We start from the raw sequence: 72,089 nt of genomic DNA on the forward strand, positions 1-72,089 counted from the left end.
CTTGGGCTGGGGTGATTGTCAGACTCCTTTAAGTTGGGTGTTAAATGGGAAAGAAATGTTTATTGTTCCCTCTGGATGACTAGCATCTTTCTTGATGTTATGTTTCTTCCTTTTTTAATCTGTAAGCTGCCCACAGTAGTTCTGAAGTCAGGCAGCCCTAGAACTGTGTTTTATAAATAAAGAATACAATGTATTTTCTACGTTATTTTCATTAATATATGCATTTCTGTATAAAGTTTTCCCCTTAATCTAAAAATATACAATTGTTGGTGAATTTGCATTACAAAATTTGAGCAATTGAGAATTTCAAATAATATTCGTTTCATTTTGTGAATTGGTTCAAAAATGTGAAACTAGGTGTTTCTTCAAGTATTTTTTTAAAAATCCAGTGCAAGCAAACTATCAATAAAGTTGATTGGAGTTGTACCTACATTATTTATTTATAGCCTGCTTTAACCAGATGCTTGCATCAGAATCATACCAATATTTATTTATGCACTGAGATATTTTTCATAACGTAAAGGCAAGACACGAAACACAACATAAAATGGTGAGCAGGGTGGTTGCGTGAATGTGATTAAACCTAGCAATTCTACTGTTATGAGTATCACTCTGTCACTACACGGTGATAGCTGTATGCATCAGAATTCAGCTAGAACCATTTTATGTTCATTAAACATGTTTAAAATTCCTCCCCCTACTTTTACGTATCACTTAGGCCTGGATAGGTGAGAGGCTTTCTCCAAAAGAAGGCAAGACAAAGCAAGTCAAGAACATTACAGCAGCCCCCAACTGGTACCGAGTTGAAGAGAACTGTTAAAATAAGGAGTTGGCCAATTCTACATCCCATTGCATGTCAAATACCAAGGAAGGGATGGATATGCCTGCAAGATCCCAGCTACCCACCGAAAAAGCGAAAACGCGAAGCAGCGTCCTCGGACCCTCCTTCCGCCCAGTTTGTGCAGAAGGAACGACTTCACTAGCCCAAAACCCAGTGACGTCACTCCACCGCTGGCCACTCAGTAGTGGCGCGTCCCGGGCCGTCCGCCCGCCGCCTCCGCAACCCCCGGAAAACGCTGCTCGCCCACCGGGCAGCGGGGGCAGCCCCTTGACCGCTGCCATCTGAGCCGACCTGCCTCCAAGAGGGGCCGGAATCTCTTTTTGCTTCCTCTCGGTTCTTTCAGCATCTTTCCTCGGCGCTGCTCTTGCTGACAAGGCGAGAAGAGCCAACCGCCTTCGCAAGCCTGCCGCCGCCGCCGCCGCGTCTCCCATTCCCTTTTCTGGTCAGGCTGGCGTCGAGACCGACCAGTTTCCCCGTCAGGGGGCGACGCAGCCACTAGAGAACGAGGGGAAGAGAGGAGGAGGAGGAGGAGGAGGAGGAGGAAGAGGCACCGAAGGCGGGCGCTCCTGGGTGACAAGCGGTCACAGGTGCTGCGGCCGCCTCTGAATCACAGGAGAGGCGCCTCCGCGCCCCAACCAGCTGCCGCCGCCGCCGTCGTCTCTGCCTCCCTCCGGGTGGCGGCTGCTGCCGCTGCTGCCGCCGCCGCCGCCGCCGCCTCAGCCGACAAGCCCTCGGAGGCGGCGCGTGCAGAAGTGTGGCGCGAGCCCAGCAGCTGCGCGCGCGCTCGAGAGAAAGAGATCAAGGGAGAGCGAGCGAGCGAGCGAGCGAAAGCCTTGCGCCGCGGCGGAGCCTGTAAGTTGCTCGGTACTCTCGCCGCTGCTGGAACTGCTGCTTTTGCTGGACCAGCAGCGGCTTCGCTGCAACTGGCTCTTTGCAAGGCGCGGCTGTCCCTTTGGATGTATTTTTTTTTCCGCCGCTTTTGCTGTTGCCGCACGGCTGTCGCTCAACCGGCAGAGAGAGGACGGGTGGGGGCTCCGCGACTCGCGCGCCCACCGCAAACGGGTTCAAGCCATGGCAAGACACTGAATGACTGGCTGGGAGGGACGAGGACCGGACGGGCTCTCTCTCCCGCCCCTCACCCCCATCCGGCCTGGTAGGATATGATTTTGACAACACGCATTTCTTGGCGCGTGCTATCGAGCGGGGAGCCGCCCAGTGCTGCAGGATGGTGGTTGCTTTGTGTGCGGTATCAGTGGGTCCCGGCGTTGGGGATAACGGGAGGATTCGGCAGGTGGGGTGAGGAGCCGAGCTGGTCATTGGCTGAGGAGACACTCGAGCAAGGGGGAAAGCTGGCTGTGGAAAGAGAGTGGCTGTAGCAGAATAAGCACGAATTCTGTACAGACAGCTATGGACATATGTATCGCCAGAATGTGCTTCCTCACCCGCGTCCTTTAGCTGCACTGGGCTTCGTCTGGAGGGCACGTGGCTGGGGATGGCTAGCCTACACAATCCGTTCACAGTCTGACACTGTGTGTTTGTGTGTATATGGGCTTGGTTTCCAAAACCACACTTCCCTCCCTTTTGTAGAGCTAATGTGCAGTTTTCACATCCAGTTTTATAATGAATTGTGACAGCTGATGCTATCCAGAAAAAAGCAAAATCAGTGGCTAACTAGGAGGTAAGGAGCTGGAGGTAATGTGCATTGTACACTCTACCTCATTTGCAAATTCCAAGAACTTAGGAGTTTAATTTGAAAGAGAGAGACTCGTTAAAATCTTTTAGGGTGGCTTTCAGTTGGGAAAGGATGCATTGCATTAAGCCATAACATGATGAGTTTCATTTTTGCCCACCATGATGCATGAACTCAACAATAATGTTGGACAACGTATTTATGTTTAGAATTCTATGTGAAGCAGGTCATAATAAATAGTTCGACAAATCATGGTTGGAAAAAGAAACGTAGCGTAGTAATATATCTGTAAATTAGTTACCAGCCACTAGTGTGCTATGCCATGAAGTGCTACAGACCAGCATTTATACTTTACAGAGAAACATGCTTACTATGGATGACAGGTCCGCTACAGCATACCATGACTTCTTTTCTATATAAAACAAAGAACTAATATGACAGAATAATATAATAAAGTTTACTAGGAACGTCAGTGAACATCTCCATCCCCCATTTTGGATATTTTAATCATCTTGAAATGGACAAAGCGGTTGATGTCCTTTGAAAGATATCAGGCATGAGGTCACTGCAGTTTCTTAGAATATATACAACATACTTTTCCTTAGGTTTGTTCCACTGTCATAGCATATCTGCTGAACTGATGCGGAATTCTTATTATTTAACAATTTGAAGAGGGAAATTTAGCTTTGTTTCCTGACCTCACTTGCCAGCTAGATATTCCTTGCAAATATAAATTACAATTCTTTCCTTCAAAAATCTTTTATTGCATTTTTAAAAATCCACACTGTACTTTTTGAAAGAGTGTTCTTTTTGCCCTCTTTCTTTTTTTAACTCTGGATTTCTGGATGGACAAGTTTAAAAATAAATGTCTCCTCAAACACTGGATTATTGTATAGTCAAGCAGCTGTGACCTTAACTGCCTCAAAGGAAAGGACAGAGAGCATGGAAAACTGAGAGTGAGCACATGGTCCAAATCTTGTAAGATAAAACTTAGAGCTCATAAACTTAGAGAGATACCATATTTATTCAGCTAAAGGAGCTGCCATATATTTTTCCAACCCTGCTGTGAAGGTGGATATTAATTTGAAAGGAAGTTTGAAATGAAAAGGGGTGTTGCCTTAGCTCAGCTCTGCTCACTGCCCTTTTAACGGGCTTCCTAGTTGATGTATTTCTTCCCTGTTTGTACTTTCAGCTGTTACTTATGGGCATTTTCAAATGTGAAGCTCAAATTTGTTTGTCCTAAAATATCAGTGTAAAACCTGCATGAGCTAAAATGAAGGCTTTATTTATCTTTTGCACTCTATCCTGCATTCACAACATTTGCAAGTAGAAACAAATGGTCAAGAGGGACTTGTGAAACAGAAGTGTCTTTTTGGATCACATCAGAGGCCCAACATTCTGTCTTCAACTTTAGTCAGCCAGAAACTCCCTGGAAGCTCTGGAATAGATAGCTATTCTGCTTCAAGACACAGAGGTTCCACTTAGTGATCCTGCATTACAGTATAGCTGTTAAGAAGTCTATCCTCCAAGGTATTTGTGCTGCTTCCAGAAGACATCTGATTTCAAACTTTGGCAAGTTCCTGAGAAAGATAATCCCACAGGTGAGACTTGAGCATTAAAGATGCTTCAATCTGACCCCTGTAGGCCCAGTTTGGTAAATAAAGGATGCATTCGAACCCCATAATTGGACTGGTATAAGAATGAAGATGGTCTTACAGCAGGTGCGGAAACGTGGAGGTAGCTTGGGCAGTAATGAAGGAAACCTGGATTTCTAATTCAGCAATACTTAGGAGGCCACAGGTTTTTTATCTCTGTTCTATAGGAATGCTGGGCCCTGAACATTCAGGGTACGGACTTGTGGCCCTCCAGACAGAGGCACTCACAGAATCCAATGGTTTCATCAAAATGACCAAACTAGTGTTGCACCTCAAGTTCTACCCCTTATGAACATTAGTGATGATGTATATACAAAAGAGGCTGAGCTTGTGTCACAATGTTGCAATGTTCATTTCATCATTTGCCTTCCAATGGATACCCTAGACTAGCAGTTCTCAAACATTTTGGTCTCAGAACCCACTTACATTCTTAAAAATGATTGAGCTTTGGTTTATGTGGGTTATATTTGTCAATATGGACTGCATTAGAATTTAAAACTAAGAAATGTTAAAATATTTATTTGATTTTGTGGACTCCCCGAAAGCATCTCGGGGACTCCTGGGGGTCTCCAGATGACACTTTGAGAACTTCTGCTCTAGACCTTAGTTGAAGCTGTAGGGAACTGGAATTCAGCAATCTCTGAGAATTACAGGATCTCCATTCCCAAGTTATTGAATCCCATACATTAATTGAGTAGGAACATATAGTACTTCATTTTGTCTATTTTCTTTTGTGTCATCTGAAAAATAATGATGAGTGTTCTTAAAACTAATTGTGATTTTCTTGCAACCAGGTTTAGCCCTATCTTCTTTCCAAGTTTGTAGCTGCTTTAAGATGCAGTATTTTACTGTGTTAATTATAGATGGGATGCAGCAATTAAATTGTCAGAGTGTCATCTTGTCAGAGTGTGGGTTAATTTTATTCAACTGCCTGTGGCAATTTCCCTACATTCACTCTCTGTTGAAAATTTAGTAGCTAGGCTTGCATTTATAGAGAGATGGCAAACACATTGATACAAATGGCTCTGAATTGGAGGCTGTCAATTAAAACAGAGGGTAGGAACAATAATACATCTGGTAGATGGATGGTTCTGGGCTTTTAAAGGAATATGTCAATTCAATTGTGTATGCAGTTCAAGACTTGATCCTTTAATAGTTATATCTACTCTTCCATAATTCATCATTGTACATGAGAAAGGGAAAATCAGATTTTAATATGATGTTCAATGGAAAGAATGAGAAGTTCCAATAACTTTTGGAAAAATAGTTGATGGTTGTTGAGTACAGGATTTCATTGCTCATAGTGATTTAAAATGATTGGAATTATTCATCTTCACTGACTTTTAGTCATTTAAAATCTTTTTATATGCTGAGCTTAAGTACGTTTGCCTAGTGTGAAGTTGTCAACCCTTCACAAGATATTGTGCCACAGTTCTGAATACAAGAAGTTTGGAGGAAATCAGTAGATTAATGCATTATTCAGTTAAGCCATAATATTCAAAAGGAGAGGAGTGGCAGCTGTGAAGATAGGAGAGCATTATAAATGATTCATGGTAGTTTTCCTCAGCTGTGCCCTCTGGATAGGTTGAGACCAATACCTCCAAAAATCCCCAACTAGCATGGCGGTGGCTGTAATTCTGAAAATGTTAGTCCTCATGCATGTAGGTTGAAGAATGCTATTCTATGATCATGTACTCCGTGAACCCTAGCAGAGAACATATTTGTAGAGCACATGATTTTTATTCCAGGATTTGCTATTATCAGCTTTATTAAGGAATGATAACTTTGATAAGCAAAGTTTATTATTTTTTGTCTGAATCAGGAAATAGTTCACTGAAATAAGGCAAGCTGTATATGGGCAATCACAAAGTGCCGGGGGCATCCCTGGGAGGGCAGGGGATGGGGTCAAAGTCTGCAAGATGGCATATGCAGCATTGCAATCCAAGCCCTGCCCCTTTTGCAGGTGACATTGATCCATGTAGACAAGTGTTCTGGCTTGGACTGACACTGCATCTACCTCCCTCTTGCAGATTTTGACAACCCCCCACAGATACCACTATGAACTAAACATTGGCTTTACTCATGCTGAATCCTAACTAGCCCAGTTACCTTTTACCCAAATATGTTGAATGAACCTACTCTGTGTAGTTAATTTATGGCTTACATAGTACAAATCTAGAAAATTGGATTCACTGAGTAAACCATGGTTTGGTTAATTATGGGTAAATATGTTTAATGAACTCAGTTTATATCTCACTCTGTTATGCCGTACTGCCTTGAAATCCTACCAGAAATAATAAGAGTGGCCTAAGAAAAGGGATTGAGGGCTGTCTGGGGACCTTGTTTCTTGAGCAGTGAGTGGTCCTAACTTTCACATCACTCTTCCATGCTATTTGATTCAGTTTCAACCCTAGCAAAAGGTTTCTTGTCAAACTCAGTTGAATTCACAGTGGAGCTCAGTTCACGCTGAGCAGAAGATGACGTTCATTCTAGCACCATCAGAATGGAAGAAAAGAAGCCCTTTTTCTAAGTCTAATGGGTCTTTTTACCAGATCCAATGTGCTGCTATGTTCTACTGAAGTCCAACTGGATTGAGGCAATGTGTACATTTCATAAATAAATAAATGCTGTAAAAGCTTTAGTATGCACACTAGTGACAGCACTAGAAAAGTATGTCAAAAATCTGAAATAAATTTATTAGCTTTGAAAAAAAATGAAAATATTTTTCCTACCTTCTTTGAGTTGCTTATTTGATGGTAGAAGACAATAATTCCTTCCATAATTCTTCAACATTTTTCATATAACAATGGGAGATGAAAGAGTAAAGCAGTTTATAATTATTTTCAAGTTTGGGAAGTACTCAAATACAGCAGTGATGAAAGCATGATAATTAAAATGAACCTAAACACATTAACTTGAGAGTTCTAGCCTTGTTTATTAAAATCAACAAATTTTAAAATGTGTATGTTTAGGGAGGCAACCTTATTTTTTCTTGTTCCAAGTGTGCCTACTTTCCTTTTGTTTTTTTAACCCTTTTTGATTTAAATTAGGAGTATTGCCTCCTGAAATTAAGATTTCTCAGTTAGGTCTGATAAAGCTATATCTGACTTTTCACTTGTTGTGTTCATAAAACACAGTAGCCTATCATATTTTAGCTAGCATGTTGTGAGAACCCAATCCCTGTGGTTAGTTTATGGTTTAATATGTGATGTAAATCCAGAAAACTGAGTTCAATAACCATGGTTGAGTTAATTCTGTAATCATGTTATTGGGAGAAGGCTGGGAAATATTCTTCTTCCTCTCTTTAACTGTGACAATACATGGAACAATTCCTTCATCCTTTCTGGAATCACAGCTAAGGGGAACATGAATAATGCCCATATTAACCATGATTAAAGTGAATCAAGTTACCTCTTTACAAACCTTTCTTAATTGCTATCTTTGGACTTTCAGAGCCTAGAAAAAGGGAACTTGTTTCAAGGAAGGTGTCAAAGAATTCCCAGAATCGCAGACCTGGATATCTTTTAAGCATGGTAAACCAATCAATAAAGACATACAATGTAACAGTGTAATCTCAGTAAGCGATGGATATGAAAACAGTATGATAAGTTTTCCTTTGATAGTTTTTAATAAACTATTTGGTATGGGAATAATTTTCTGCAATTCCTCTCATGTCTAATATGGAACAAGTAAATCCTATTGATCTCAGAGCACTTGTATTTTAGATTTTGGCACTAGTTTCTATTTTGTGTGTGTGTGTGTCTTCAAGTCAGTGTTGACTCTTGGTAACTGCCTGGATGAGTCCCTGCAGTTTTCTTGGCAAGGTTTTCAGAAATGGTTTGCCATTGCCTGCTTCCTAGGGGGGAGAAAGTGTGATTGGCCCCAAGTCACCCAGCTGGTTTCATGCCTACTCATCGTCTCATTTCTAGCCTTGTGCCTTAACTATTACATCAAACTGGCTCTCTAGTTTCTATTATGCTGTGATCACAATCATATTTATAAAATGTGAACCTCTTTAATTATAGTAGAAATTCTATATTGCCCTGCTTAAATTTGCGGGTATCATGATATTTAGGAAATGGCTGTTTTAACATTCATTAGCATTTAAGAGTTAGTAAAACTGAACTGCAGGGTAATATGATATAAATGACCAAGCTGTTCTTTGCTAAGAAAACTTACTTCAGGATATTCTAACTGTTCCTGCAAGAGAAGACTGAGAGATATTAGTTAAAAGACAAAATATCAAAAGGTATGGCAGTGTTGTGTTGCCAAGAAAGGGTCTCTCTTGGGAGCACAGATTTACATCCATGCCAAACATAATTTCATATATTATTCCCTATAATTAGAGAGGTAATAGCAGTTATAAGCTCTTAATCTCAGTGTGTGAAATTGTTACCATACTCTTGTCCAAAGTGGAATCTAATTACCTTTTTCTCATTCCACGCCATGAATTTAATATACTCTGAAAACTTCAGACCAAAAGTTTAAGGTTCTCTTTAAAAGGCTTCTAAGGACTCTTAAATAATTTCTGTACGAAGGTTTTCTTGAAAGAACAGAGGGGCTATATGTGATCTATTTTGGAGAGGACCACTCAAGTCTGTTGCTATATTCCTCTGTGAGCCACTCTAGTGTGAACTGCAAGCCCCTGATGTTGACCAATGGAGTGGCCAGAGGGAGGCTGCTTAGCTCCAGCAAGAATGGTTGGGGGACAACAAAGGAAACTTATTACTATCACCATTGTCAGCTGAGTGGCAAGAAGAGCAGTGCTAGAAGCAGGGATGAGAGACTGCTAGACTGCTCTTTGGACTGTGGTGGGCTAGCCCAGATAAAATTGGTGAAATGGATTGTGGCAGAGTTGGTGCACTGAGAATTATACACACTGAAGGAACTGGTTGACCATGGACAACTGAGCAGGGAAGAACTGGGAGTCATCATCAAAGACTTGGTGAATAAATTCCATGCACAAGCTGGATCAGAAGTTACAGGATAACTGACCAGGAAAAACAAGCAGACCAGACAAGGTTAGACTGAAGAAATGGGGAGCTGCTAAAATGTGCTTTCTGGGTGAGACCTAAAAAATGCTGATGGGAGCGCTCTGTCCTCTCCCTCTGGGGTAAGAGAATGGTGGTGGGGATGTGGATGGGAGACTTTGGTCGGTGATGGTTCTGTGTGGCTTGAAAGACCCTGGGAGGTCGATTTGTGGAGAATAGTAGGGTAGGAAGGATACTGAGAGTAGTATAGCATATTGTTTAGGGTGTTAGTGTTAGCAGTGTTAGCTGAGCAAATGGATTGGTGGCGTGTACCAGACTAGTCTGCAGAAGTGTCCAGCTGGGAAATTCTGGGAGTTGAAGTCAACACATGTTAAAGTTGCTGAGATTAAGAAACACTATTCTGGAAGATGCTATATATCATTAGTAGGGATCCTGCTTAACTCATTACTTGTTTCTTTTACTGCATTGTGGACTTTTCAGGCCAACCAGTGCCACTTTGTTGTTAGCAGTGTTAGCTGAGCAAATGGATTGGTGGCGTGTACCAGACTAGTCTGCAGAAGTGTCCAGCTGGGAAATTCTGGGAGTTGAAGTCAACACATGTTAAAGTTGCTGAGATTAAGAAACACTATTCTGGAAGATGCTATATATCATTAGTAGGGATCCTGCTTAACTCATTACTTGTTTCTTTTACTGCATTGTGGACTTTTCAGGCCAACCAGTGCCACTTTGTTGATTGTACCATCATTTGTGTGCTAATTTAAGTCAGGAAGAGCACTGGAAGAGGCATTGTAAGTTGCTACTCTGCAGTTATGAGATTCTGTTCCCATAATGATCTGTCAAATTTCAGGTGAAATCATGGGAAGAATGGCTATTGGGAGGCAACTAAAAAAGGAAGAAGTAAATTGTTTCCCAACCCCTTTCTTGCTACAGAGCTATGTTTAATTCTAAAGAGAAAACTAGGTGGGATCTTTATCATGTCATCTATGATGAAAACCCCATTTCTTAATTATAACATATGTGCAGAATCTGGTTTTGTGATACAGGAAAGCATTTGGTACATGCCCATCATGCACTCCATATGTACCTCAGATATTGCTTGTCCACTATTAAAAACATATTTCTACATTGAGCCCTACAGCCCTATTTCTGCATATAGAAAACACTTCAGCTATGGCACAATATGCCCCCCCCCTCCCCCCGCTGGTAGGCATGGAAGAATGCACTTCAGTTTAGTGAGTTATGCTGCCTGAATTTCAGAACCAAACCAGCACTGACTTTCTGACTTTGGAACAGAACTTGACATGCATCTGATATACATATCCAGACACATCTGGATATGCAGCTCTTAAAAGGAATTCTTAGATGCCGTTCTCCATTACTGATTCATAGCAAAATTGGCATTTTACATGCATTTTGTAAACTATACTAAATTCTGCAGAAGAGGCAAATTGTCTCTCTGCATGCACATTTCACATTTTGTTTGTATGGAGTAATTATATCTCATCTAGGACAGAGTTAATTTAGACTAAAATTGTTTTAAACTCTTACCACAGTTAGTAGTTAATTATCATTTTGCATTTGATATAAACCCCCTAGCTTTGCTATTAAATCAAACTAAGTTCAATAGATAATATGGTTTAACTTTGATTCCTAACTCCCTTTAATTCAATTTATTATCTGGGTGAACAACTTAGAGGTGGGGTATTGTAGAAGGCAGAGACATATACTATTATTTTGTCTACAGTTTTCAGGATATACATTCCATACACTCTGTGAACTATCTGTTTTTACTTAGAGATACCCAGGAACTAGGTAATAGGATGACTATACGGCTTCCTGCCAGTACTAGTAATGGTAAATTAAATTCCCAGTAGGAAACAGTTTTTGCTATCAATTTACTGTTCATAAATTCAGATTATCATACTAATAGGAAGTTTTCCTTTGGGAAACAGTGTAGGCCTTTGATAAGAATATTCTTCCTTCCAATGAACTTTTATTTAATTCTGTTGTTAATTTTTTTAGTTAGTAATTATAAGATTCTCACCATTATTTCAGACATCTTATTCTTCAACTCTGCTCCAGCTAAATGTGTTGGTACTATAAGTCTCCGAAGTGCCAAGCACTGACCATGTTGGCCAGGAATTCTGAGGGTTGCAGTTCCAACACATATGTAGTGTGCAAAAGCTGCCTTCCATACGCAGGGCTGGTCATGCATAAGACAATCATAGCTTCCTCCTCATGGACACTGTGTGTGCATTCATGTTTTCTGTTAATATGGCTTTCAGAGGGCTCAATAGTATTTGAAGAAGCTACAGTTACTGGGTGCATAGCATTAGTCTCTGGTTCATGGGCTTCCATGGAAGCTAGAGTGTGCTGTGGCTGTTGGCCCATTGGTAGTTGGACTTTCCATAGGTAGTTGTGGCTTACACTTCTGCAAAGATACTAATGAATACATGGAGCTCCAGAGATACATGGATGTATATATGTTCATGAATACATAGATGAATACACAGATTCTCCAACTATTAAAAACTTAAATGTTGGAAAACATTCTTTGGGTACAATAGTTTAGATACTGAGAAAGCATTTGTATAACAATTAAAAATTACTAATATTTCTGGGTTGCTCTGTCATACAGTAACATAAACATGCTAACGTGTGGGGCGTTTTAAACACAGGTGATTAATAAAGTATTAGGAAAATGTTTTCTGATTTTAAATAGTAGAAAGCAAAGTCATCTTTCTTTATTGACTACTGTATAGCACTGGAGTATCTTGTTTTGTCTTTAGAGTATTCCTCTAATTGCAGAAGTTAATAATGTTTATGTTGACATTGCAGTATGTTGCTGGAATACACGTTGGGTAATCAAATGAAAAATAATATGCTGCAGTGTCAAATATAATATCTAATAGTGACAGATAATTTTCTGTACCATGCAAACTGGAAGTACTTCTGCCTCTTTGAATAATTCTTCTGAATAATTCTTCTGGATGCTTTGAATTATTCTTCTGAATAATTCTTCTGAATGCTTTGAATAATTCTTTGAATACTTCTGCCTCTTTGAGTTGAATAATTCACTGAATTAAATAATTTTATTTCAACCTGTTTTAGGATACGAAATACAATTCAGAGAATAGTTAGGCCATTATTCTATTTAGGACTATAGAAAATGTTATAATAAGGCAGAGATGGGATCTGTTAAAACAAATAGCCTATTTCTGTGCAAAGGCATCTGGAAGGCAGAACTTTCCCCAGAAACTGAAATATAGAATGGACGCTTGTTTATACGGCAAATATTTATATTGCCATACTACCAATGTGTCATACAACACGCAGAAGGGCCGCCTGTTCTTTCATAAACATGCCCAAACACCAAGGTCATTTTCTAAGTCTTTTCTCCAGTGATTCTTCTTTCTAGATTATTGTACATGCTGTTAATAAAAAAACTAGTTCTTGAATTGTAGTGCTTTGTCTGAGGAATGGTGTTCATAGAAAGATTTGCCTGATGCCAAATGAGCAAATGAACTCTTCAAATAAATGGTTAAATAGTTTGTAAATGAGGCAAAGTTTTATTTTTGTAATGTTATTTGCCAAAGTTGAACTAAACTGATAGGCAAATCTTAACCCCAGCTAACCTGAACATAGCTACAATAGAACAGGTAAATGAGCACAAATATATCTTATTAAACTTTTGCTTATTTTATTAAACTCATATCCTACCTTTCTACTTCATGATGCCTAAGGCAAGTAAATCCTAAGTTGTTATGAAATCCAACACATGAATAATGTTCTTGCAGTGCTCTGTGGTTTAATTCTCGGTGCCCTAGAAGAAGAAATTCTTGATGGGTAGTTTGGTAGTTTGTCAGTTTATTGTGCCTCAAAATCTAATTTGTAGGATGGTATCTGATGAAATTAATGAGTCTTAAATACTTGAAAAATGTAAATATGTTTTTTTGAGCTAAATATATGGGAAAGGCCGCATTAAGATAAATAACAGATCCACAGAGGTCACTGGAAGAGATTTAATTTCAACTCACTTAACCTCAGCTAATTTAAAATGCATTAAAAATGTTTAAATCATATGCTTCCATTCAGCCTGTTTCAGTGCGTTGTCAACAAAACAAGCACACAAAAACAAAACAAAACAAAAAAAGATGGGAGGAACTTTTTCTTAGTTTACTATGGTAAATTGACTCAGTTAAATAGCATAAATCTAGTCCTGAGACATTGGCTATGGGAATTACATGCCAAAGTAATTTGGTGCCTCATCAGTTGACAGTGTCTGTGCCTGAAAATATTCAGTGTTTTTTGCCTCCTTGTTTATTTTGGCTTGAAACTAAAGGAAAGTCTTTTTGCATTTGGGAATCTACCAAAATTAGCTAGTTATATCTAACTGCCTGATGTGATATATACAAGATCAAATATGTACTTAATTGGAATACCATATTGCTGGTCTGAAAAACAAGTATTGTCAGTATTAGAGATCAAATATTACTCTGTTTGCACTGAATATAAAAAATGGAGTGATTTATTAGGAAAATAGTATGGGATTAGAAAAAAAATAGAAAGTGTTTCTTAATAAAAAAAAATTCGTAAAAAGTATTTCTCACATTTGTCTGCATTGTCACTTCATTAAAATGCCTGGGAAAATTCCCATTTGCCATGGTATCTTTTGTTTAATCAGCTTTTAACACTGACATACCGGCCAATCAAATGCATGTTTGCTTACAAATTAATCTCACTATGTTCATGGCACCTATTCACAGTAATTGTACTCAAAGCTGCACTACAGTCCTTAAACTACAATCTTCTGGTGGGAATGGAATGTTTTATGGTGTCTAATTTTATTCTGTTCACTTAACCAAGGGCTTCTCAAATGTTGTGGTGCCATGACCACCTAAAATAATAAATGAATTTGTGTGGAACCCCCTTCCTCCATGAATAAAATTTACCAATATACTAGATGCCATGCAGGACATCAGCAATCAGCACAGTGCTAATAAATTTAAGGTGATCTCTCCCTATAGGGAAGAGTTGATGGGAGAGGGGAGATCACAGACAAGAATTCTGTGCAACATCAACCTTCCTTAACTCCAGCTATGGCCAGTACTGGAGATATTTCTTCCCAAAAACTGGGTGCATATTTACGGAATCCATACTCAAAAAAAAAAGGCAAGGTCAGGACTGCCATCCCTCCCATCTGGAGTAACTGAAATAACAACCTGAAAAGTTTCTCTATTCAGGGACAGGAGTTGGAAGAAAATCAACTTGGCTGTCCATTGGGGACGGTAATGGGACAGCTGTGCCAAAGGAAGAATGGCCTATAGCGGTCCAGCAGAGATAGGCTAAAGTGTTTAAACAAATTTTTAAAAAGTGTAATACTTTCATCAGTTCCATGTTGGAAAGTATGCTAACAATAGCAATTATACCATTAATACTAATAAAATAATATGTAAATAAGAATCACCAGCAGTGATGAAGCACATTCAACTATTGGCTCTGGCATCTGCAATCCCCCCCACCCCCAATTTGCTCACAACCTTCCAGGCCTCATGGCCCACAGTTTGGGAACCCGTGGCTTAATTTACAAGGTTTGGACATATTTTTGGCTTTGATAGCTAAATAGGCTACAAGGTTGGGGGTATCACTCACATGTGCATCCATGCACACATACTGCTTTATACTCTCTTTCTCCATTTCACTCACAGACACATCCTCCCTCCCTCCCAGAAACCCATCACCAAATGTTGGTTTCTTGTGAACACTAGCTGTACAGTGGGAAAAGTAGATAGGGCTTTTCTATCCATAACTAACAGCAACACTTTTTGGGAGCTGAGTAGTTTGTAATTTTATCAGTAGCTTGTAATTTTATCCTATTAACCACATGTGATATGTGTGATATGTATGGTCAGGATTTCAGCTGTAGGCATGAAGGCTGTACTTGGAAATATCATGCAAAACCCAAGGCAGAGCTTACAGGATTTGAGGTGGGGATGAGAAACATAGTTCTGCTACTGCTTCCCCCACATATTTGAAGTATGCCTGGAGGAGGTCAAGTGAACAACCTATCTGCCATAGATTCCAGTCAATGTGAGTAAACTGCTTCACACGTCACACTCAGAGACTAACTGAATGAATAAATCCTCATTGAATGTAATTTTACTGTATTGTTTTATAGAGCTAATTAAAATAATTTTATATGGCATGACTGAAAAGCAGTATGAGGAATAAAAGATGTAGCTTGTTTTGGCATAGAATGTTACATGAACCTAGCCCACATTGTTCAAAAAAAAAAAACAGCGTTAAGCACACTATACTTAACGTGATGTGTCTATCTAGTCATATTTGTTTAAATCTAGGAGACTTGTGAAATGGTGTATCTTAGTAATAGTTATATATGTCCCATGACAGGAGCAGATATGTGTTACTGAAAAGACAGAATTAACACCTCAGAGTATGGCTGTCAGATTTAGGATGCAAAAATCTGGTTGGTCAGGAGATGGCAGTAAAGCAATACAGAGAACTATTCTTTGCTGCCATCTAAATGGTGTCTGCATTATTTGCAGCCCAGATCTGGTAGCACTACCTCAGAGCGGTAACTTGGTACATTAGTACCTTGGTCTTCCAAGATTTAGAATAGATGACTGACATTTATTTTCTAAGAACTGTAAATACTGATACATTAAACTTAAAATTGCACACATTTTGGGAACTGTGGGTCCCCCAAATGGCCATGATGGCTGGGGATATTAGGAAATGTAATCTAACATATATGCTGGCCATCAGGTTTAGAAAAGCTTTACTAGTACTATCTTTAGGCTGTCCCAAAGGTTTTTGAAAGCATAAAGCATTATAAACTCCCCTTTATAAAATAATTTGATTTGCAAAAGCATTAAATTAAAATATGTCTTTCAAGCAGCTAATTTTGCTTTTTTCCCAAACCTTGAATATTTGTCAGTGTCTGAATAACCATTTTCACTCTATTTTATTTGGTTATTTCAACAGTTACAGCTCCAGGTGGCAAAAATGTAATATAGGTCTTCTTCCCCGAGCCTCCTCCAACACATCCTTGATTGTGTTCCTTTGGTTGACTTCTGTGTGGAAGCGAGTAATGGAAAAGAAAAATGGTTCCAGATCATTTCTTTTTCTCCCATTAGAAGTCTTCACTGGATCTCAGACCCTTCCATGAATGGAAGCAGCCCCTATGTTCATGGGAACATGTTCCCACTAATTTATACTAAAAATATAAATTTTCACCAGCCTAGGTTAGTAGGATAACATAAAGGCCAGTGGTTAAACATATCCAACACAATGCATCGTATTTTGCATCGCCGGAATACGATGGCTGTTGTGGGTCTTCCAGGCTGCATGGCCGTGTTCTGGAAATTTTGTTTCCTAACGTTTCACCAGCACCTGTGACCGGCATCTTCAGAGGGCAGGAGCACAGACAGGAGCAGTTCTCTCTGTGCCCAGGATGATGTGACCCTTTTGTGGGTATTTATAGAGATCAGCGAGTGTGCCTGAAGGGAGGGGTGGTTGGGAGGTGGGGGGGTGGGGGCGTGGGGGGGTTGGGTTAACGAGTGGCTGCTTGTTTTGGTGTCAATGTGTGTGTATCTTCCTGGGGGTTAGGCAGGGTTTTTTCTGCTATTGAGTTGTTAACAGATGCTGGCGAAACGTTAGGAAACAAAATTTCCAGAAAACGGCCACGCAGCCCGGAAGACCCACAACAGCCATCATATCCAACACAGTTTTGAAATGTTTTAATGAGTATTTCATCTTTAAAGAGGCAAATTTCTGTCTTTCAAAGATGTAACAAACATTTGAAAACATAATGCAATATTTTTTTGGGGGAAAGAAGTAATTCTTTAAGACAGTGCTCAAATTATAGCGAGCTCTCATCTTGTTCCATGTCATTCAGGCAGTGGTTTAAAACCAAATACGTTATTAGGAGCAATTACTCATTCACAAAGGTCATCTGGGACCAGTTACTCTTTTTCAGTCTAATATACTGCATTAGGCTGTTGGGAAGATCAAATACTGTATGGTAGAAAATGGGAAAAGAGATTTGCATATGCCTGAGTTTCCTGGAAGAGAAAAAAAATGTAATAAATAAAATATTGTTACTAAACATTACCAGTGTTGTATTATTTTTACAAAAAATGTGTGCTTTCGTATTATAAAAGAATGATTAAAAAGCAATGGCAATATACTGTATTCACCATCTGTGGATTGATTAAATCCATACAAGACAGAGAAGCTATTGGTGAATTGGGAATGACGCTTAGGGATTAAAGTTCAACCTGTTTTAGAAGGGGTTGCCTGCCCTTGAAGGAGCAGATTTGCAGCCTGGGGGTGTTTGCCGATCCCCGGCTTTCCCCAGATTCACAGCTGTAGCAGCTATGGCAAGGAGTGCTTCTGCACAGTCATCCCAAGTGCACCAGCCACAACTGTTTCTGAGCTGGTTAGGCTGAGCTGCAGATTAGTTATCCACACCTTAATTATGGCCTGCTTTCACTACAACACACACTATATGGTGTTATCCTTCAAAAGTGTCCAGAAGCTGCGGTTGGTAAAAAATGCAGTAGCTAAACTGCCAGTCGGCACGAAGCATAGGGTGTCATATGCAGAGGCGTCTGCGGAATCCAAGCATTTTTCCAGAATGACAAAACAAGCACTGCAATGTCACAATGCAAGCCCCACCCTTATGTGTATGCAGGCAGAGTCACAGTGCACATACAAAAGGGGCAGAGCCTGTGTCACAATGCCACCATACTCATTTTGTTGTTTGCCTCCCCTTGCCCCGCTTCCTCTGATCATATGATGCTGGTACAGGTTGTTAATTACTTACCAGGGACAATTTAAGTTGTTTGTACTGAGTATTAAAGCCCTAAACAGCTCAGGGCGCGACTAACTAAGGGACTGCTTCTCTGTTAGGTCCTTATTTGGCTGTTAATATCTGACTTTTTGAAGATGCCCATTTTGCATCTTTCTGCTATATTGCTCCCAGGCATAACAGGTGCCCCTGTGGGAGTTTCATTGGACCCTCTACTTTCTGTGTTTAGGAAAACTGTAAAGAAGCTTATCTTATGCTAATCATTTAATTGTTAGATGATTTTAGCATTTGTCATTAAGTTTTGTCTTTATAGGTAGTCTTCATTCAGTGATCACTTGTTCAGCGACTGTTCAAAGTTATGACAGCACTGTACGAGGTGGACTTACGACCGTTCCTCATAGTTGCAGCCATTGCAGCATCCCTGCAGTCACTTGATCGCAATTCAAGCACTTGGCAACCAGCTCACAATTACGATGGTTGCAGCATCCTGTGGTCACATGATTGCCATTTGCAACCTTCACTGCTGGCTTCCAACAAGCAGTCAGTGAGGGAAGCTGGCAGGAGGTCATAAATGGTGATCACGTGACTGCAGGACACTGTGACTGTGCGGGATTTGCCTAAGGACAGTAACTGGGACTGCTGCAGCTGCCATTGTAAGTTGGTGAGGTCACATGACATCATGCTTTATGACCGCATCACTTAGCAACAGAGTTGCTGGTCCCAATTACCATCATTAAACAAGGACTACCTGTGGTTTTAACTGTTTATATTTGTAAGTTTTATTTTCTGCTTTGAGTAGTCACCAGAGCAGAAAGCTTCCTTCTTCTGGACCAAAACACAATTTTGATTTGTACATTGCTTAACATCTCAGCACATGGGCAATATGAGCAGCTTGTTCAATCCTGCTTCTGTTTCTGCATTTTGTCAGCCTTCTGCCTCAATAAGATCTAGAAATCAGCAGTTCTGACTCACATTGAGAAGTGAACAATGGTTATAAGCTGCATTCACACATCATGCTAAGGGTTTGGTTTAGTTGGTTGTGTGAAGCCAGCCTTAAAGTTTAGGAAAAACCTAATTTTAGCTTAGAATGCTAAACCCAGTCAATGTGGGTGATTCAACAAACCATATTACTGAAAATAATGTGTGATACCAGCCAAATTATAATAAATGTCTTATTTAACCTCTTAAAAATAATCTTGAGGACAAATAGCTAAAATTATGCTGGAAATTAGAGTTCTAGGTTAGCTTAAATTTATTCTTTTGAATTGCTATGTTTTAGGAGGGAGCATTTATTTGTGTGTTTGTTTCTTAGATTTCTATCCACCTTTTGTTCAGGAGCTCAAGGCAGATCCTTGAGACATACCTCATTTTAATTCTTCCATAGCTCTCCTAACAAATTTCTCTGGCTACAGGAAAAGTCAAGGGAATAAAACTTTGTGTAATCGTTCTCAGAACTAATAATGGTCTTTGGGGAAGAAGAGGAAGAGTTATTTCACATAAATTAGGATGGAGTTCTCAAACTGCAATATCAAGACCCCCTTAAAATAACAAATTTGTGCGATGAATAAAACAAATGATGTAATTGGGGTTAGGGTTGGACATAAAATAGACCACTTTTAATAATTAAAATTTAATCTATAAATCAAATAATACAATGATAGGTCTCATAACTTTATAAAATAAAAGCAATTTTATAAAATAAGCAATCGCCCAGTAACATTTAAAGCTATATTTTAAGGGGAAGTAGGAGTTTGCTTACTTTGCCTAATTTCAGAAAGTTTGATTTTGAAGACATCCTCTCTCATTTACCAGTTCGGGGGAGGGGGGAGGAGAGGTGGTTCCCTGCTTTAAATCAGCTTCTCTTAAAATGCTGCAGCTTGCAAAACATGAGTAGACTATCGGTTTCTTTAGGCACTCTGTCTGCCATGAAGCTGCACTGAGGTAACAATCACAGCTCCCCTTTCCCTCTTTCAGCCTACTCAGGACTTGTAAATCCCCTTCCCCACCTTTTGTAATTTCTACTTTGCTACAGGCTCCCCTCCTTCATAATTCCCTCTGTAGAGGGAGCATCAGCTCAGATAGTCAGAGCTTTGCATAGCTCTGCAGGTCCTCCAGGCATGATTAATCCTCTTTGAAAAGGAAAGATACATTTAAAAAACCAAAAACAAAAGAACACTCCTTCCTAGAAGGCTCTGCAACCTTAGCATAGCTAAGGCTCCAGCAGCCCAAGAACAAACAGGAGTCATCTACAACTTACAGGGTAAGGACTGTAACAACCACTATGTAGGCCAGACAGGCAGAAGGCTGGCAGAGCACATCCATGAACACCAACTAGCAGTCAGAAGACATGATGAAAACTCCTTAATCTCACAACACATGGACAGACTTAACCATAGTTTCAACTGGGAAACTATCAGCATCTTAGACCAAGCTAAATCCAAAAATGCGAGGGAATTCCTGGAAGCCTGGTATTCAGACAAGGCAGCCATCAACAGGGACATAGAGATAAACAACATCTATACACTATTCAAAAGAGACAATAGAATGGAAAACAAAAGACCAGAAATGCTCCTCACCAGCAATCATCACCCAGATAAGCAGAGATTAACACCAAGATTATCACCAGACATACAATCAGCAGTAAACAATACCCTAATCAAGGAACTACCAGAGGGAAAAAATAAGACAAAACAAAACCCACATCCCCACCAACACTGGCAGGGCATGCCACTGTATATAAACAGAGAGCAAACCCCACTCCCTTCTAGCACTGAAGATGTTACCTAGCCGGGTAACGAAACGTTTGCAAGAAAACAACCAAGCTCAGAGAACCCCAAGGACTCCATAGCATAGCTTTGTGTTCAGCACATTTCTACATCAGACTGGTAAGCCTGTTTGAGGTACAACTGGGTTAGGATAGCACTTGTCACATTCTGGCAAAAACATGCAAAACTGACCAATACTATCCTTACTGCTAGGAGGGATAACACATATATTGCCCATATGATACCAAGACTGGTAATTCAGTGTATATCTTCTCTATCTTATTAAAAAGCAGTATGTGAAAGCCTTGATTGACCAAAGCCATGATGGGCAGTGGAAGTCAGCATTCAAAGGAATATTGACAATCATGGGGAAAGCTCTTCCTTGGGCATTAAAACATTAATAAGGTTAATCCCATGTTTTTAGATCAGTTGGATCAGTATAGCTCTTGTACTTTACAATTCTTTTAACAATTCTTTAATTCTTTGTGTATTGATTTTCTAAAATATTTCAGTGCCATATGCCTTGTACAAATATCCAAACATTGATTGTTTGTACTGTACATCAAAACAATATAAATAATAAATATGGAAATTAATGATGTAACATGATCAATAAACAGGACTTAAAATGTTTACTGATACAACAAACATAGATCATCAAATGCCAAGGTGAATAATTGGCTAAACTCCGACTTGTAAATAACCACTCACTTGATTCTCTATTGCAAGTAATAATATTACTCTACCACAGTAATTGTACCAGTTGGAGAAAAGCTGATAGGAAGGAATGATTTTGGTCGGTGGTACGGGGGCTGTGGTCGTGGAGAGAGAAGAGCTTTTGTATGTTTGATTGCAATAAATTCTAAACCCACTTACTTGAAAAGATATTCAGCTGAAATCAGTGGGATGTGGTTTGTAAATAAATGTGTTTGTGATCCATATTTTTAAGAAGAGTGTTGATATATAAGAGCTACTCAGCTCTTATGCTGCTTTTCATACAAATAACAGTACATGACTCAGAACTATAAATTTCACAAACATTCACCAATTTCACTAATAGTAGCCTACCCTGTTTATACATAGAATTGATTTATTTCCTCCAACAACAAATCACTGGCTATTATTGAGAAACCTAATGTTCAAATAAATGCAACTCCTAATATAACTCATTTTAAAATTGACTTAAAAAGGACAAGCACTGAGGATAGGACTTCAGAATAGCAGCTGGAGATTCCCATGTTGATTCCATAGATCAACAGATGTTTGGACTGTATTAAAAAACAAATAAATACAAAATGAATGTTGCCTTGTAGATTCATGAGCCTGGTCAATTCCTTGGATTCTCCCTCTAACTAAAGCCATGCACAACCCTACATAACATGTAGTCACTCTTTTTCTGTTATAGTAGGCAGAATCCAAGGTAACAGCTTACAATGTACAATGCTCAGATAACCTCGAGGAGCAGGAGGAGGGTTCTAGAAATGATTCTAGCCATTCTTCCTTTGTGTCTCACCCTAGCCAAAGGTGAAATTTAGACGCAAGACTGCAGAATGTCACTGCCACTTAGGACTTGCCTTTCCCACAGTGATAGGAAAATGTCAGTAGAAAATAAAACAGTTCTAATTACATCATTGAGGAATTGTTTGGTGACAGTAGACATAACTGTAAAAAGACATGGTGAAGCATATGACTAAGGCTTAATGCATTTACTTTTTTTACATGTGGAACCTTTCTGTTCGCTTGGTCACAGTTGGAAGGGGCTGTTTGGGCTGCTGAGTCATGGGGGAGATCCCAGCTGCAGCATCTCTGGCAACCCAACCTGTCCTTCAGTACTTCCAGCGAAGGGGAATGTATCACCTCTTTACTCTATGATACTTATTTTATTTGTTTGTGTTCTGCCCCATCTGTTCTGCTTATAGAAGCTGTCAATAGCTTACAGCAATAAAACAAATGTGAGGGGGAAAAGGCAGTACAATGAACATTGAATTAAAATAGATACAGTATAATTAAAATCAGCAATTCCATTATGGAATTTCACTTACTGATAGGAAGGTTTTCTTAGCATTCCTGAAATTTAATACCATTATTATGTGTGCTTTACTCTGGAAAGATATAAAACAGAACTTGGCCATTTTCTCTATGACCCCTCCATACCCACAGATATTTGAAGAGTACCGTCATTTCCCTCTTAAATCACTAAACATAGTCATCTTTACTCATAAGAATTAATTTCTAGCCTATTTATCATCCTCATTGGCCCTCTCTGTGCTTGTTTCAGTTTCTCTGAATGTTTCTTAAAGTATAGCATCCAGAACAGGACATAATATATTATTAAGTCCCATAATTAGTATACTTCTGTTGATAGTGTGTAATTTATCAGGGATCATCCAGGTCATATGCTGACTCATATTCAACTTGTGATCAAATACAATTCGAAAATTCTTTTCACAAGTATTCTATGTAGCCAGAAATTAGGAGTCTGACAATTTTTAGATTTACACATTTTTTTAAAGCGTAAGCTTTCGTTAAACCTTGTAATACTCTGAAAAAGTGATACTTAACTCCTTCTGATTTTAGGCTACAGTAGGCTATGGCTCTCCTCCCACAATGTCTATCTAGTCAGTTATTCTAATATATACCTATGCATTTAGTTTCTTTTTCTTCGGAAAAGAACATTGCATTTGTCTCAATTAAATTTTATTCTATTATTTCATACCACTTCTTTAAATTATCAATATAATTTTGAATTTTCTGTTTTCTAGAGCAATGTTTCTCAGCCTTGCCAACTTTAAGATATGTGGACCTCAACTCCCAGAATTTCCTAGCAAGCATTGATGTCCACACATCTTAAACTTGCCAAGCTTGAGAAACATTGTTCTAGAGGAGTGTTTCTTAAAGTGTGGTCCTAGGATCCCTGGGTCATTCAGTGGTCATTCTTTTGTTCCATTTTGACTGATCCTTATAAAAATGGTTTCTCCCCCCCCCCGCCCCCATCCCCATCTACATATGTGGAAAGTTATCATTCACAGAAAAGAGAGAATCAAATGTCTTATATTTTTATGGATGCACTGTCTTTGCATAGTGGTTTGTGATCTGGGCAACTCTTTCACAATTGGGCAAAAAAGAGTGAGCTGTGTGGCAGTGCTCATTAGAAGTGTGGAAGTCAGAAGAAAGGTTTTACTGGGGATATTTAGGGTATTGACCTTTAACTATATAAAAGACTAGCATGGACAAATAGAGTTGCCAAGTGGCACCCAACCATGAGGATGTTGAATCAGCCCTTCTGCGATTCATCCATACAACCTGTTCCCATCCACCAACTTGTTCCTTTAATGGTGCAAAACAGAGGAGGGATACCTACTGTCCTACTTTCCATCTCTATTCTGCTGCAATTGTGTACATAAAAAGGTTAAACCTGGAATAACCAAAGCCTACTCTGTTTGGGATTGTTGATGCTAATTCCCACAGTATTGTTTCCAGTGACTCTAGAAAGTTCTGTTCTTTTTGATATCTAGCTATCCTGCCTTTTGCCCTGTTTTACCAGTTAACCATACAGTATTTGGTGTTTGCTGATGTTTAGTAAATAAACGTCAAGCTATATTTTTGCTAACTGTACTAAGTGGTATGTGTGCTTGCTCTGATCTGGATGTGGGGGTTGACTGGGAGTGTGCTGAAGGCAAACTAAACTGGAAATTACCCACAGTAATTTTCCAACATATGTAAGGATCAGTAATAAACAATGCCTAAAAATAATTGTTTGTGTACATTGTGTTATATGTATATTGTGTTGTTTCTTCAGAAAAGCTTCTTAAAATGTTATAATTGGAAATTCAGACATAATTTTATTGCTAAATGAAACATCATATAATCATTGGCATAAGCTGTAGTCAAGACTAATAGGGCAGATACTTTTTTAAAAAATAAATTGGATTACTAAACAAGGATGTCCATTTTCTCTTATTTTGTTTCATCTCATTATAGAAATATTAGCATAGAATATTAAAAGGAATAAGAAACTTCATGGTTTTCATATAAAAACAAAACTTCATATAATCTGATGGCAGCTGACAATTTCATTTTCCATCAAAATCTGTAGAAATATAACTCAGTTGAATAACTTTCATAGTAGCAAGACAAGAAGTCAGTTTTGATAAATGTTACATTAATCAACATTGACAAAGAGTTTCAAGAACTGGTTGGATTTAGCTGCTTAGGAGTAATTATTAACAGGTTTGGCAGCATTTTAAGAAATATAATTCTCATCCTCTTTTGCAGTCAATTAAAACAAAATTTAAGTTGTATCTTCATTTTTATTGCTACTAGATAGAATATGTGTCATTACATTTATTATTGTTTCCTAAAATTCAGGTCCTTTTTCAAGTACTTCCAATTCTCTTTCCTATTACTTGGTGTTTTACATGGCAAAGAATTTGTTTATGTAGAGTTGTTTTTTTTAAAAAACTGGGTTTTTTAATCTGAAATATTGTGATACTTTTTAGTTAAACATATTATTCAGGACTCAAAAGATATTCATTGAGTTAGTACAAGTTGAATTAGTACTGGACTCTCATTCTGTTAGAGCAATATTATTCTTATACTGGACAGTTTTGAAAAACTTACCTTAAAAGTTTGGAAAAAATGAAAACTATTTCTAGTCTTTTCTCATTCTTTAATCACCCAAAGTTTAAATATGTAGATGAATATTAACTTAAACATGCAGGATTCAGAGAATGGAAACATTGATTAAGAGACTTTATTATTGATGAGAAACCTAACCGTATTAAATACATCTTGTAGAAGACTTGATCATAAGTTCCAACCTGGTTTGAAATGAGACAGCATTGCCCTTTTTTCTTAAATTCATGAAAGCTTAGCAATTAAGATTATTAACAGTATTTGAAGAGTAGTGCAAAGGAATGTTTTCACTACTGTACCCAAATGAAAGCAACAAGCTTTTTTAAAAGTCTCTAAATTGTATGGAAAGAGAATTTGAGATTTGATGTTAATGATTAAGCTTGAAAGTCTTCATGATAAAAAATTCTCTTCAAATCTGTTTTGGCAAATCATCAAGAACTGACTGTAAAATAATTCATAGATGATACTACAACCTCTCAAATATCCATTATATTAATCAAGGTCTTTCTGGATTGGTGTTGGAGGCGTTATTACAGTAGTACACATTAGCATCTACGGTGACGATTTCCATTTAGTTACTTATCTTGATTAACAAAATGTTGATCAAAGGTTTTGAGGAAAGTGAAAAGATACAGCTTTGTGATATTCATTAATCCTAATAAGTCCTCTATGTCAATTTTCCCCCAAAATTTATATATTTGGTACAAACAGGTTTTGTTGTAAGTTGCCAAATTTACTGTAGAAAAACAATGGAAAACTAAAGTACATCATCCATCATTCATGGAACAGTTGTATTTAAAACATGGGAAACGGCACTGGTAAAATTAACAATGCAGCAAAGAATTTTGAAGAATCCTTTAGTTAACAATTGGTCAACTCATATTTGGCCTCCATCATTTAGTTATAGTAACTAAAAGTTACTATACAATGCAGTATAAGTTACCTTTAATAATAGATTATCTCTGCTATACAAAATTTAAAATTAATACTACAAATGGACTTTTATATACAGTGGTACCTCGGGATACGAATTTAATCCGTTCCGTGACTCTGGTTGCAACTCGAGTTGGTCTCAAGTCGAGGTAAAGTTTCCCATAAGGTTCAGTGTAAATCCAGTTAATCCGTTCCGCCCTCTGCCCGAATTTGGTCGCAACCCGAGGCAATTTTCTCTTCAGAGCCTTACTCCCGCCAAGCCTGCTCTGCATCTTCTTTGGAGCCATGCTAACAAGCACACCAAAAACCTTCGCAAAACCCCGCAAAACACACCACAAGCCTCACCGAACATCTCCTTGCTACCACGACCTCTCCCACAGGAAGCCGCGACTGCGTGGCAGCAGGGAAAATGGCTGCGGATCCGGTTCGTTAGTAGAGGCGTTCATAACCCGAGGTAAAATTTTCCTGCCGAAACTGGTCGTAACCCGAAATGTTCGTTAGTAGAGGCGTTCGTATCCCGAGGTACCACTGTACTGGCATGTTATATGTTTTTAAAAAGTTATGGAGTTTTGCTCATTTTCCTTCCTTATGATTTTTTTTTTAATTTTCATCATTTTGTTAATAAAATGTCTCTGTATTTATGTGTATATAACGTATATATACATAAACACAGAAAGACACATACACACATATATAAATGCTATATTAGGATTTTTAAAGGCTAATTACACGGTACAAAGGCTAACATAGATCAGTGCAGTTGCTTGTGACATGCAGAGGTGGGATTATTGAATTAGTACCTCAAGGCCTAATATACAGAGTAAGGGTAGACATCTTCTTACGTAAAATGTAAGCAGTAAACTAGTTTAAAGATCATTGTTTGCATGCATTTTCTTGCCTGTCTTTTCAGTAAAGCAGGCAAGTAAAGGCAGTAAAGCAATTAATTGCTCAGCTGATTAATATTTATACTTGGCAGATTAATATGGTGGATATCTACTATATGACAAAAGCACACAAGCATTGATCATAGGTTGGACCCTATCAAAAGCAGTGTACAAATGTTAATGTTAGTCATCATGGATGAAGTGTCAACTGAGATACATGCATGTGTAGATCAACTTTTAGTTTTCTCCTAACATGTGTAGACAGACATAAACAATATTTTGAACCTACTGTGTTTTTATTTCTTCCGTTGGGTTTTTTGGTTTTTTTGAAGATACAAAACTGGCTTCATGTTATCTACGCCAGCCATTATTGCACAGGTTTCTGAGATTTATATACAGATAGATTTTCCACAATAGTCTTACAGGACTAACCTCCTTTCCTTGGCAACTATTACACAAACATTTATACTGATCTCATAAGTATAACATTTGAGGAATAACTATTGCTATTGGGCAAGGAAACTCTACAAAGCCATAATTTTCAGGCTTATCCCATTTGTAATGGGTAAATGAAACTCTCACAAGTCCACTGAAAGAGTTCAGCTCTCATCATTTCAGCTTCATAACATTTATACCAATTTCTGCTCATGTTTATCTTAAATCCATCAACAAACTTGTAAATTTCCCACAGTAGGTTGAATAGCTGCTCACAAATCATACAGAGGGACTCTTGCAAGAGAAAATCCCAGTATAAGCTAGGTTATTTATAATTCATACATTTTATTTATTGATACACTCTCCAGTCTGACATATTTGGACTACATGGAAGAGAATTCTGGAGGCTGCAACCCTCACATTCTCTATAATATCTAATATTAGCAAAATAAATGTTAAAAAGAAATTTGGTTGCTTGTTGAATGAAGGATAAAAACATGAAACAGGTGACATTTATACATGTAGTCTTCCTTTCTAATGACTGCTTATCAGTTTCAGAGATAAAGAGCACAAAGACATACAATGGGCCACCAAGTTCAATTACTTACTTGAAATAAATCTTGCACCTCTCCCCAAGCAGATGGTTTCACTGACAAAATAAATGTTCAAGCCTGTTGATTACAATAAAAGAGATTCAACGTGAGATTTAACAAAAGTTAACCTAAGCATAGCTATCGTTAAACAAATCCCACAGATGTAACTGAGCTTTACAAATGCTTACCTTTTCCAGGAGAATATCATAAATATTTTGAAATGATCAACATGAATAACTTTAGACTTTTCTAGATCACACTAATTTTTAAGGCCTTTTCTTTTTAGGAGCCTGCCTTGTTTCTAAATTCCCACATTTTGTTTGCAAGCTTCGAAAAATATAGTGTAAATCTAACATAATAACATAGCTTGTATTCTCCAGCTGTCTTCTAAATTGTCATTATCGCCATAATTTTTTAAATGTGGACTTCATAACTGATTTCAGTATTTCAAACAAAATCTGCTGTCTTTGATCTTTCTCCTAATACAATCAGTGAACCTTACACAATCTATAAGATAATCAGATCTTTTGTAAATTCACAAATGTATAACTCTTTTTAAGACTGTTTTATAAAACTTGTCAGTTCAGATTTCCCACGTGAGGTGATTTCAAATAAGCCAGTGGATGGAGCACTAAGGAGACAGGAGAGGACTGTAGAAGGATGAAAGGGTTGCATTTATCAGGTTGCATTCAATTTTACCTCCCCTTCTCTTTCAGATCTACCTTCTGCTGCGATATAGAAGGTATTGATATAATTTTATAAAGACAAAGAAAGGTGAGCTTTTCCCATAAGCCAGTCTGTCATAAGCTGTTTATTTGAAAAATTAAAACTTATTAAATACACACATACTTTTCCAGTCACAGATTTTAAGGGCACAGAGAGGCACCTTCAGGACAAGAGGCAATATCTTGTAATTGTAAGATGTTATGCTTTTTTAAAGCTGTTAGATTTACATTCTGAGCATTTAGGGTTACTGCTTCTAAACACATTTATGCATTTTATTATAATGGTTTATATTACAAATCTCTCTAGAAACTGCAGACGTCTATTTCTTAACCTATATGTGATTTATCAAAATTATTAGAAAAAGGACATGATCTTGATACTAAGCGTCCCTTAAATGAGAATATCATTTAGGTATTTTTGATCAACTATTTGTTTTCTGGAAAACCTGACGTAAGAAGCACTAAAATATTGAATCTCTTTTGTTTCAAGCCTGCTCGAAATGGTTGGCTGTGTTCTGCTGCAACAAAACTTGAAACACCTTGAGTGTTCCGAGTTCTAACAAAATAGGGCTTCAAAAATAATTCAGAAGTTCTTTAGACTGAATGTGGGTTCAGCACCTCTCTGCTATTCGATAAAGAAGACTGACTTTTTCTAGGCTTCTGTGCAAGCCTGAAAAAGAAGGATGGTCTTTCAAGAACTGCATTATCAAGTGGTTTCTTTAATAGCAGAGAGATGCTGAATTTGCACATTTAGGAGGTGTGAAGTACTTCTTTTGAATCATTTTTGAACTGTGCACTTAACATTTTGGGTGTTCCAGTCATGAGAAACAATGGGAACATGGGACCGATCACTGCTCCCTCATTTTTCACCCAAGGCTGCAGTCTTGGGTGGTAATCTATGTTGAGTGCTACCTACCACTTAAAATGCAGAAAATGTGACATAGGGTATGATTTTTAAATAATTTTGAAAACATTAAAATAAATCCCCATAGCAAATAATTGAGGTATCGCTTTGTTCTTAGCCACTGAAAAACAGTTTGTTTGTTTTTAAATTAGAGTATGTTATCTAAAAAAAAAAAAACACCTTTCTCGGCAAAGAGGACAGAGATCTTTTCAATTTTTCCAAATAAGCCCCTGGGGCACTTGCCTAACAGGCTGTAGCATATCAGACAAAGAGGACTAATCTCTTCAACGTTCTTTTCAATTAGCACATCTCTCAGCTTGAAGATACAGAAGCCAGACAGCCACAAATATTCTTTCTGTTTTCTGTAGGCATTACCATCCTCCCTTTTTCAAGAGATCAGACAATACATATGGCATATTTTGGGGGGGGGGGTTATCCTTGCAAGAAGAAAGACAGTAAAAGCAACCATGTTGTTTTTTGGTAATGCTTGCTGGTTGGCTGCTGGCATGGGGGAAAAGGCTTTTAGTGCTTTTTAACTGCAGGAATAATATTACAACCAGATCTGAGAACATGAAGAGTGCAGGCACATACCAAATCTTGACAAGCCAGCCTAAGCAATCTTAATCTTTCTCTTTTTAAATGTATCTTGAGGGTCCTTTGCATGATTGATTGACTGATTCTTCTTACAGTTTGTTATTTTCAGAATCCAACTCCAAATCAATAATTTAAAGACATGTTCCTTCTCTTGCTTTTCTCAGTGTCCATCTTTCACAGCCTCTTATTATCACTAGAAAGACCATTGCTTAACTGTTCCAGTCTTTGCTGTTACAGAAATAACCTTATCCTCCATAATCTTATCTAAGTTTTTTGTTGCATTCCTCCTTAACCTCCTATTTGCATCTTCGGTGCATGTACATATTTGTCTGTACATATTTGTCTATTATTAAGCTCCAACTTCTCTTTTTCTTTAATCTCATTTGCTCTATCAGATCGTGATTACTCTTGAGAGCATTCCTACTTGACCTATATTTTCCTGTGATTTCTCTTGAAAGAGCTCTCATTTCCCTTTTCTGGTTGTATTCCTCTGTTTATTGACATTCTTGATTTACATATCTTTTCTTGTTCTTTATCCCTTGAAGTTAAAAGTCTGTATTCGGTCATTGTGCGTGCCTCTATCTCACTGCCCAAGCCTTTCATCCTCTCTCTGGTTATCATGATAGCTTGTTGTGAAAGCCACTTGGATTCTTTTCCTCATTTAAACGTTGGGAATATTTTCTTCTGACTTGGTTTTCACAATACAGTTCCTGCTTGTAGGCAATTGGCTTTGTTCAGTCCTGCAAAGCTTCATCTATCCTCAACCCCATGGTAGATTACTCTTAGCTTCAGCTTATTTGTCTTCGTTATGCTATTAATATTTTAAAATGAGTTCTTTATGTTTGGTTAATGGCAACAATCTAAGCAAGAATTTTGAAGAATAAACTTTTATTGCAATGATCTAGGACAGCGTTCTCAAACTATGGGTTGGTTCCCTCAGGGGTCCATCAGAAATTTAGAGGGAGGTCTTGGTTTTCTTAAATGACCAGAAGCAGAGTGGGTGCTGTTTGCTTCTGGTTCTGTCTGCGCAAGTTTCAGTGGACAGTTGCAGTACTGAAGTTCTGTGATACCTAGATTAAAAATAATTACAGTATTCAAAGTAAGCGGTGTACATATTTATTGACCAGCCTGAACTCCAGTGAAATCATTAGATTTATTCAGTGGAATCACACAAAATAATAATAATAATAATAATAATAATAATAATAGTAGTAGTAGTAGTAGTAGTAGTAGTAATTTCTTAAATTTATGTGCTGCCTGACTTCCAGTGACTTTGGGTGGTTCTTTTATCATTTTAGAAGGTTGTGGTATTGCAAAGTTTAAGGAATTCTGGTTTAGAACATTTAACTGATTTCACTTGATAGTACTTTTTTCTATTATTATATAACTTGAATACATGTTTGCATATTTCTAGTAATTTTTACTTCAATTTTTTTTTAAAAAAGTGTCTCCATTTACCTTTCTATTTATTAGGGGAAAAGTCGCTTTTACTTTTGTATTAATTAATATAACTAATACTAAGTGTGTGTCTTCCTTATGAAATATGTGAAATTCAGAATGGGAAAGTCAGTTTGAATCCTTGACTGAAATCTGCTTTCACAGTTTAAAATCCACACATTTGCTGAGCAAGTGATTATTCTAACTGGTTATTATAACAAGGCTAGTTTTCAATGGGTGGCTTTTAATTGATAATTTGATCATGGTTTCATTTTGTTAAACTGTTTTGCCCTAAAATTGGAAGCCAGCTTGCTAAAAGCAAATTTGTAAAGGAACAGAAAATGGTAACAAGGTTTTAAACTACAGTTTTAATTCCAAGGTTATGATTTCAACATTTGTACATGATCTCTCCTTGCAACCTGAGGTTTATGCATATGTATGTTGGTGTGTATACATACACCACACAGATGCACCAGGACAGCTACCCCAACCTATTAAACCCTATGCATGAAATATGCTATTACCTGAAACAGAATTTGCCAGATTATACAACTAAGACAAACAGGAAGTGAGACCAGTATTAATCACCTGGATAAGTCAAAAGATTTGTAGGCATTTGTTATAGCAATTTTGGCTTTGACCTTTAAAACTACAAACATATTCCAACTTTGAGTTTCAAAGACTAACAAAATCAAAGGTCCTTTTTGGCACAGATATTTAAAATGCAATGCCCTTAGGTGTGAGCTGTGCACTGAAAGTAAGAATTCCTGATAGAACAAGAAAAATGAGAAACCAAAATAGTGAATTTATTAAGAGAATTATGTTTGGCAACTGTGTCCAAGGAGCCAAGTCAGAAAAAAAGGCTAGTTAGCCCTTAGATTATTTTTTTATCTTGCTTAAGGAAGAAAAACTACTTCACAGAGCTAATCATGCTAGAACTATTAGAAATAATATTCATTGTTTCTGCAGTATGATACTGAATGCATTATAGAAAATAAATTAATCTAAGCTATATTTTTTTTCTTTTACAGAGTTCTGAGAGAAAACAACAGAGCATTCCAGCAATCTCAGCCACCTTGAAGAAACATACATAACAGCAACCCAGCTTCCAAAATTTTGTTTGTGAGACAGAATCAGTGGTGGTTATATAAATGATGCTGTAATCAATAATATGACATAGATTCATACTGTACACAAAAGGGTTGGCTGGAGACAAAAAGGTTAGTTGTAGAAAAAGAATTTGGACGTCTACAGTACTTTGAATCTTTCCTCCCCCCCCTTTTTTTTTTTACAAAGAAGACAAAGTCGTCTCCTCCCCTATATTGCCAAAAGATGCCAGCCAAGACACCCATCTACTTGAAAGCTGACAACAATAAGAAAGGAAAGAAATTCAAGTTGAGGGACATTTTGTCTCCTGATATGATTAGCCCACCTTTGGGTGACTTCCGCCACACAATTCACATTGGGAAAGAAGGGCAACATGATGTGTTTGGAGACATCTCTTTTCTGAAAGGAAATTATGAGCTTCTACCTGGGAACGAGGGAGAAACAGCAGCCAGCCAATATGAAGGACGCAATGAGTTCCTAAGAGCAAACAGCACTTCTGACTCAGTGTTTATTGAAACCCCTTCTCCAGTCCTTAAAAATGCCATATCACTTCCTGCCATCGGTGGTTCTCAAGCCCTTATGTTGCCCTTGTTGTCACCAGTGACATTTAATTCAAAGCGGGACTCATTGGGGCCACTGAGGAATCCCAGGCATAGTTGTGAGCCCGTAATGGAAGAAAAGTTGCAGGAGAAGAGCAAACACTTGGAGAATGGGAATATATACAAAGATGACATCACATGGAAGCAAAAAGCCCCAGCATCATATTATACTAATGGAACAGACAGCCATTCATCTAGCCATTCAGAACAATACACTAAATGGCAAACAGAGGAGCTCGTTGACAGCCCCCATCTTTCATGTGATCAAACCAAGATGCAGCCTAATTCAGACGACCCTCTTTCAGACCTGGCAGAGCCTCTCCTTTCTTTGCAGCTTGACCTGGGGCCCTCACTTTTGGATGAGGTACTCAGTGTAATGGACAAAAACAAATCATAGAACTTGCTGCATTGTGCCATCTCAGTTTTATTCATATAAATACATTTGAAATGTGTAGACACCATCCATCCAAAGTTAAGCAATTGAAGCTGCAATCCAATGCACACTGATTTGGCAATAGTCTCACGGTGGTCTTTGTTTATTAATAAAAGGGTGTCAAGCCTCAACTGATTTCACTGAGAAAATTAAGTGAATATTTAAATCTCACCTACTGAGAATGAATGAAAAAGAAATAGACTTAACCCTGGATGGATTGTGCCTTTTGTGTGTACATAAAAATTGGTTCTTTTTGCAATTGACATGTTTTCTAAAAACAAATGACTTTAAACTATTTTTTTACATATTTTTTAGCATGGCAAACGTCTTCAAACGAGTACATATTTTAATGACACAATTTTCAGCTGTATTAAAATATTTCTGTAAAACAAGAGATGTCCATGTAATGTTTGAACTTATTCTGCAAATCAGAAAGTGTTTGATTCTCAAAGATGCCATTTTTGCCAGGCAGAAGATTTATGAAGTAAAGTAATAATAATTAGTTCAAATTTATTTGTAACTCCCCAGAATCTCTACTCTTTTTACTAGTACTACTATTACTATTGTTGTTATTATTATATTAGCAATGTTTTTCATTCTGGCTGCACTGTTATTGTTTAGTGTTAATGCATAGTTCTAGGCTGAAACGGAATGGCTTTTTCTGTTCAACTATTAAGAGAATTATGTGTAGCCAATACAAACTGGTGCCACTGAAGTTAAGGGCAATTCCTGTGCAAGCTCTTATGCCAATATATTTTCAGTTCTAGACAATCTGAAAAAATAAACTGAATAAAGCTGCATTATTTTATGAGCTGAAATCTATTTCTATGCACGTTACACTTTTAACAACAACTTCTACAAACAGAGATACTCGTGTGAGTGCACCAGAGAATTGTTGTTTCTTTCTTTTTTTTGAGAATCTGAGTATAAACTGTATATTTGTGCGCATTTGCATAGAATCCATATTTTGATCCTTTAACTTTGTTCTTTCAGTTATTAATATGGACAAATGTTTAAGATTTTGTGATGGATTCTTTTACGTTTTAGAAGGAAGCACCAACTAGTTACAATGCTCAGAAGAGGTTGTGCTGGAGCAATTGATATTCAGGGAATATTGTGATGTCCCTGAATTGCGTAGATACTTTGTGCAATACAATAAAGAATAAATGTGTAAAATCATGCTTGTGACTGCTTTATATATGGTGAAGGAGTAGATTATTTCAAAACGTGGCTGAATATCATTTAACACATATTCCCATTACATATTTCTAGCTATTAGTGGTAGTGCTATGACTTTAACCAGGTTAAGCATGTTGTATGAACACAGACAGTGGATCTCTGTGTCATGAGCAGCATACACTAGTGTTATAATTAAAATTAAATAGAATCTGCTTTTTTATTGCAATTCAGATCTCCCCACTCCCTTGAGTGTTTCAGTTAGTGTATGGAGCACTTGTGTCATCCTGTTATATCAGCTATAGGGTATACAGATCTGTATACATGTAGAAGTGGATGTGTAAATCTGATTCCTCTATACTTGTAATTTTTTTCTCATTTAAGTTATTAAAGTAAGAGCATACTTTATTTCTTAAAAATCTGCTGTAAAGTTATTTGCCTTAATTATTTATCTTCACAAAGCTAGATTTTCATGCTATTTTAACAAAGATAGAGTGGCCCAATTTCTTGCAACACTTGTTACCTCTGCAATGTTGATCATTAAGATTTTGCCAAAGTTGGAGCAATTAAGGAATTCTACCTAATGAGATTTCTGATGCATGTGATAGATGAATGCAATGATACTGGGCATCAAATCAAGAACAATAGTGGAGCTTTTACATTACATAATTGTAACCTTCCAAAACCTAGTGCCCTGCAGATGTGATTAGCTTTGACTCCCCATAATTCCCAGCCTAAAAATAACACCCCTTGTTTGACCTGGAACATTATTAAGCTTCTAAATCTCACAACAGGCTTCGTTCCCAATCTGATGGTATTAAAGGACAGAACATCACTTTTAAAAGATGCATTGCATCTAGTTTAGATATGGTTCCCCCCCCCTTCTATTTAGTGGTTACATTCACACTATTTACTTACTTATTATTAATCAAATTTGTATAGCTGCCCATCTCACAGAAAAATGACTCTGGGTGGCTTACAACAATCCAATAAAAACAGCATATACATAAACAATATAAAAATATAAAAATCAATATTAAAAGATAAATATGATAAAAATATACAAACCCTAGGCAAGAGAGAATAAGGCTAGCTAACTCAACAATGGAGCCATCTAAGCATGTCTCCAGTTCCCTGAGAGCCCCAGGCCTAGTGACACAGGACTTGAGTGACTTCCAGAAAGTCAAAAGGAATGGAGCTAATTGAATATTGGGGGGAAGAATGTTCCACAAGACGGGTGCCATAGCAGAGAAGGTCTGATGCCTGGGACCCACCAAATGGATCAATTAAAAGATGTAGCAAGACTCTGTACTCCACATGCTAAGTTTGGTTGGTCCTGAATTTGTTGTGTCTTAGAATCTTGAGTGAATCAAGTCCATTTGGCTAGTTTACTAACCCAGGAAATGAGTTAATTAAGTATTAGGTTAAGTGTTTTGCATGAATATAGCCAAAGGTTCACCTAGCAAGCTAAGCTGCAGAAAAACTAACCAAATTTTCAAAGTAACAAAATGTAGTATATTGTATCACTGTACGTCAACTGCTATAATTTTAACCACATTAAGCATGTTGTATGAACACAGATAATGGATCTGATTTCCAAGGAGAAGAAAGCAAAGCCCAAACAATTTGAAAGCACAGATGAACTCAATAAGTGTGAACTTTCTACCTTTCTGTCAAGTCAGCAAATACATACTAGAAGTGTGTGGATTGGGGAGGGGGTCTGTGGGAATGGTTTCATCTTTGGCAGGACCAGACACTCTTTACTCAGAGTAGCTGTAGTGCAGTCAGAAAATACATTTTTCCAAGACCTGCACTGACCAGAAGTCTGATATTTTTGGCTGCACAAAACTTTACAAGTTTGAAGCAGTCTCTTATGTTACCTTTAAGAAAGTGCTATTCTTTGGAAAGGAATCTCCCACTAGGGAAATATATCAGGTGATCTTCCAATTAAGATAATACCTTTCTGGATTTTGTGTTCTTTAATTATTCCCCTTGCCACTCTGCTGGACTGGGAAGACTTTTTGTTTAAATAGCAACGGCTTCTACCTGAGCTCATCAAATCAGAATGCTGACTTTATGAGAACCTGGCTATTTTCACAGCAGTAGACCACTCAGGAGACAGTGCACGAAAGAAAGGAGAAAAAGCCGTTCTGAAATGCACGACAGAGGCAAGCTTTCTGATATGGCTTCTTTTCCAATACATATGTTTTGAAGTTTTCTGGCATGAAATAAGGAGTGTGATCCAAGATATGTATGCACTGTTATGTCCCACTGGTATCACACAAACAGTTAAATATATACTTAAATGCATTTCAGTGGAATTGGTGATACTTTAAAGTAATTGATTTTCACCAATTCTATCTTCTTTTAACTTCAGGGTAAAATAGATTGTGGATTTGGTACAAAGCAGGTTTCTGTGTAGGCTGATCAGGAAAAAAAAACATTTGCCAGAGAAGGATATACCCTTATTAAGACAAACCATCGCATTGTAAAGTTAGGAGCAAGATCACAAGTTCTGCAGAAATCTTGTTCTCAGTGATCAGTCTAAAGTGTTATATTTCTCTGTCATATGATGAACTGCACTATTTCAATATAAGAAATTGCAACTGCTAAGAATTTAGAGAGTTGTAGTACCAAAACAGTTGAAGCATACCAGTTTGGTTGTCCAAACACATAATCAGAAGCAATTGCCATAAATACAACTGTGAGTTTTAAATTGGAATTTAAGTTACCTTCTTTAGCATCCTGGCAGTATTTAAGCTTCAGTGCCGAACTTGGCCCTGAGGCTCAGGTTGCATTGGAAATCCCTGATGCCTTCTCCATCTTAAAATTAATAAATAAGCTTAATCAGGCCCATACAGAGTGCTGCACAAATCTTTCTACAGCTTAAGTAGAAAAGAGCTGAAGCTGGACTATACATTCTTCATGGCAGTGGAATTCTATTTTAATCTAATAAATTATTCTCATTGGACCTAGATTATGCATAATTTGAAATAATTGCTTTGCATGCTCACTGGACCTTTGACCGATATCATCAACTTGGATTTACAGATTTTGCTGGAGATGGACTGCACCTGGAGTACCTTTAATTGATATGTTATGGTTTTGTCCTGTCTTTACCCTATTCTGGCAAGAAGTAAAGCAATAAATTATCTTTGTCCTTGACTCAGCCTTAAAAATGGTCAGCCCTCAATTTGATCCTCAGCACATTCCATCAAAAACAGGAGGTTACAACAACATACTCATAATGACAGGTTTATGGACTGCAATGGGAGTTAAGATGAATTGTTCCTTAGTGAAAGAAGCATTGATCCAATGGTCTTTGAAACTTTGAACAAGGATCTTTTAAACTTGCAGTCAAAAAACAAATAGCATTACATAGCATGCTGTTAGCACATTTAATATTATCTCGTCTAAATTTTTGAATATGGTTAAGTCACAGTTCTCTGTGTTCTTCTCAATTCTTGCCTTGCTTCCATTCTTTCCTTCTCTTTCCACTTATATTTCCCATTTTAACTCTTTAATTGGGTCAACAGACATTATAGATAAGGCTATATGTGATATTTGGGAAGTGATTTTGGCCGAACATCTGTTTTATATTGTTATATAAATTACAACATCAACATAATTTCTTTAAAAACATCATATAGTGGTTTGGATTTTCTGCAGATGATATAGATGTTTAAAGAAGTGAGGGACAGTCAGTATTTTCACATGCCTACTATTGTTGGATTGGTTCAAAACAGGGTCTGGGCCCAGGAAGAATAGGGCAAAGATGCTTAGAAATCCTCTAAGACTGGCCAGGGATGCTAAATGCTGCCCCTTCATGCTGTAATACACTGAAAGCCTTTCCTCACATGCAACTAACTGTGGTACAAACATCCTCTACCAACTTTTTGTTGCTGCTGCTGCTGCTGTGTCCTCATGACATTTCCTTCACCAGATCCCCAGCCCATACATGAAGAGCTTTAAATCATCCGTAGTTCTACCACTGTTAAATTAGTGTTTTCTCCTTATTCCAACACAGGCTTTTCCTTTGGATACAATCAGATGCACTACACCAGCCATTCTCTCAATTACCCAGTCAGGTGACTCCTTGGGGTGAGATCCGCACAGTTTCCATACCCCTCCCATCCCTGGGCATTATTCTTCCAAACTGGGAAGAACTGATGTGAGGTTGGAATCTTGGATTAGCCTAAACAGCAGCTGAGCGGCAGTGGCAGTTGCATGATGAAGCCGGAGAAGGAGTCCAGATTCTCTTCCTGCTCCTTCACGGCGAACCCCGCCTGTGCCTGTCAATTATTTTTTAGACTGCTTTTGAACATGACTTTGGTACTTTTCAGGAGCAGTGTTAAGCCTATATTTAAAAGGAGCCCAATGATCAGATAATGGAACTTCCTTTGAATGCATTGACAAAAAATACTGCAAAACCAGAACAAGTTTTGAAAGATTATTAAACCAGCCAGCCTAGTCATCTGTTAAAACTCATCTCCTCCGCCAAGCGCAGTCACATCTCACATGTATTAGAGTGATTAGTAGATGTTTTCCAGCTGACTGTTGATATTTGGTGGGAGGGCAGGGAAACAAAGCTGGGGGAATCCACCCAACCCTGTCCTTAATGTGTCTTGTTCACTGTGTCTGTAATGTAATATCAGATAAAGATCGCCAGTGGGAACAGCAGATTTTATACTAGTAGTTTTCTGCTGGCTCAAGACCTGGTGGATAGTAGTAACTGACCATGAGAAAAAGTTAATTGATAGAGAAAGAGAAGTTCAACACCCTTTCTGAAACTGAATACTGGTCTTTAGTATCTTGAGAACAGAACTGCTGAGAAGGGAGGCACCCAAGTAAGCTGAGCTAATATGTAAAGTGTGGATAAAGGGAAGGAGACAAAGAGCTGGTGCTGAAAAGTAAAAGATCTTTTCATACGATTATCTTTCTCTTTTCAGTGCTATTGGCTTCCCTTTCAAATTTAATTAATAATTTAATATTGGTTATCTTTGCCTACCCCCCATTAAAAACACTTCAGGATCTGTGATATTACACAGTTGTAGGTCGAAATATGATTCTTGCATGTCAAAATATGAAATAATCTTAATCAAAACCATAATGTGTTTTATGCATCAGCTAAAGGCCCATTACTTTATATAGGCCGTTTTATATTAAACTTTGATAAGCTAGTTAATTAATATGCATTTACTCACATGGTTTATGAATAATTATATTATTCATATCTAAATATATGACATAAAATTATGTATGAATATAAATATACTAATATAAATATTAATATACTTAAGGATCATAGGATTTATTACAGAGAACTCTCACATTGTTTCCCAGCTGCTCTGGGCTGTGCAAAACAGTTTATTGATTTCAGTGAATATTTAGTGAACAGTAAACTGTAATAATCAAATGACTTTTTATTCTAAGGTAAAAATTATTCAGATAGGAAGCAATCCTTTGGTTCATTGCATAAACGATCCCTCCAGAAGAATAACCAAGATGATTATGCTACACTGACTTTAGTTTTGCTGACACACAAAGGTAGAGAAGGGTGTATGGTTTTCATTAGACAGTTAATTGGACAATATTCATGACACCACTTTCCATCATTTTATGGCCACAGGCTCTGTAGAAAATCCCCTGAGACAAGATGATGAATGGTGGCTTTGGACTGCAAACTTATCTCTTCTTAGGAAAGACTAGGAATGACAAGCCAGAGAATTCATTAGGAAAAAGACTTAAACCATTCTTCCTTATGCAGTGGCCTGCAGATCTCTTGGTCTTAAATTCCCCTCAACCCCAGCCCACCCCTACTTGTAGTCTACCACATCTGAAGAGCACCAGGTTGAGAAAGGCTAGTTTAAATTACAGTCAACCAGACTGAGTGGTGTAGGCATACCACCACTGCATTAAAATCCAACCTTGTTCCAAAATCTTGTAGGCCTCATTCTCTGTGCTGCACTTTGGGAAAGCTTAAGAGGAGAAGTGGACATTTCCAGGACGTCCATGCTTATCTGAAAGAACAAAGAACTGAATTTACTGAGATTTACTCCCAAAGAAATGTGCACAGAACAAAACATGGTTTATACCAATAAACTCCCCTTTCTCCTACAGCCTGATTGAGAAGTTTGATCATGAAGGACCAGAACACCTACATGTGTAGAGTCCATATCTTTTCAGCTGGAACCCTCAGTGGCAGGATTGTTTTATTATTGATCTTTGTTGGTCATTGTGCAAGCTTTGGAGGCAAAAGAGCAAGGTAAAAAAATGGATCTAAATAAATCAATAAATATGTTCTTATAGAAGTGTAATTTGCTTTAATGTCAAGGGTAATTCTCTACTAATTGCTCCTCCGCCACCAATTTTAAAGAGACTTGCTCTTCGTTGCAGTGGTGCCACTGGGGCTGTCGACAGTCAACAACACTAATGCAGATCAAACCCAAACATTTATGAAGTGGTCTGCAGCTGTGAACACTGGAAGGAACTGCCAGCATGGGTTCCAGGGAGACAGTTGTTTAAAACTAGCTGCAGAGCTCTGCTGAAATGAATAGTGCTTTTCTCATTCATGAATCAAATTTGTGTGCTGTATCCTCACTTATCTAAACAGCCTGGGGCCCATCCAAAGCAACCAGACAGTCCACAAGCTCTGATAAATCTGAGAGTTATGTACACAGAGGTTGCACAGCTGAGGTACCCTGGAAATGTAACTTACAACTGCTTTGTGTACCACAAGTTCATAGAACGACAGTTGGATGTATGTGGACATTCATGTAGCTTCTACCCTGAAGACCATCTCCCCAATCCCAGCTGCACCATTATTTCATTGAAAAAACCTAAATGATTGGTCTTCCCACGATAATTTAGAGCTGTTTCAATGTTACAAACATATATGGAAGGCCAACTCACATCTCATCTTTAGGATGCTTCTAACTAAGGCATTTATTAAACCCTATGGCCTTCATAGCATTTTATGGCTGGGAAAAACTACCAACTGTTCTTCCCTCTTTTTTCCTCTTGAATGAGGGGAAGAGCTGCACAGGATTTTTCAGACATCCATCTGGATCCATCCTTATAATGCAATCCTACCCAGGTCTTGGTTAGTAAATCCAAATAGCTGCATTCACACATTTGATTTCGCTATTAAAATAACCTTTTTTTAAAAAAAATCACAGTGCATTGAATGTTAAAGTAGCTAAACAGGATGGGTTTGTGCAACAGGTTTAGCCTATCCCTTCAAATCTAAATAAATAAAACAGACCAAGGTTAACAATGCAACACATTTGAGCTTGTTGTGCCACAGTTGTTCTTCCTAGCATTTATCCTGCATGGTTGCAGAGTCTACATGTTTTGCACTGAGCTTGCTTCAATTCACACAGCAAAGTTATCAAAGCATGATGTGACGAGGGGTTTTGGTTTTCCACTGGCCTGTCATAAAGCCTGAGGCTCATGATTTGCAACTGAACTGGTCAAATGTGCTGTATGAATATAGACATGGAATTCAATGAAGTTTTAATTCAATGACTTCAGTAAGTGGGTACAGGACTGCAGCTTTAATGTTTAAAAAAAGAACTGACTTCACTGCAGTATCAAATGCACAAGTACACCGCATGACCAACAATATTATGGAGGCCCACATTTTTTTCTACAAAAATGAATTGAAATTTGGTGTTATTTAGATCCATTTCTATTGCCTACGTTCACTGACTTGCACATTCAGTTCTTGGATATGCCAGTTAATAATGAAAACTTGCAAGCATTAATAAAATACAATGTTTCAGTATTTACTAATTGCTTCCCTTCACAGGTAGATTCTGAGCTGTAGTTCCAATACGTCTGGAAGGTACAAGATTTTAGAAGGCTGTTCTAGCTCACACATTTTAATGTCATTTGAACCTTAGCAACTGGGCCTCTGAACCTTCCTTTTTCCCCAGCTCCAAAAGTGCCCCCTGATTGCAGTGCTGAATTTTGGCGCACAATTACCCAAAATCAACAGTGTGGTTTCCTTCCATTTTTCAGTGGGAAACATTACAATCATTAAATTAGGCTTTAAATATAAACCAAAAAAGCCCATCTCCCTCTATCTCCATGGACTTGCAAAAGGAAAAAATAAAACCCAGTCCAATCCTCAACATCCAACCCACAGAAGCCTTTGCACCCCTTTAAGTGTGGCTCTTGCCCACCCAAAGTTTGCCAACTTGTGTACCTTAGATCCTGCAGTGGAGGGCAAATACAGCAGACCTGTTACTCTGTATGTAGAACACATGGATAAGAAACAGAAGATTTTAGCGATGCCCGTGGGTAAGCAAGTAGGTAGCGCCATATTTAAATGAACATAAGCAAACCGGAATGTTTGCAAGGATGATACGATCACAAAAGTCAGGATGGCAGATGCAACCGTGATCAAAGCCCCACTTTGTCATTACGTATGACACACAAAAAGGGGGTAGAACTTTATGCGGTTGCAGCTGCCTTCTTGACTTTTTTGATCCCCCCTGGACACCCCTGCAAGTAAATATATTTTAGGCTGCCATGAGCCTCAATATCATTATTTAAATGCCTCGCCTTTTGATTAAACTTTAATGTAAAGCAACTGATTTAATTGATTTGATTCATTTTAAGGGAACCATCCTTCAGAAGTGACTACAGTCATGCTATAGATCAAACAGCTCTGGGCTATAACTGCTTGTCTTCCCTCACTGCTTCTCTTTTTTATCCTATAAATCCCCCTGAATGTAAACCGATTTTGGAAGTCAGGAAATGAGGAGGCTGCTGAATTTGAAAGGGTGCACACGCCCTGAGCGCAGACTCTTTTGCCTAGGATAAGGATGTTTTGTATCATGGCCAGCATCTCCACAATAACCTTTTTCAGGGCTAATTTTGCTTTTAAGTCCCATCAGACAAGGTGAGGATGTTGAGCTTGGAGAAAGTGACTATTTTCTTAAATTATGGCTAAGCACTCGTGCATATTCCTTTCTTTGTTTCTTTTCTCGGATAATCTGTTGCAGGAGATGGGGGTGGAGAAGAGCAGATCACCTTTCCATGTTTGGACAGCAGTGAGTACAAGGAAGTGAATACTGACGCAATCTCTGTGATAAATAATAAAATAACAGGTGCCAGGCACTGGTCTATTTGAAGCACTGTCATACTTGACTTGGCTGTTGCACAAAAACAGATGTCAAGGGAAGGTCAAATTTAGGGCAACTCAATTAAGTGTGAACAGGTGCCTGCAGACCACCATGAAATACATTGCCTGGTTAGGTAGCATCTGGGCAATCTTTCCTGTCTGATCCAGTAGTCTTCAACCACCAAGGGGATTAAAGAAGGCCAAAGAATGGAAACCTAGCTGGTAACAGTTGGGAGAGAAGAGTACTAAATGCCATCATCCCTGTATAATCTCAGCTTAGGTATTGAGGAGTATAGAGATAGCCTTGAAGAAGGAATTCAACCCTTGCTGGCTGGGGAATTCTGGGAGTTGAAGTCCACACATCTTAAAGTTGCCAAGGTTGAGAAACACTGATCTGAAGTTTTAGGAAACCCCAGTTTCATTCCCTTTGAAACTTTCTTGGAGGAAGGTATGTTGTTTTGGAATGAACCTTTGTTCTCATGAATTTTCATGACAGGGTTCTATTTTGGCTCTCACGTAGCATGAGCTTTAGCTAGAAAAGAAGGAGTGTGCGTTACCCTGTGCTAGTTCAAACACATACCAACCCGGGAGCCCCTGATGTCAGCCCTTTGAGGTAGATTAAGTCAGGAAACAGATACCACATGAACTACTGAAATCTATTGTTATAGGGTATAATAACAGAATCTGGAAAGCTTGACAGATTCTTTCTCTCACCTCTTCTACTAAAGAGAATCAATCTTTGATTGGGCAATCTTTGAGGTTTTTTCCTTACCCCCTCCTGTCTGCCTGGGATTAGTGGGTGTTTACTTAACAGTCACTGAATTCCTTCTTTAAGGCTATCTCTATACTCCTCAATACCTGAGCTGAGCGTATACAGGAATGATGGCATCTAGTACTCTTCTCTCCCAACCGTTACCAGCTAGGTTTCCATTCTTTGGCCTGTCAGACAGTTAACAGGGCAAAGCTGCTGCATCTGACACTGTTTGCAACCAGGACCGGAGAATCCTCAAACTTGCTTCATCTGTTCTGCTGCTGTCCAAAAGACTGGGTTGGCAAAGAGCACGTCCATCACTAGTTTTGTTCCCAAACTTTCATGAGCAAATTAAGCCAACCCTTGATTATCTTCAGTTCAGCCAACCTTGGAATACCGAAAGCAGCTGAGAACACCAAGGACTGACCAATGCTCCCTCCAGATGACCAATAGAAAAGTGCAAAAAAGAGCATTTATTCAATGTCGTCCTCCCTGAACTGTCAAAAGTTCTGGGATAAACAAAATGTCCTCACCCTTATTCCACACAGAGTACATCGAAAATAACTTGCTAGTCTCATGTATGCATCGGTACACACCCACATTTCCAGTACATACGGTATGTGTCTGCCTAGCAAAACAGCTTGAGCTATAAGAAGAGCTACCTGGCAGCAGAGACACCATTCCTTGTCTCTCTAAAAGCCGCTGCAAACTTCAAAGCCAAAAGCCTAGCAAGTTGGCATGTTTGCAACTAGCCACTTTTCACATGGGCCCTAACCATGGTTACTTGTTGCCGTGGCATCAGGAATGGAGAAATGCAGTCAGGATTGATCAGGGCTGTTGTAACAGTTTGCAGATCCCTGAGCACAGTAATCCAGGCAAAGCAAACAGGAATGAAATTGACCTGAGTTCTGTCTGTTTTCCTTTGCTCTTTGGCAGGGGACCAGCTGGCTGCAAAGCATTAGGGTGTTGTGCTTGGTTATTGTGCGTGTATAGGGGTGTGTGTGTGTGTGTGTGTGTTTGAAAAATGGCCTTGAAATGGAAACTCCCTTGAGAGACATTCCAAACTGAAGCTGTATGGTGGGCTGCAGAACATAATGTTTGCCTTAAGTTCAGGAGCCGAGAAGCAGGGTGCAAGAAGAGTTCCTGCCAATGGGGACACCAGACCACCAACAAACTCAGCATTGCCAATTATTCTCTAAAAGGCACACAATCTGCTACAACTGTATCACCGCAAAGTCAGAAGGAAATCAGCTCAGCAGTTGAACACAGCCGGCATTGTGTGAAGTCTGCCACAGATCTTGAACTGGCACAGAATGCTCGCAGAGAGGTGCCTGAAGACTCTTCAGTAGACTGGTTGTGCTTCTCAAATGGGGGCAGAAATGCTAAGCTAACTCATGAAATGAGATGAGTGGCAGTAGAATGCAGCGTTCCTGAACTTGGGGCTCTTTAGACCAACTTTCTATGATGGCTGGAAATCCTGAGAGACCTGTTCTTGCCACAGATCTGGAGAGTATTCGTAGTGGAAGCATGCTAGATGAAATGCTAGTTGTCACTGCTAGTTGTGAGCTGAGCAGATAGTGGAAAAAGCAGTAAAGAATATGGCATAACACAAACACGAGTCAGTTTTGTTAAACAAACAGCAGTGGCAATCTTCCTAAGTAAGAAATAAACATTGTAGGAATGGCAAAACTGCATCTCTGTTTTATTTATTGTACTTTTATATAATCCAGTAAAAATCTTCCAATCCATGGTGTACATGACAAAATATAAAACTGTATAAAACAAGGCAGTATATAAATAGTATAAAAACATCCCCAAAGAACAGCACAACAAATAAGATAAAAGTCAGGCCAGCAGTTATAAATGCAGCATAAAGTCACAATAATAATAGCATGACAATAGAAGCTCTAAATACAAAATATGCTACTTAAAATGCCTGGGAAAATGAGTTTGTAGTTTTATTTAACGCCCCAAAGATCGTCATGCAGGTGCCAGGTGACTCTCTCTGAAGCATTTGTTCCATAGATGGGCATTACTGCTGAAAAAGCCCTCTCCTTTGGGGTTACTGGTTTGCTTCACTGCAGCGAAGGACCTTCGGGGATGATCTTAGTGTCCTTATAGGTAAAAAAACTTGCTTATCACATTCCACAATATGAAATGGTAAAATCATTGTTATTTTAATTTTGGAAAGAGTTGCATGCTGTTGTTCTGGTTGATTTTTGCCTGTATCAGGAAAGATTAATCTGGTTGGGATAGCACATGCAGAAGGTTGCAGGTTCAGTTCTTGGCATTTCCAAGTACAGCAAGAAAGTCTCAAGCCCATCATCTGAAAACCCACTTCCAGTTGGTTTCAATCATGCTAATTTAGAGGGATATGTGGTTTGAATTGGCATGAGGCAGTATCCTCTGGTTTATATGCCATTGTTCTTCACTTTCTTCTGATCAAGGTGAGGGATCAGAACAAACATAAAGAAACCAGAATTATTCATTGGCTTAAATGTGATCACTATATTTCACCAAGTTTTCAGGAATCAGAGAAAACAAAGGAGAAGGTTATTTAAGAAAGATTCCTCATCCTTCTGTATCTTCCATCCCTAAACACAGTCAAGTTCATCCTTAATGGCCATGAGTAGGTAATTACTTCTCAACCAAATCATAGGAATGGTATAAAGAGAATTTCATTCTAAATGCCTTTGAAAACAGGATGCTTCTATTAAAAATTCAGTTGTAAACTGCCAAGAGACTTTTGTAATCAGTGATATGAATGAATGAATGAATGAATGAATGAATGAATGAATGAATGAATGAATGAATGAATGAATACAAACTCTAGATCAGGTGTCCCCAAACTCTTCAGTGATCAACCCTTTCATGAAGTTTCAGACTGTTGGCTTCCAGTGGGGACAACGGTGGCTTAGCCATCTCTCCGTGAGAGGAGAGACGGCACCACAGCTGGATCAGGGTTGACAGCTAGCACCGGCCGCCCAACTTGCTCTGGATTAAGGAGGAAGCAAGATAATCGACCCATATGGTCTCCGGACAGCCATCCCCCAAATGCTAATTGCAGAGATGGTAGCTTCAGCAAAAAGCTTCTGAGTTGAGCAGCTGGGAGGTGGGGGCTCTATCTTTGTTCAAAGCTGCAGTGCAGCATTTGATGGACTCTAGAGCTGACCAAACCCATTTCTAAACCACAGTGTTTACAATCCACAGTAACTATTTTTCAATTTATGAGACACCTTCTTTTGCAGCAGATAAGTAATTCTCTTGGGGCTTATCCTTATTTTGAGACTATATTTTTAAAAGAAAAAATAGAGCTTTAATTTGAATTTGATTAATTTGCAAAAAGCGGGAGGAAAATTGGAATTTAAGAGACTTAAAAATGAAGTTTCAGATTGTTTATTGGCCCCCAAACATTTATTATATGAAAATAATTTAATAAATACTACTTCAACTAATAGTACTATGCATAATAACAACGACAACAATGGATAGTCCCATCAACCCTTGGGGGTCGATATTGACCACTTTGGAGAGCCCTGCTCTAGATACCTTCAGAAGGATTGCCTCCCAGTCTTCTCTACCGTTGGCAATTTATTAGCTTGGCTACCCATCTTCCACCACCTCTTACGTCAGCTTGCAATCCTACAAGCTGAAGGGTTTAGCTTTTAGAAATTAATGGTAGAAAAATCTTGAAAAGACAATAGGCTTGATTGGTATAGTAAGAATAGAACACTATTTTTTTAAGTAATATTTATGCATTATTTTTAAGTATTATTTTTTAAAGTATTATGCCAAGAGCAACTACACTACAACAGTCCAAAGGTGGCACAGCGGATGCATTATGAGAGAGGAGGTTAATGTCGTGGGTTGGTTTCAGAGCTGTTTGGCTTCAGACAGAGCTGAGCAATCCGAGTAGAAGGCAATTATATAGCAGGGTTCTGGAAAGGGCTCATCTATTGCTGCTGCTGCTGCTGATCCCAGTTATTATCCCAATATGCAGACTAAATATTTGCACCACCTAATGAAGGTGTTAATGAGTGGCTATCAGTTGAGGAGTGTGGAAAATTGCAAGATGAAATGCGCACTGCTGACATCAAAGGTCTCTTCTTGGGCTGTTAAGTAATTTTGCATGTGCACATTATACAAACTTCTGCAAGATATTTCTTCTATTCTTTTTTTCTTTTCTAACTCCTCTGTACACAATCATGCCCTTGACCAATTCTTGCTGGCAGACAGTGGGTAAGAAAGAAATATCACCACGATGCATTTCACCCAGGCATAGAAAGCAGCTGGCAATGGGATTAGACACTTCAGAGGTCTATGCAGGTGTCTATTTTTGAAAGGCATCTTTGATGGATCATAACAGTGGAAGTTCTCAGAGTTGCTAACATCAGTTGCATCTGCTCTACTGCTTAGTGAAACCTATTGCAAAACCATCAGGACTAACCATCAAATGGTTGCCAAATACAGTAATAAAAGGGAAAGATTGTAACCTGTCCAATTCTCTGGTGTTAAATGTCAACCAAGTTTGCTTTCCCACTCTAAAACAAAACATGTAGTGCAAACCCTAAAATAGATACAGTGTGAGGATTTTTTTTAAGCCACACCCCAAACAACTACCCAAAACACTGGGAAATCCCAATTCTGCCCATGGATACAAGGTGGCTCTGCCCACATCTTTTCATCATCCCACTCACGGTGGTCCTCAGCTCCCCATAAAATATTGTATGGCCGATCTATAATCTAGTTCACATCCCACCTTCATTCTTAGTTATTTTTGAATCTGATGTTCCCAACTCATTTCAAGATGTGATCAGTTGTGCCTAAGTGAAATAGCAAACACATTAGCTGCATCTGCATGGAACTGTAAACCATAAATGTCAGAGTTCTGGTTTACTGGTGAAAAAACTGTGATGATGTATACTATTCTATTGACTCCAGTGCATTTGTGGGGAGGGATGTGTCAGAAAAGTCAAGATGGTGGTTGCAACTGCATGATCAAAGCATGTGATACAAATAAAAAAGACATGGGGCTTTGATCCGGTTGCGACTGACATCTTGCCTTTTCTTATCCTCCCTGCAGATGGCTCTGCTCTTGTAGGTTCTCCAGGAGCGTTTCTCCTGCTGGTCAGCTTTGATCCTTGTTTTTTCAGTCATGTATGCCACAAACTCTGTTTTGTTCTAGTCAAAATAATCCAGGAGCCCAGAACAAACCAGGGCTTTAGACTAGTTTTTCTTAACAATTAACTTCAAGTATGCAAACAAATGTTTATATTCCACCAGGATGGCTACCTAAAAAATAAAACTTGATACGATGCCTGTGCTTTGCTAGTCATCTGTTCAGGGGAACTGGAATGGTTTCCCTCAGAGAGCAAATGCCCCCAGTTGCCACGCAAGTTCCTGCCTGGGTCCCTGCTGTGTGTGATTCCAGGGGGCCTTTGTCATTAGGGAAATTGCCGGTGGGATATCTGACCCCTCCCAGCCTCCAAAGCTGGAAGACTTAGGGCACATGGCATCTCTCTGCCTCATGATGTATTGCTCCAAAGGTTATCACATGGAGAAAGAACTGCTGAGTATTCATTCAACTGCCATGATTTTTGCCGGTTCTCAGGAATTGCTACAGGCGCACAGTCTCAGTTCTGATGCAGCCTGTGATTGCCCAGCCTGCGCATATGCTTTTTGTCAAGCTAATTTGAAGTGGTCTCTGCACATCATATGAGTTGTCATACAAGAAACTAAATCTGAAAGCTCAGCTCAAACACTGGTTTCCTAAGAACTGTACATACATCGCATATCGAAAGCATTGAGTCTTTGGCCCACGTAGCTAGTTCGTACAGATCTTAAGGCCTAGTGATTTCAGCAGGATGGCTTATTGAATAGATCACAGTTAGCTAATTCACACAACACACTAAGCTAAAACCACTTCATGGCTTAGTGTGATGTGTTACTAGTCAGAGCAGCATTTAATAGCACATTGGATTTAGTTCACATAGATAGGCAAGCTTTGCCCCACAAAATGTCAATAATTGTTCCTTTATGAACAAGAGTGGGATTATTCTTCATGATTACAGTATGTAAGCTGAAATTTATCTAGTGGATGCTGTCTAGCCTCTCTTGACAGCTTCACTGGCAGAACTCTAGCTATGTGGTAATGTGAGCTGAAGCCCTTCAGTTGTGAACGACTTGAGTTCTAGTGCTGTGCAAGCGACTTGTGATAGAGCCATGTCACATGAAATTAGACTTCTTGTACGCAGGGTAAGCTCATGTGTCCTCACATTTCCAATATAGAAGTCTGAAGCATAACAGCTGTAAAAACAATTTTACCGAGCTAACATAGCAGCAAGGAATACATAATTTTTGACTCTGAAATGTCCTATATGATATTATTTCTAAGACACGGTATATAATGACTGACTTTCACTATAGGCAATTAACTATACAGTCATTTCCTCAAATTGCACCAATTTTGGCAGTTGTCTGCTTCAGTAATGGCCAACATTGTCTAGTTTCGATTTTCCTATAGAAAATCGCCATTCTAAGGAACAGTTGTCTCCCACCTTGCAGAGACTTAAACTAAATGACTAGCCACCTTTAAAAATAAAAGCAATATCAGTTTCCTTGGGCTCATGCCCTGGGGAAAAAAAATCGTAACAGGCAATCTATTATCACAATTTGCCTAAGTCCAACAAACTTGTCTGTATTATGCTATTGGTAAAAGTAAGCTTTGGCCACTTTGAGAGCTGTCAATATAAATAAATGAGTGAACATTTTCAAAAACTGGGCCTCCTTGTTGTCAGCAATTTGGGTACAACTGAACATGTCTTGGTGGGGGACAAAACCTCCAGCACTGTTGGCTGAGCTCCCTCAAAGACCAATTCTATTGCACATCTGAATTAGAAATACAGGTAAGGAGGTCTACCAGCTGGCCAAGCCAATACAAAATTACAGAAAATTAAGTAGTCCTATTCACTTAATTTTCTTGCTAAGAAAATCTTTACCAGCTATTTTCTTCATAATGGGCTTCTGGTAAAGAGACAAGGAGATAAAAATCCAGGTTCTACATTGCAAGCAGCTGGAAGAGAATATCTGTTTCATTCTCTTTTCTCAATTGAATGAGATGGCATCTAAAAAGCTATCCATTTGAACCCACTAATTCTTAAAATCAAATTATTATAGAAGAGCTTAAGCAAAGGTTATGCTTCTATGTCATAAAATTCAATAGAGGCTGCATAGAACATTGCATTAAAATGAGAAGACTTCCTTTCTCCCCATGACTGTAAAAAGCAAATGTAACAAGAAAAGAAGTGGGGGGGGGGCAGACAGTAGAGGGGATACATTAATGGTGGTACAAAACTGCTGTCATGGATTTGAGGCTGGCAGCTGCTTGAAAGTGTCATCTTTTTGTCATAAACCATATCCTTTCATTCATCCCTCTGCCCCTCTTTCTCACATATTTAGGAGGAATCATTGCAAAATTCTCGTCATTTGGAATTATTCTTTAGTTCTACATTTCAAATTTCTGTTTTATCAAACTCTGTGTTATATCTTCCTATTAGATCATTGTTGAAGAAAGCAAAGTGCAGGTTGTCTCAAAAGTATGAGCTTCACATCATTTCCTTAGCCTCGTGGTTGGCCCAAGACATTCTGTAGCCTAAGGCAAAGGATAGCCTGGTGCTCATTGTCTGTATACCATGTTGAGCAATCAACTAGAGTGCCTCTAAATCTTATTCCATACTGGTGATGAGCTGGCATCCTCCATCATATCTGACAGCAACAGGCCAGTGAAGTTAAGTGGAGAAGAGATTTGGTTGTACACAGTTTTGCCCTTCTCCAGAGTAAAATAATTAGTGGGCTGCCTCGTGCACCATAGCTGAGGCACTGGCTTCACTGGCAAAACTTAAGGACAAGAGGGAAGGAGTTCTGCAAGGCTTTCAATGATGGGCAGTCAAAGATGTTCTTCTTTCTGACCACCACATAGATGTTGCAATGGAGAACTTGGTTCCTTAACACAAATGCTAGATTATGTGAAGACAAAGCAGCAGATTTTATTCCTCTAGTTAGAACAACAAGAGAAATCAGGTAAACAACAGTTGGGAAAGATAAAATATAGGGAAAACAATTGTTCAGAAATTGCTATCCCAAAAGTATAGAATGAGCAGCAGGATGGTAGAATATTCTAGCAAGTCATTCTCAGCTCAAAGTAAGGGAAAGGTACAATAGCCATTACAGATCAGGCAGGTCCCTGGACACTAACAAGGTAAAGGGAGAATTTTCTCAAGATCCTTTTGAGAATTTTAACACTATACAATCAGTAAATTCTGTTTTTTTTTCTTCCAGATGATGTCTGCAGAGGAATACCAAACTTAGATGGTCTTGATATTTGATTTAGCATCTATGATTTTTGAAATGCAGCCCTCCCCATCACCCCAAAATTCAACAAGGTTTTGAAGGTTTTTATTAGTACAACATCTTATGCAAACACAGAACAATTATTCTGTTGGGCATATGCATTGTTATTTTTTGACACAGGAAATGTTTCTATAAAGTTTTAAAAAAACAGCATTCCTATATTTATGATCTATATCAAACAAAAGCCTGCTGAGTGTGTTTTCATTTGAAAGAGCTTGCCTGCAGAGCGTGGTGGAAAATGTGATTACTCTGATTAATAAGGCACCCTCACTTTGATTTCTCAAGATTTACACTACTAGCTCTAAAACTTTGATTTAAACAACATAGGGCATATGAAATATTGGGCGTCCTAAGACTAAGGCATACATTGATACTGCCTTTGGAAAATCACTTTAAATTGCTCAATTCAATAGTGAGCCATTTGTAAGTAGTAGGCAATCACAGGGATCAAACAAGCTCTTCTCCTCATCAAGATTGGTGATCTTTCATTCTTAATCATAAAGTGTAATGAAACATCTGAGAGCCAGTTTGGTGCAGTGATTAAGGCATCAGGCTAGAGCCCAGGAGATGATGAGTTCTAGTCCTGCCTTAGGCATGAAGCCAGCTGGGTGACCTTGGGTCAGTCACTCTCTCTCAGCCCTAGGAAGCAGACAATGGCAAACCACTTCCAAAATCTTGCCAAGAAAGCGGCAAGGACCTGTCCAGGCAGTCATCAGGCATCAACACTGACTCAAAGGCACGAAGAGGAGAGGAGAGGAGAGGAGAGGAGAGGAGAGGAGAGGAGAGGAGAGGAGAGGAGAGGAGAGATCTAATCCATTGCTGGATAAATGGAGTTTAGCTTTCTTAGGAACTGATGAGTCTTTTACCACTTCAAGATGTTTAAGGTGATCAGAATGTGTGGAGGCTTCTATCTTCCATCTTCCCAAAACTCTGTTACCCATTGTTTAGATTATCTTTAGCTTTTCCTTCCAAAGATAGAAGAAAAAACATGCAAGCAATATTGTGTTCAACTGCTTAGATTAGAATGTAATCTTCCTTGATCATTTAAGGCCAGGGTGAGGCAACTGTTTGGTGGCCAAGCCTCACGTTTAACATTTGGGGGAGCTTAAGGCCACAGAGTGGGTAGGGCAACCTCATACAAGTGAGTGGGACTGGATTTTGAAAGATAGTTTGTGGGGAACTTGGCTATTTTAGTAGGGCTACCAGATCTGAGCTGTAAAAATCTAAACAATCATTAGATGGCCACAAAATATTAGAATGATCTGTATCTTTTTGCTGCCATCTTGTGGTTGTCTGTGTATTTGCAGCCAGTATATGGTACCCCTAATTTTGGGATGTACACTACAGTGTTCATGTATTCTGCAACTCCAAATGGTGGAAAAATCCATTTAAGTTTTCAGGGCTCACGGTCATGGGACCATAAAAGAATACTTGGCCACTGCATGGAACCTGGAGCTTGTAAGTTGCCCATCCATTTTAAGCTGTGTCCATATGATACAGCAAATCACAAGCCAACTGCATTTTACTACAATATGTATGCAGCCCTTGTAGTCAGCTGATGCTTCAATGTGTCAGTGAACCCAGAACATTGGATTAATAGAGCCGTCTTAGTGTTAACGAATTTAATTAAATGGGTTTCTGAAAACCATAGTAGCCTCTATGAAATAGTAGGTTTTTCATTCACTAAATTGATTTGAAGAATGTGTTAACTATTTGTTAGAAATGAATGATGTAATTCATAATTACGTAAATTATTGTGAATTACCCTTGGAATTTTTCCTAGAGAAGGAAATATGGTCCCTAGAAGTACTACAAAGAAGTATCTTCCTGATAGTTTAAAAATTTTCTGAGAAGTTTATATGAAATTAAAAATTATATTAAATTATAAAAATTATAATTAATAAAACTATTAATATAGTTTTTCTCTTAATATCTTAACATCTGTGTATATAGGCATACTTTTTACAGTATATGAATCATTATCCTCTAGGTATATTATTTAGGAGTTATTTCACTGAAGCCTAAGGCCCAATAAAGCATATATAAATTAAATCAAAATGTATGACATGTCAGCAATTTGGAAAAAAAAATTATTTCAAAACCTTTTTATTTACAGAAGTATAGTTGAATGTAAATGATTGTGCAAAGCCCAAGAACCACATTGGTATCCATAAAGGTTAACGTGTAGCAGATACCCAGGGTCATTCTTTTTCTATGCTGGGGATATCTTTCCCTTTTCATCCCACTTGCCAAGTAAGCTGACCAAGGGCACAGCCATATGGCCAGGTTAAATTGCAATACTCCAGTCTGTGAAGCAGCAGAAAAGTATGGTGGCATAAATTGTGTTGTCCTCATTGCTGATCCCTATTCTGCTTCTATAACGAGGCTGGCAAGTGCTCCTGTTCTCATTGTTAAGGAAAGGGATCGGGGGATTCTCCTGTCTTTATTTCCCCTCCCACTGAGCATCACCTCCGGGTGGGAAAAGCAACTGACAAGTATTCTTCTGAACATGTGATGAGACACAGATGGGAGACAAGTTGCAATAGAAGAGAGTATCTGTAGCTCAGGGTTGAACTGTAGAATTCTTGGTGCTCTCTGAGCTTGGTTGTTTGCTTGCAGATGTTTCAATACCCAATTAGGTATTGAATAATTGATGATGTTACCTAGTTGGGTAATGAAACATCTGCAAGCAAACAACCAAGCTTAGAAAGTACCAGGAACTCTACAGAGTAACAAGTTGTCTAGCTGGTCACAGGCTTGGAGGAAAGGTACAGGATGAAGTAGAAGGGAGCAACTGATAATCAGCAAGCTCCATTCTCAACTAATACTGCAAGGGCATGGCGTGATCTGGAAGTAGATCATGGAGTAGGCAAAATGGCATAGACAATCCCCCTTAAAGTAATACCTCTGATACCTCTTATCTTGCAAGATTCTATCAATGTAGCTTTACAATAAAGTAGAATTAGTTCATCTGGTCGTGATTCCTATCTAGTTTGACCTGTGAGACCGACATCAATCTCACAAGTTTGAAAGTACATTTCTCCCCCCATCTTCTTTACAGCTCGAGAAACTAGGGAGGGTCTCTTCTGAGCTTTTTGGCCTGCCCACTATCCAGCTGTGGGCTAGGCTGTCTCTTATTTGACTGTTCCCTTGGCTCTTTGCCCTGATTCACAAGGTCTTTCCCACATACCATTACAGGAGGGGACATATCTGCATCAGCCTGAAGTGGCCAGTAAGAGTTGGGCAGATCCCAGTCCCTGACTACATCATCAACCATGTTGTTGTGCTTGATCATGTTCATGGAAAAATTGTATTAGAAGAAAAGGGAAAACACTACCTTAGCACTGGAAGAGCTACAGTAAAGACAACTTAAAGCTGCCTCAGTTGTAGGCTGGGAATGCAATATAGACAATGTAATGAGAACACTAAAAGAGAAATGACCAGAGCATGCTTGTGCCAATTGGGGTGTGTGCGTGTGCTGAAGATGAGCTCTAAAAATGCTTAGTGCATAGTTAGCTCCATCTAACAGGCCAAGAACTCAGGCTCAAGAGAACAAAAGTTCAGTCTGTATCTCAAGCATGAAGTTTCTTCCCCACGTTTCTAGATTTTACAATGCAGCTTGCTGCAGGGAGCTCAGTAATAACATATGAAATAAATAAAAAGCAAAGCTTATTACTTTCAAAACTAGAGAGGGAAAATAAATGGAAACATTAAGCATAATAAACTTGCCTGTATCTTAGCAACTGTACAGAGAATATCTCTCCAGTTTCTTACAGCTTGATGGTTATCAGCAGTTCATGAAAACAGACATTTCCATTTAAGAATTGAAAAGAATTTCTTGTCCCTTTTACAGGCAACCACTGAGTTTTAGATGAATTATGGTGCTCTCTAGTCAATCTTTTCCCTCCACCCATAAGCTCTTTATATTGATTAAATCCCCTCCAAAACACACCAAGCTAATAGCCCTAGGTTCCTATGCATCCCATGAAAATATTGGAGAAATCAATTTTTCAGCTCACAAAGGCACAAAAGATCCATTAACATCTTCAAAATGGAGAAAAAGATCAATGGTAACAATCCCAGGTTTCATTTTCATATAAACTAGTACACCATTGGTTTCAAAGCCTCTTTAAGTATAAATTAAGAAATACAAAATGAAGAACGTTAATGTCAGCAACTGATCTCCATATTTGTGGAATACACTGTTCATGGCAATCAAGTCCTTGAGCTTTCCTAAACTCCAAATGATATTAAATGATACAGAGTATGGATTAGTGAATATTTTGAATTTTACAGAATGGAAGCAGGATAAAGACTGATGATCCTGAAATTCTCAGATGACAGAGACTCAGCCTTATCCAAAGTATTATTACTTCATAGTCATAGTAAGGCATGGGAAAATCTGTTTATATGCTCATTTTGCATTATTCATGTAAGATTAAATTCAGGATCATGTTATTAGTTTTTGTAAGAATATAACATTAAAAAACATTGCTAACAGAATGTAGAGCTGTGAAAATCTTGAATAGGTGTTTTCTTTTTATGAAGATCTGAGTGAAGCCCCCCAAAACTGTTTTGAAATGCAAACTGACCCCCTCACTTCTAAGACTAAAGAGAAGTTGTAGTCCATTGGGTTACTGTTATTGTTAACAGTACTTTGATCTTGTACTGTTATTTGATTACACTGGGATGCCTAATGTAATTCTAGCAGACTCACTGGAGTTGATCCAGACGTTCTAGGAAAGCAAACAGCAGAAAAAACCTGCTCCTGGCTCTGGCATCTTTGTTTGATGAATAGAAAAGACACAAAGTAGGATTTGCTTTTAGGATTTATAGGATTCAGCCACTATTGTCCATCTTCAATACACCAGAAAGGATTTTGCTTAGAGAAACTGCTCAAATGGACTTTGTGCCTTCCAAGGATACAAAATATGTAGAGTTCAAAAGGACACAATTTTGCCTATGTGGATGGATTATCTGATTTATTTGCAGAAGGCAAACAATCTGAAAAATCCATATCAGGTGGGGATTCCTTCAACATGTTTCTATCAGAGATTGAGAGTCTTCCTGTTACAAGGGAGGTGATTCACCTAGAATGACCTAATTCAGTTTCAAGTCTACACAGCATCCCAGCAAAAATCTCAGTTTATGGAGTTTTATCAGAACCATGATGACACTTGATAGAAGTTGTATTAAGTAGGGAATGAGAATCACCATACTGTCCCAAGTGAAAGCAAAAGTGTTGGAGAAATTATGTGTTATAATTCTTGGAATAGTAAAAATGAAGACCCTAGTTCATATTTTGTTTGGTGGCCTGGCAGATCAGCAAAAAATTGAGCAAAAAACACCCAGTAGCCTAAGGAGAAAAAGCAGGAGTCATCTACAACATACAGTGTAAGGACTGTAACAACCACTATGTAGGACAGACAGGCAGAAGGCTGGCAGAGGGCATCCATGAACACCAACTAGCACTCAGAAGACATGATGAAAACTCCTTAATCTCACAACACATGGACAGACTTAACCATAGTTTTAACTGGGAAACTGTCAGCATTTTAGACTAAGCTAAATCCAAAAATGCAAGGGAATACTTGGAAGCTTGGTATTCAGACAAGCCAGCCATCAACAGGCACATAGAGATAAACAACAAATGAATTCTTTGCAGTGGCAAGGCAGACTATTTAATAGATGAAGTGATGCTGATGATTTGGACGTCTTTTGGGTATGCTGCAACCTGGGCAACTCATTACAAATTGCTCATTTTTTTGTGGAGTCCTTGGGGTTCTCTGAGTTTGGTTGTTTTCTTGCAAATGTTTCGTTACCTGGCTAGGTAACATCTTCAGTGCTAGAATGGGATGGGGTTTGCTCTCTGTTTATATACTGTGGCATGCCCTGCCAGTGTTGGTGGGGGTGGGGTTTTTGTTTTGTTCTATTTTTTCCCTCTGGTACTTCCTTGATTAGGGTATTGTTTACTGCTTGTATCTCTGGCGGTAATCTTGGTGTTAATCTCTGCTTATCTGGGTGATGATTGCTGGTGAGGAGCTATTCTGGTCTTTTGTTTTCCGTCCTATTGTCTCTTTTGAATAGTGTGTAGAATGCACACTGCAAAGAATTCATTTAGACTTTGCAGTTGTGGTAGGTGCATGCTCCAAGTGGTCAAAAGTATTTCCAATGACTTCAGCAGCAACCACACATACCATAGATGTGATATCACCCAGCTACCAACAGAATGGCTGATAGGTTTATTCAAAGTTTCAGGAGTGCTTTGTTAACAATGTTTGGAGAAAACATCACATTGAATCAAAAGCTTGCCAATTTTCTGTTTGCATGTTGCAACACAGTGCATGCAACAACAAATCAAATGTCAATTATGTTTTTCTGAGGTTGAATTCCATTAAATAAGGAGGTTGGACCTCCTGAAATATAATTTGACAATTCATCCTTAGGACAAAGAGCTGAAACAAGTTGAGCCATTATCTCATGCTGAAACACACTTCTCCACTGAACAAACTGTACTACCAAGTGAGGGTAGAGGAGAGTGAAAATGGACAACTGGTAAGTTCAAAGAAAGAACTGGATCTCTTTCTTATACTGTAGAGATTTCTCATGATGATAACATTTTGAGATGATGCATTGACCAGCTTAAAAAAAGATACAGAAAGAAGTTGTGAGTGGTATGGTTGGAGGCTCAACAATAATTCCTTGATTCGCATCAGTATCATCTGCTCCTTAAATAGACACGCAATCTGTGATTGCGCCACAGTTGTCAGTACTGTCGGACACACTGGCCATTCCTGTTTGTGGTGATAGACAATATCTCATTAGCATACAAAAGCCACCTCAGTCCCTAGATTTGTACAGTAAATGTAATGGAGTCTCTGTCTTGACAGAGTGTCTTGCCAACCTTCAAACCATAATAGGATTAAAAATAATATACCACAGCAAAAATATAAATGACCTAGATACTGAGAAATATCCATAACACACTCAATCACCCTCACATAAATCAAGAAGCAGAAAAACCTGCTCCTAGCTCTAGGGCAGTGTTGTCCAAACTTGGCCACTTTAAGATGAGTGGACTTCAACTCCCAGAATTCAATAAAACTTTAAGATGTCTGGACTTGGCTGGCTGAGGAATTCTGGGAGTTGAAGTCCACTCATCTTAAAGTGGCCAAGTTTGGACAACACTGCTCTAGGGTCTTTGATAAGTAAAAAATACAGAACAGAGGTGAGTGTCTGGCTGCACATCATTCTGCTGCCACCAATATATATTCCCCCAGTGGAACCATATAAGAGGACTCCTTCTATGTTACTATAATTTTGATTCAGGTCCCAATTCTCCAGATCCTTCTGTATTCTAACTTTAGTTCTGTGGCCCTGTAACATCCCTGTACCTTGCATTTCTAACCTTCTTGCTTTATTCTGGCTTCTTACCCTGAAGAAGGTGACCATTTATGGCCTCCTGTGGGAAATCCAGTTGGCCCCAACTTTAATCACCTTCTAGAAGCAGCTGAAAATGGAACTTTCCCTGAAGGGCATTTGGGGACTGATGCTATGTGCTGTTTGGGTTGTAAGTTTCTGTACCTTTGAGTTTTATTATTATGTATTGTTGTGTTATATGTTGTGAGCTGCCAAGAGTCTACTTACGATTGCTGTGGGATATACATGTGATTAAAAGTAAGTTAGTCTCACGGGGTGCAAAAGGTCCAGTTCAGGCAACACAAAGGACTCCCAGAACCTCTAAAGCAGCATTTCTCAACCTTGGCAACTTTAAGATGTCTGGACTTCAACTCCTAGAATTCCCCACCCAGCATGGGAGTTGAAGTCCAGACACCTTAAAGTTGCTGTGACTGAGAAACACTGCTCTAGAGGATCCTCACTGTGGAGGCCACAGATGCTTAACCATCACCAGGAGAGCTGTTGTCTAACACTTGTTTGCAGTCAGTTGGGGTTGGGAGACTGTAAAATCCAGAATCATCCTGAGTATGAGTTACCCAGTAAGAACAAGACTGCATGGAAAAGGAAAGCCATGAACTACTATAATCTTCATTGGACTGTGGCACCTCTTCAGGGCTGTGCTGAATCCCTAATCCTGGGAAAATGACACTTTTTAACATAATGTGCTAAGAGTTTCCCAATTCTTCCTCATTAAAAAAAAAAACAAAACTGTCATGATATAATGTCCTTCCCTGAAACTACTTTGACATCATTTAGATTAACTGACATACATTTAACCCTGACTGGGCCAAAGGGCTATATACAAAAAACATGTCAATAAAATAGTTTGCTTTTGATTTTTAATTTAATAACATCATAGCCATTATGATGTTTCTTAAATCAAGACATTTTTAATGTGATTCCTCCATAATATTAGACTGAATACATCACAATATTGTACTTTCAACAGTCAGAGACTGGATTTGATTATTGAAATAAGCCTCAATATTACTGATATACTGTAAAGCACGCAAACTTCAAAGCAAATGGGAAGTTTTCAAGCAATGAAGCAAACTCCCCTTCTTGTGTCCTAAGAGGGCAGGTTTCATCAAGATCATAGTCTTGCCAAAGATACTTTATGTTCTGCAGATGACTCCCTTCTTTGGTAAGGATGTGAAATGGTTTTTATTGAAGCAAGGGGGATTACTGAGATTTCAAAGTGTTCTCAGCTATAAAAATGTTCAACACACAAATACCCTATTTTAAATACATAAACCTCTGTTATCCAACATCGCAGCCTTTATTCAAACTATTTCAGTAAAGATAGATGTTATTTTCCAAGCAATTAATTTACAATTTGCATGGCCACCAGAGACTTGAGGGGCCATACAAATAGTTATTTACCAAGTGGAAATGTATTATTTATTTATGGGAGAAATTTAATATTGTGGTTATTTGCTCAAAGTCTTCTGGGCTGCTTACCAAGAATTAAAAATAACAACTGGCTAGATCGAGATCTTTTCCTCTGCAAATAGAAGATCTATTTTCATCCATGGAATGAAACTGAATCCAGTAGAGGTAAGATCTCCATTTTCACTCATTTTTCCTTCCACTTCTGTTACCTGTGCCAGTTCTAAACATGCAGGGAGCCCAAAGTCTCCACACATCAGTGGAAAGGAGCTGTAGAGGAAAGAAGAAAGTCACAAAAAGTGTTTTCTTGCTCTGTTCCTCCACAGTGAGCCTAATGCCACTGGGAACAACATCTAGATCCATATGAATAAAATCAATATTAGCAGAACAGCTCAGAATCTCAACAAATCCAAGAGTGCAATAAGATCTTTAGCCTGCAGTTAAAAACTGCCATTTGATAACTGATCTATCATCATCAGATACTTGTTTTCTTCACAGTGCTATATAATTCTGTTTAAACTGCAATAGGAGCATGTCAGTGCTTGAATACTTTAGATCTGCTGAAGAATGGCCTTTTCTTCCCAAAAATGGATTGTGCAAAGAGAATGGTAGTAAGGAAGGATCAAAAAGGCACCTAGCATTATGGGATTTTACCTTAAAGAGTTGTGTGTACAATAGCATACTAGTACAGTACAATTTCTGCATATTCCAGAACTCTTAAAAAGAAGGAAGGGGCCTTCTGAGAACAGAGGTTAAATTCAAGCTAAAAATCAAGGTAGAAGTATCATGCTGCCTAGGAATTATGGAATGTCTAACTCAACACATCTGGAAGGCACCCTGTAGGGAAGATAATTCTACAGTGTGTAATGTACTAGGTCTATCCATCATAAATATGAACAGATGGAAGAACAGTTCTAGCTAATACACTTTTCACATATGGACTATAACCCATAAAACTACAATGTTTTTGGATCCATAAATTCAAGTCATATGGCCACATAATCACATGTAATCACCATGTGATCACATGATAACTTCTAAAGGATACTCTGACTATACCAATAATAAATGCCCTTTAGCGTAGGTGGGGAGGGGGTTGCTGCTCTGCAGGATAAATATTTTATTTAACAAAATATTTTTAGCAAATATGGGTCCAGTTTTTATTTGCTGGGCTATAGCCAGGCTGTGGCCCTGAGCGGTTTCTCTCAGGTACCTCACTCTTTCTTTCTAATCCTTCTGCCTTACGGATGGAGCTTTGCCTGCCCAATGCAAGTTCTCCATGGAATGCCAAAAACACTTAACTTGTTATTTGAAATGTATCCCTTTGGTGCTGTGTGAGTGTTGTTGAGAAATGTGCAGTTGGCTAGCTAGTAGATTTCTGAAGAGCAAAATTGAATTTGGCAAAGGATACGGCTGTTCATATTGCTTCCAGGTGAACTTTAACTTCAGGATCGTTTAGCCCTGTGGTATTTGATGGTGGCTGTCAGAATGGTATTGCTTTTGTTTAAATTTAGAATCTGTTTCTTTTGGACTAAAGGAATAGGTACGCTTTTTTCAATATCCAAATTTGCCCTGTTGCTAAGAAAAATCTTTTCTCTGTAGCAAGACCATAAACTATGCATTAAGGGTTTGCTTCCTGACATTAATGAGATATTAATATTGATTCCTATGCTTTATTATTTCTGCTGTAAAATTATTATCTCATTGTCTTTCACAGAACAATATTATTTTCAGTTAAGCTACTGATTAGGTTTGCCATTGTTATTCAGTACAAAATTGCAGAAGGCAGTTACTGGGTTCATAAATCATGCTAAGCCAAAGCCAGATAATCAGTTTTATAGCTTAGTGTAACATGTGACCCTAACCCACTGTAGACCATGGCTTACAATTTAGTCTGATTGTGGCTGAGTTAACAAATCATGGCTTAGCAAAGTGTGACAGTGCCAACATTATCAGTGCTAGACAATGCTTGTCCTCTACTTTAATTGCTCCTAAAAGAACTCTTGCCTCATTTTTCTGTTCACTGGATTATATTTATGTACCCACGACTCCTGGATGTTTTCGTTGCCGTTTCCATTTTGCCTCAGCTTGTTAACCACTTTGAAGTCTTTTTTTCTCTTTTTTTCCTTCATTTCGATGAAGATATTAATGCACTTTATTTGAATAATTCCCCATCTTTCCACATTCTGTAAAAAAGTAGAAGAAAAATGCTGATCATTTCACAAATAGCCAGGAAAAAATTAATAAAAATAAAACTTCAGAACTTTACTAGCCCTTCAAAACTAAGCCAAGGCTGGATTCCAGATGGAGCTTTGTTGTTTTACATTTTGTAATTTGTTGCCTGCAGAACTACAGCCTGCCAGTCACATAATTTGCTTGCTAGGTGTTTTATTTCAAAGAATTCTGCCATGTCTTACCCAGGAGTAATGAGTATGATGGGATAAATGCAAACAACTACATACTTGTCCCAACCACTTCTGCTTATTTCCCAAAGACATTCTGGAGTAAGATACTAATAATTAAAATATCTGAGATAATACCATCCTGTATACTCTGTCAGAATAGGGTGTTTATTCAGTCTCTCAGGCAAGAGCATTTTGCTAATTTTTTGAGGAAAGGAGGTTCTGTTACTAGGTGGCGGGGGGGTGCCTTCGAGTCAGTCTTGATTCCTGGTGACTGCCTAGACAAGTCCCTGCAGTTTTCTTGGCAAGATTTTTGGAAGTGGTTTGCCCTTGCCTTCTTCCTAGGGCTGAGAGAGAGTGACTGGCCCAGGGTCACCCCGCTGGCTTCGTGCCAAAGGCGGGCCTAGAACTCTCAGTCTCCCGGTTTCTAGCCTGATGCCTTACACCAAACCGGCTCTCTTCGTAACTGTGGACCACTAGAAATGAACGGATCAGTGGTACTACTTTGTTCATGCATGGATGGAGTTGCAAAGCTTTGTTGATGACACTGAAAATGATGGCGTTTTTCTTAATAGAAGCTGGGAGGCAAAAAATCAGCACAACTATTTCCATGGTATGGACATGCCTGTCAAAACGATTAGCGAAAACTCTCTCGTCCAGTACTATATTTGATTTTCCTATCAAACAGAGTCTTCTTGCTGAAAAGGAAATCCAAAATGTAGTTTTTTTAAAAAAATCCTTGGACATTATTTTTGATTGTTGCATCCATATTGATATACCCTGTCAGTTTTCCTGTCAGTTAGATGGTCTAATACTAAATGTAAGAGATCTATTTATGGTCAGGAAGGTGGGAAACAAATATGGAGTTAATGCTAATGTAACAACCAGACCAACATTATGCTTCTCTGCACCATCGAGTGAATCAGATTCTCCATCTTGTCATACAGTCTTCCAGTCCTTCACTATTAGCAGGTATGAGGTCCATAGATATCACAACATATACATTCTATCATATATCTATACTTTTTTTCATAGTTGAACTGACTGGCAAACTATTAGGGGTGGCCATACATATTTTTATAATATTCATTTTTCCCATTGATTGTGAGCACACTCGTAAAACAGTTTTATTTTGGGTAAACACTATCACATCTGTATAAAGACTCATGAATACATAGTTACTCCAGTTTAGATTTATTTGGCCTCTTAAGCAATACAATCTTGTTCACCAGGATATAAAGAACAAGTGCTTCATGCAATTTACACATAGTAACTAAATATCTTTTCTCATATTTCCTACCCCACAAATTTGCTCATCATTCTAGAGCTAATATCATTATGGTATACATGTTTTTGTATCATAGATTTAAAGCTTTCTGTCACCATGAGACAAATCTGAAAGCTCCTGTAATAAATAATAATTGACATCTGCTAGGAATTGATTCCATTCCCATTCTTTTCTTTTCATCAGGGAACAATGGGTTCTATTCAAAAATATTTTACTTATAAACAGTCGTGAAACTACCTCCATTACATAGTTAATCAAGAGTTATTTAGAAGGAGTCAGCTTTGATGAATATATAAAACATTGATTGTGTCAAGCCTGAATTTGCTTAAATTCTCTTTCACGTAATGCAACAAAAAATATTCCCAGTCTAAAGAAACGTATCCACCTTTACCTATAAATCCATGAGGGTAGGCTTGCTCCATAGACTGTCACATAATGATACTTAGGGAGATCTTGTGCCCTCCGTCTATTTAGGGAGAAGAAGGTTGTTTTTCATTTGGCCAGGAAAAAGAATGCATATCATTTTCTGCTTGTCCACCAAAGCACTGATTGTCAACATTATTTCAAATCAAAACCCAGCTATAAAATCATGTATTATGACAGTTCCTCTTTATTTACTTACAGTAAAGGGCCTCAGAAATAATCACACAATATACCCAGCAATCAGGATTAAAACTCTTCTTGGACCTGAGATAACCTCCACAGAAAAAAAATCCTTTTTAATATGTTTTTATATGGCTTACTCAGTAGTATCTCTGATCAAATCTACCACAGTTAATTCGTCTCGCTGGCTGAGTCACACGATATTCTTGTAAGCCAGTGCCTACATGGCTTTATCTGAAACCTCAGAGACAAAGTATTATTTTTGCTGATTAGAAGGCAATAAAATGCTTAAATAAGTCTGTTGAAAAATGCTAAAATATATGCATCTTGTGCAAATTTGAATAACGTATTCTAAGAAGTAAATTAATGATTCAAAATTGAAAATCTTATTTAAAAAGGAACCAAATTGAAAAATAACCCATAGATTCTTTGTATTTTTATTATCTTACTAGATTACTTAACTAAGAGCCAGTTTGGTGTAGTAGTTAAGGTGCCGGACTAGAAACTAGTCTCCTAGTGAGTTCTAGTTCTCTGTTATGCTTGAAAACTGGTTGGGTGACTTTAGGGCAGTCACTTTTGCCCAACCATCTCACAGGGTTGCTATGGGGAAAATAGGAGGTTTATGCATGCCACCTTAAGTAGTACAAAATTTAGAGATGATATTATACTTGGTCGCACAATCAGCCAGAGGTTTCAGCTGGATTTGGCATTTTTGACCACCTATCCCAAGGACCTGGGATAGGCAGAAGTTATTTGATGGCGTTAAAGGTATTGTTGCAGGATGCAAGCTGTTACGAGTAAAGCTACCTTTTACAATTGACTGATGGTGATTTTGTCAATGTTGATGGTCTTCAAGTGGTGCTTCAGATGTTTAGGGATTGCACCTAAGGAGCCTATTACTATTGGTACTATCTTTGCTTTCTTTTGCCACAGTTCTACTTTTATTTGCTGGTCTCGGTATCTTGTGATTTTCTCCAGTTCTTTCTTTTTTTCCTGCTGTCTCCAGATATTGAAATGTCCACTATCCAGACTTTTTTGTCTTTCATCAACAATTGTTAAGTCTGGATGATGATGATGATGATGATGATGATTTCAAGCTTCACATATATTTTTCCAAATTCCTTGAGATATTTTGCCTGATATGACTAAAGTTAGCTTTCCTGATACTCAGCACTAAATGATGCATGCCATAAATATGTAGAGCTACATGTTGCACATTACATGATTTGAAGTACATACAAACCAGAGTTGGAAAATGGCAGCTGTATTTTCCAATGTGAAAACTGGAGACCACCATGGATAAACATTTTTTTTCGGAATCAGGGACTCTTGTTTCTGCCATGACTGGGGCTGTGGGAGCATGGGTAGTGATGCTGCAGCTTAATCTGAGGGGTAAGACCTATATTTCAGACCCCCCATGTTTTCCCATGGGGGAAAGTTGAAAAATTTTAATGGGCAGAATGAATGGCTTAACATGCATAAGGCTTGCATTTTGCCCTTTAACTTCCCCCATGGGGAGAACTGACTTGACTTGAGGTTTAAGAGGGTTGTAAGGTAAGCTATGGTTGCCTTAAGCATCTGCAAAGTTTAAGGCATCTATTGTGCCTCTTTAAAAACATCCCCCAAAACAAAAAAGGGCCCAAAATTTTAATAACTCTTGCAATAAAGAAACAAAGGTAGTCTCGTTGATGTAGAGTTTGTGTCCTGAGAACTTCATGCACACTATCTTCTTGGATGTGTTTCTGACATTCCACTGTAGGCTTCAATCTTAATCTTTCCTGGTGTCTCCCATCCAAGTCCTAACCAGGTCTGATCCTACATTGCTTTTCAGGATCTGCTAGGTGCTGCTATTAGCTGGATGCAATAAAGAATAGTTCGGAACAATTCTGAGCTCCATCAGTTCAGGTTCTCAAACTAAATCTTTACTTCAAATGGTAGAGCTAGGAGTTCTAGAAAATAAGCAAAATGCATCCTGTTCACCCCTGGTTGATTGTGCATTCCAGGATTTCAGAAAGATCTCTTGCCTATGTTTTCTAGCTTTGAATCAAAGCTGCTGGGTTTTTTACCCGAACCATCTTAAGCCAATCTCCAGCAGTTTGTTCCAGTAGCAGCCCCAGCTCCAGTGGGCCGCAGTGCCTGGCATGTCCTCTCTTCTAGCAGCTGGTCACTGTCCTGGGCAAACATTTCACCTTGGGCTGCCAGGCTGCTCTGTTAGCTCCTGATTGGCAGCTGCTGTTTTTTGTTTGTTTGTTTGTTGTATAATCTTGCAGTTGATCTGACACTGGCCCATTAAGTCAATGAACTATCTTCATCCTAGAAGATCATGCTCCATTCAACCCTTTGGGTTTCTGCCCGGGCTGGGTGAAGCACACTCCCCTTGCTTTTTCACCCCCTACCCATAATACTGCAAATCTTCCCTTCCCTTTCCTTTATACATGTAGTCCTTGCTTACCAACCATTCATTCAGCAACCCTTCGAAATTACAATGGCACTGAAAAAGGAGATTTACAACTAGTCCTCAAAGCTGCGGCTGTTGCAGCATCCCCACAGTCATGTGATCATGATTCAGATGTTTGGCAACTGGTGCACATTTATGATGGTTGCAGCGTCCTGCAGTCACGTGATCACCATTTGTGATCTTCACAGCCAGCTTCTAACAAGCAAAGTCAGTGGGGAAGCTGGAAGGAAGTTGCAAGTCACAGTTACGTGACATCACATTTAACGACCTGCAGTGATTCACTTAATGACCACAGCCAGAACTGACATTGTAAGTGCAGTCACGTGACATTTCACTTAATGACCATGCCTCTTAGCGATAGAGTTGCTGGTCCCAATTATGGTCGGTGAGTGAGGACTACCTGTATATATTTTTAACATCTTTGAGTTACAACTAGGAATATTGCTACTTTGTTTCTGTGATGCTGAACTATCACTTCTTCCTTGCTAAACCATTTCCATGTCCCTATAGAGGAACTAGGAACAAAAGAACTTGTTTTCTATTGCTTTGACTATTGTACTGTTAGAACTACCACGGTATCATAAGGGGAAAAAAGAAAGGTCTGCATAAATTTAAAGAAGCTAATGTGGGAAGGGGGGCACTGAAGACATCCATGTGTGCAAATATATGAGAAAGCGGCAGACACTAGTAGACCAGCCCACACAGGACCAGCCAGCAAGGCTTGTCTTTCCTACATGGATGGGAAGGGCAAGAAGCAAAGGAACCACCAGTCAGGTCCAGAAGTGGCTTGAGCCTGGAATGAGGACCCCTTGCCAATCCACTGCAATACGGACTGGAATTTCCAAGCTTCCAAGACTTAGGCAGCCAGGAGCAGCATGAGAGACAAGCATCTTAGGCTACGCTGTGGAATTGCTCTCTGTCACCCACTCTGGCCATCACCAAAGTGATATAAACCCTGTCTTCGTTACTGTCATTTTGGCACAACAATGGTTGGATGATTCTAGAACAGTGTTTCACAACCTTGGCAACTTTAAGATGCATGGATTTCAACCCTCAGAATTCCTCAACCAGTTGGTCCATGCATCTTAAAGCTGCCAAGATTGAGAAACAGTATTCTAGAAGATGCTAAAAGTTGCTAGTAGGGAAATGAACAGAGCTACTGTTAAGGTGATAATATTGGAGGAGGGAGAGTGTGTGTATGCTGTTGTGAGCTCCTGGATGAGAGGAAGATAATAAAGGTAAACAATTAATAATATTACATTTGAGATATATATATATATATATATATATCCATCCATCCTGAGGACCTGAGATTGAGGAAGACACATACCACCCATAGGGGTGAGAGGGGAATTTTTATAAATAAAATGATGCAATCCAGTCAATTTCATCCTTTCTGGTCAGTTTCACAATGCTTTCAGAAAGCTCTTTGGTTTAATGTTCCCAGCTTTTAAAAAATAACCATAAAATTAACTTCCAGAGTTTTTAAATGGAAAGTTTAGAAATGTTTTAAACAAACAAATAAATAAATGTTGCTTTCATAGCACTCAGATCAGCAGCAGTTGCCCCAGATCCATGGATTTGCCCTTCTACCCCTTCATGCAGCCAGATGATGAAACAGCTTCCATATGAAACATATTGAATTTGGTAGCACAAAGAGTCTGTGGTCACAGCAACAACCAATAATAAAATAAATAAGTAGATCAAGAGAGGGGTATATGTGTTGTACATTTCATGTGATGGGATAAAGTACCTATACAGATTTAGATTACATTATAGTACAGAGAAAGAGAAAGAGAGAAAAAGGAGAGTTGTTATTGGTCTATGCCAGAATAACCTTGTTGTTTAATATTTTATTTATTTATTTTATTTAACCAATTTACATAGCCGCTCAACTCACACACCGTGACTCCAGGTGGCTTACAAAGTAAAATCCCCAATACAAAAAAACCATCAATTCCCACCCCCTGTGGAGGCCAAAAACACAATCAACACAACCACTTGATCAGCTACTTTTCAGCTTGGGGTCTGCAGGCCTGCTGGCAAAACCACGTCTTCAGGGCCTTCTGGAACAGCATCAAGGTGGAGGCCAATCTTATCTCAGAGGGAATAACATTCCACAGGGAGGGGGCCACCATAAAAAAGGCCCTTCTTTGTGGTCCCATGAGATGTACTTCCCTCAACAATTGGACCTGCAACATACACAGCCTCCTGCTCTGGTGGGCTGGGTAGCTGTAACTGGGGAAAGGCGGTCCGGCAAATAACCAGGCCCCAAGCTGTGTAGGGCATTAAAGGGGATAACCAGCACCTTGAACTTTCTTGATAACTGGAAGCAAATTGGAAACGAATGCAGCTCCCAGAAAAGAGGTGACACATGTGAAATCTGGACTTGCACAGAACTATGCAGGCTGCTGCATTTTGAACCAAGTAAAGCTTCTGAATACTCTTCAAGGGCAGCCCCATGTATAGCACATTACAATAGTCCAAGCAAGAGGTGACTAGGGTGTGGGTGACTGTGAGAAGGGCACGTTGGTCCAGGAATGGGTGTAACCAACGCACAACTCACCTCCTGGCCATGACTGCCACCTGCTCCTCAAGCAGGAGTTGTGAGTCCAGGAGAACCCCCAGATTGCACAACGGGCCTGTCTGGGGCAGTTCCACCCCATCCACGACCAAAGGTGGTAATTCTCCCAGAACCAAGGAGCCCCAAATCCAAAGCCACTCAGTCCTGACAGGGTTCAGTTTCAACTTGTTGCTCCCCATCCAGACCTCAACAGCCTCCAGGCACCAAGAAAGGGCAGTCGCGGCATCGCTTAACTCACCATGAGCAGAGATATATAACTGATATACACCTTAATATTATAACAATAAGTTCTCTTTGATGAAAGAACAAAAGAAGGTAGGGAAGGTGGGAGGGTCATTGATCACGGTAACATTTTAGGAGCAGCCATGACTGAATATGTCTGCATTC

The 72,089-nt window shown here is 38.7% G+C and overlaps 1 protein-coding gene across 4 annotated transcripts; it reads left to right on the plus strand.

The window, feature by feature from the left end:
• Positions 1 to 1,043: 1,043 nt before the first annotated feature.
• Positions 1,044 to 35,477, plus strand: CDC42EP3 (CDC42 effector protein 3). 4 transcript variants are annotated; one of them, XM_007420640.3, is made up of 2 exons: positions 1,044 to 1,994; positions 32,947 to 35,477. In XM_007420640.3, the coding sequence occupies exon 2, from the start codon at positions 33,248 to 33,250 to the stop codon at positions 34,016 to 34,018; it is 771 nt and encodes a 256-aa protein (XP_007420702.1). In that variant the 5' UTR covers positions 1,044 to 1,994; positions 32,947 to 33,247; the 3' UTR covers positions 34,019 to 35,477. The 4 variants fall into 4 exon arrangements, with proteins under 4 accessions (XP_007420702.1, XP_088000842.1, XP_088000848.1 ...); XM_088144716.1 differs by having other exon boundaries at positions 1,044 to 1,693; XM_088144722.1 differs by lacking the exon at positions 1,044 to 1,994 and adding an exon at positions 3,980 to 4,132.
• The last annotated feature ends 36,612 nt before the right edge of the window (positions 35,478 to 72,089 follow it).

This window comes from Python bivittatus, unplaced genomic scaffold (assembly GCF_059951505.1).
Source record: "Python bivittatus isolate LINGU-HERP-01145 unplaced genomic scaffold, Pbiv_v1 ctg000020_np1212, whole genome shotgun sequence".
In the NCBI taxonomy this organism is placed as follows: domain Eukaryota; kingdom Metazoa; phylum Chordata; class Lepidosauria; order Squamata; family Pythonidae; genus Python; species Python bivittatus.

What these genes read in the sequence shown, in the direction of transcription:
- CDC42EP3 (XM_007420640.3), top strand. Translation starts at nt 33,248, where the DNA reads ATGCCAGCCAAGACACCCATCTACTTGAAAGCTGACAACAATAAGAAA.